This window comes from Perca fluviatilis, chromosome 4, assembly GCF_010015445.1.
Source record: "Perca fluviatilis chromosome 4, GENO_Pfluv_1.0, whole genome shotgun sequence".
Taxonomy (NCBI): Eukaryota; Metazoa; Chordata; class Actinopteri; order Perciformes; family Percidae; genus Perca; species Perca fluviatilis.
The window spans coordinates 10976828-11048324 of record NC_053115.1 but is presented as its reverse complement, the minus strand read 5'-3'; the positions used below and the strand labels follow the sequence as shown (position 1 = coordinate 11048324).

The 71497-nt window shown below is 41.4% G+C and overlaps 4 protein-coding genes across 9 annotated transcripts in view; 3 read left to right on the top strand and 1 right to left on the bottom strand.

The window, feature by feature from the left end:
- The window catches only part of LOC120556651 (trichohyalin-like), a 22022-nt gene extending 2492 nt beyond the window's left edge, over window positions 1-19530 (bottom strand). Inside the window, exons 1-9 of the mRNA XM_039796291.1 lie at window positions 19308-19530; window positions 14711-15730; window positions 11624-12841; window positions 10447-11260; window positions 6012-6368; window positions 1916-2016; window positions 704-800; window positions 337-481; window positions 32-168 (exon numbers count right to left, since the gene is read on the bottom strand). Of these exons, the coding sequence (XP_039652225.1) occupies window positions 32-168; window positions 337-481; window positions 704-800; window positions 1916-2016; window positions 6012-6368; window positions 10447-11260; window positions 11624-12841; window positions 14711-15720 (3879 nt within the window). The 5' untranslated portion in view covers window positions 15721-15730; window positions 19308-19530. The remainder of the gene's footprint in view (window positions 1-31; window positions 169-336; window positions 482-703; window positions 801-1915; window positions 2017-6011; window positions 6369-10446; window positions 11261-11623; window positions 12842-14710; window positions 15731-19307) is intronic.
- Window positions 19531-21986: 2456 nt separating this feature from the next.
- On the top strand, window positions 21987-26091 carry LOC120557233 (protein unc-119 homolog B-like). 2 transcript variants are annotated; one of them, XM_039797367.1, is made up of 5 exons: window positions 21987-22352; window positions 23355-23468; window positions 23707-23800; window positions 24016-24188; window positions 25886-26091. In XM_039797367.1, the coding sequence occupies exons 1-5, from the start codon at window positions 22121-22123 to the stop codon at window positions 25996-25998; spliced, it is 726 nt and encodes a 241-aa protein (XP_039653301.1). In that variant the 5' UTR covers window positions 21987-22120; the 3' UTR covers window positions 25999-26091. The 2 variants fall into 2 exon arrangements, with proteins under 2 accessions (XP_039653301.1, XP_039653299.1); XM_039797365.1 differs by having other exon boundaries at window positions 23704-23800.
- Window positions 26092-33772: 7681 nt separating this feature from the next.
- Window positions 33773-57866, top strand: LOC120557231 (RNA-binding protein Musashi homolog 1-like). Of its 4 annotated transcripts, none has more exons than XM_039797361.1 (14): window positions 33773-33925; window positions 34434-34474; window positions 35184-35265; window positions 35407-35491; window positions 43681-43722; window positions 44108-44200; window positions 49953-50001; window positions 50638-50720; window positions 50978-51095; window positions 53160-53240; window positions 53802-53858; window positions 54965-55021; window positions 55211-55365; window positions 55446-57866. In XM_039797361.1, exons 1-14 carry the CDS (start codon window positions 33861-33863, stop codon window positions 55521-55523), a joined length of 1086 nt encoding a protein of 361 aa, XP_039653295.1. In that variant the 5' UTR covers window positions 33773-33860; the 3' UTR covers window positions 55524-57866. The 4 variants fall into 4 exon arrangements, with proteins under 4 accessions (XP_039653295.1, XP_039653297.1, XP_039653296.1 ...); XM_039797362.1 differs by having other exon boundaries at window positions 33775-33925; window positions 55482-57866; XM_039797363.1 differs by lacking the exon at window positions 53802-53858.
- A 1739-nt stretch (window positions 57867-59605) lies between these two features.
- Window positions 59606-62751, top strand: LOC120557925 (transmembrane protein 233-like). Of its 2 annotated transcripts, none has more exons than XM_039798631.1 (4): window positions 59606-59719; window positions 59835-60025; window positions 61437-61571; window positions 62252-62751. In XM_039798631.1, exons 2-4 carry the CDS (start codon window positions 59840-59842, stop codon window positions 62261-62263), a joined length of 333 nt encoding a protein of 110 aa, XP_039654565.1. In that variant the 5' UTR covers window positions 59606-59719; window positions 59835-59839; the 3' UTR covers window positions 62264-62751. The 2 variants fall into 2 exon arrangements, with proteins under 2 accessions (XP_039654565.1, XP_039654566.1); XM_039798632.1 differs by having other exon boundaries at window positions 59606-59743.
- Window positions 62752-71497: the final 8746 nt, after the last annotated feature.

Below are 71497 nucleotides of genomic sequence, written 5' to 3'. Positions count from 1 at the left end.
TAAGTTCTCCTCAAACTCTGAGAGAACTTACAATCAAGGCTGCAGGGCTCAATCCAGGGAACATGGGGACTCTCTGAGAGGTGGGAGGAGGAGAACAGACCATCTTCGGTTTAGGCTGCTCCTCGTCAGAGTCTGACTCCCTTTGCTTAGAAGATGTCTCTTTTTCATCTAAAAACAGATATAATGGGTCAGTCAGAACATGCAGTAAATCAACATTTCCAGACTGCTTTTCACCTAGAGCGGATGTGTTTAATTGAGACATTGTTTGCTTATTTTGAAAACACTGAGTTCCAGCCCTCCATGTAGATTACATGACATTATGGATGCAGTAATAACCTGTGGAGTCACAGGTCCTCCAGTCTGGGCTTTCCTTTGGAGCCAAACCTCCATGGAGCGAGCGTGACTGACGCGTTCGAGTTCGCCTCCTACCCAGATCTGCCTTCGATTTCTGCACGCTGGTGTCGAGGAGAGGAGTGGAGCTCTGTGCACAGACACACACACATAATCTAGCAAGCAATTAATAGAACACACTGTATTCACCAGTGTGTAATAACGCACCATCACACTACAGCAATGCAGATGCATCCCAGGTAGGTATGCAAATGAACAACCAAACTACATGTTAATGTTTGCAGCGGATGACGCAGACATCAGCTGTCACCATTCACGAAGGGGGGAGGATTAGAAACTAAGAATCACCAACCTCCGGAAATGGAGCCAGCTCAGGCTCTCTGTAAAAATCAATGGTATCAACGTCTTCAGAGGGGACTTCAGGAACCTGGTCAGGGACGGGCTTTGGGCTGAAGAGAAAGAAAGCTATTTAAAATCGTGTGTGAGCACAGAATGAAATTAGAAGGATATAGGAATTGTTTAGATTCTTTCAGGTCAGGTTCAGGATTAATTTTAGTCCAATTTCTGAGTTTCTGTGTTGTACTTTATAAGCCACAAGGGGGCACAGGGAACTCAAGTCTCAAAAATACTTGACATCACATTTTTGTGTGCAGCTACACTTGGTTATGCTATCACAGGATTTATGTTTAAAAAAACAGGACTTGGAAATTGCATATCTCATTATGCTGAAAATTGAAGTCCAAATCACACATGGATTTAAACAAAAAACTTACTGAAAAACAGAAAAGTAATTTTGGTTTCACAGTCACATTGGGTTATTGTTGGTTACACTACATACTCCACTGATCATACTAAGAAACAAGTGCTAAACTTGGACCTCCAAACTGCACCTTCAGCCTGCTTACTTCTTCAGTGTCAGAAAGCTATAGGGCTTCTATTTGTAAGTGTGCTCAGTTTGAATCAAATTGCCTCCATGAGAAGCCACACCTTCGGCACAAGACACAAGGAATGGCACTCAAACCTGTCCAGTCCTGTCTGTCTCCCATCAGAGTAAATGAAGGACATGAAGCCAAGGAAAGATACAGTCTGCAGTTCACAGTATGTATTAGGTCTGCACGATATGAGGAAAACATGCAATATGCGATAACGTTGTTGCATTACTTGCGATACATAAACAGATATTAAAATGTATTCCGTTCTGCATCTCTGCTGCTTTCAGTATTCTTCTAAAATACAACAAGTTGCTTGTTGAATTTCAAACAAATAAAATGAAATAATTTCTAACATTCTATTATTGAACAAACTGAACATTGAATTGCATATAAAAGGCACCACTTAAAAAGAATGACAGTTACATTTTAATGTGCAGTTATCTACTGATATTTTCTTCCAACTAACAGAAAAAATCTCAGAGTGTCTATTGCGATATGTTGCAGCCTTTTGCGATGTGTATATTGCGCCAGTTGATATTGTGATGATGATAAAGAAAAAACAATATATATTGTGCAGCCCTTGTATATGTGTGTGTGTGTGTGTGTGTGTGTGTGTGTGTGTGTGTTCCTACCTGTCAATTTCAGATGTCTGTTCACAAGCCTCATTCTGCTGGTCTGGCTCATTGTCTATCAATGCATCAGTGTCTTCATCGTTTGTGCTGTTAACTGGTGCCTGAGAGACAGAAAGACGGACAGTAAATTAAATTGGAAAAACTATATCATAGAACAGAACCAGAGAAAACATAAAGGAAGCATTTGACATTTGGATATTTTTTCGCCAAAGTCAACTCCAATTTCATGTTAAGCAAGTGCAGATATCTACCGGTACTACTCTGCCTCTCTCTATGTGTTGGATCAACTGCTTTATCACACGAAATCACATGATGTAAATGTTTTTTTGTTGTTGTGTAAATCTGAATATGAGAACTTCACATTGTGGAGATGAGGCAGAGAGAAAATGGAGTGTGTGCTGAGCCAAGATCACTAACTACAGAGGACTAAGGACCAGCCAAGCATGCATCTTTTAATGAGCCGGTCACAGAAGCTAGGCTGTCCTCAATAAACACCATGAGCACTGGCATACACACCTATATGCCTACACACAGACACACCAAACACACTCATGTTGTCACGCCTACATGCTGGAATGCATGGGTGCACACACAAACACACACACACACTCCAAACAAAAGCAACTACTGTGCACTTCTTAGCAAACATTCCTTTAAGCTCCCTTCACATTTTGTCAAGTGGCACATCCCAATTTTATGTTGTCTGTATTGTCACCTGGATACAAAACAACACTTGAGTAAACAACCCTTCCCTCTGTATGATTTCACACACATCTCATCTCTTTCATAAGTCCATTTATTACTCAGAACTCACACGACAGCAGCTTCATTTGCACAACGCCTGTTATCTGGCAACATCACAGCATGAATGAATAGGCTTCTAGTGATTTTCCTATTACCACAGACTGGTGTTTAGGTACAGAGAAAAACAAAGTCTGTTCTAACAAAGACACAGTCTACAGTGGTGCATTTCCACCACCATGCATATATCTGGAATCTATCCCACCTTTACTACAGAAGTAGCCACTGCAGCTTCCAAACTTTTTAATGTTGTTAGCTAACATTTTTCAGTACATCAGTACTTCAGTACTATTCACAAAAAGCTTCATGTGAATTCAAAGAGAAATGTTATGCATTTTCTGAATATTCCCTATTTGGCATTGGTACGAGTATGCAACACATTGGTACGAGTATGCAACAATGAGACAATTCTGCCACAGAGAAATCACCAATTTTACTTCAAGTACCCTGGAATGAAAAAATGATTGCCTTAAAGTGATGGTTCGGAGTAATTTACCCTATGGTCCTTTGCACCATGACCTCGAGCCAAACACCCCCCCAGAAGCTTTTTTCACCTGGGTCTAACATTAGTGAGGTTAGTAGAGTAACGTGCGCGCTGAATAGCTTAAGCGGGGCTAATGGACCCACGTTTGTATCTCTTAAATGACCCCACTAATAATGCCCGAAATGATACCAAAGGTCTACACTAGTATATATAGGTTATGTACTCATAAAACGATGGATTGGAAAGTTTGTAAGTACACCAGAAGTTTATGTAAATAACACTTGCCTGCTGGCTTCTGCTCTCTGCTGTTGTTGTTGCTGCTGTGAGACGAGTGCTTAGGGCCGTCTACAAATTACAACACCGAAAAGAGATGCAACAAAAATATTTTTTAATTTAACTTATTTTTTAAAGTAAGTGCTGTAATATAACTAGCAGGAGACAAGTAATAATTGAGGTAAGTTTGGAGACATTACCTTATTTAATCATTAAATTAATAAATATGTGTGTTGTAACTCTTTTGGTTGTTGTAATTTGTAGACGGCCCCTAAGCACTCTAACTGCAAGTAGCAGCAGCAGCAACAAAGAGAAGAAGAGAGCAGGCAAGTGTTCATAAACTTCTGGTGTACTTACAAACTTTCCAATCCATCGTTTTATGAGTGCATAACCTATTTGTACTACTTGTGGACGTTTGGTATCATTTCGGCATTATTAGTGGGGTATTTGGGGTACTAGATACAACACGTCAGTTATCTACCTAACGCTAAACTTCTTCAGCTGCTAACGCTAACTTTAAATTTTACCTTTGTTAAACAAAGTGTGAAAAGCTTTTAATGAATTTAGCGAGTCATGCTAGAACTAAATTACTCCGAACCATCACTTTAAAGTAAGTAAAAATCAATTTTGACTAAGCAGCGGAAGAAGCTTTAAACTCAACACTGACATATTGAACATGTTAGCAAACAGCTGCCTATTTTCACATCTAGCAGATACAGAGCAACTTCATTTGGAGTCATGTTTCTGGCCACCTGACAAATTTAAGTCCATTATTTACTCTCCTTTTAGCTCTGTTATTGGCCTCCACCAACTCTTGAGGGAAATGTTTAGCTCTTTAACTGCTAAGTGCTCCACTATGTTATCTGTCTGCCACTTGGTTCTGGGCAGGTAGCATACAGAGGGTTTATCAGATTTTCTTTGCTGTTCCATGTGGGGTTGTCACTATGAGTGGGCACCTTTCACATTACACAGTAATTTAGGCCATTGTTAATATGAAAATATCAATTAATGCAACTTTAATCTACACGCGTGCAGCCGGATTCAGAGGTACATACACACTCTGGAAACTCTATCAAGGCATTTTGTTCCTTTTTTTAAAAGTATTGTAAAAAAAAAAAAAAATCAACACAACAACAGCCTCTAAGTTGCTGACATAGAAACAGATGCGTTAAAAACTTCACAATACAAAAACTACAACTCTAAACAGCAGTAAACCTGCATATGTGTGAATGTGCCAGCACAGTACGTGGAGGACGGAGGATGTGCAAGTCAAGACAGAATGGGCTTTATTATAGTTTACCTCCAAAACATTTTTGTCACGGTCAATGGAATGTGTAAACTTGTTTCTGGTATAGTGGAGAAGATAACAGAGATGCCACAAGCACAACTAACCAAAACTATAATCCAGAATTAGACTGTCAACAAAACATCACCTCTAATAAAGGAATGTGATGGATCATCAAAGTGGATATAGCCTGCAGGTTATTTTTACCTTTTGGTCGTTGTGGCTCTTGCGCGTGCACAGCCACATACAGTATATCAAAGACACACATGTTCACACTCACATGCAGCCAGCAGCCACAGTAAACACTACAAAACTACCAAAGACAGATTTCAGCCTATACCTCAAAAACTACCACCTGTGTTACAGTTGGCACTCAAAGCAGATGACAATAAGATATGCAACAAGGGATAAGTATAAAGGAAATCAGATACCTGCTATTATGCTGTTTTGACAGCAGATTTCCTGTTGAACTAATCGACAAAGTGTTACATTGAAGGTTATTTCATCATTAGGTCTCTTAAAATACTTGTTTCATCTTGACACCTATTTAGACATTGTCTGATAGTTTTCAGTAAGATGAAATAAAAAAACAACAACATAGTTATCATCTAATTTAAAGGTTAATATAATGTAATCGGCTCTGACGTAAGGATAAATAGTGGGGAAAATGCCAATTGCAACGGTGAAAAAGCTATAAAATGACACCAGCCATGACTAAATGTAATCAGCTTGAGCTTAAGGCACACACAGAAGTAGAGGGCACAGAAATAAACAGCCATACTTGGATAAACCTTGTCTAACTGTATCACACTTTGTTATTGTCCTCTGCTTTATCTCTGACACACACCACAGCCACAGAGGGAAAGGGCATGCATGTAGACTGATAAAACACTACATTTAGACAACTTTATCAGATAACTGTGGCCTTCCTGAAACAGGCTGCCACTGCCTACTGCACTTCTTTTTTACATTTGCATGGTTATCTGGTAACACATGTGAGGGGGAATATTAGACTATGGGATACATGGAGCTTTGGTGCAAACTGTAAAAAAGCACCTAAATTTAATGAAGACAGGCCCTAAAGGCTCCCATGTTTATGTATCATTGTGCCTAATGTCAATTAAAATGAGCTAGACAAACCTTTGAAGGTTTAATGTAGCCTAAAATCTGATTGTCATTAACAATTCTAATTATTACACACAATATTTCAAAGCCTCCATTGACTTGTACAGGGTTACTACATCAGCTCTTACAGAGCAGGTTGCAGTGGCTCTCCTCTGCAGAGTCTGCCGACTTCTGACGGAGAAGCGACGCAGGGATCTCCTGCTACGTCTGGCGAAGCTACGAAGCGGTGACATAGCTCTCTGAAACCTTCCTGTTCCGTCTTCACCTTCTTCTTCCTCCTCTTTATCCTCCTCTTCCTCCTCCTGCTGCTGCTTCTCTTCTGCGGTGCCCCACACCAGCTCCAGAGCCCCTTGCAAGGAACGTCGCACGCTGCCGACCCAGCCCGCCACCTGCAGCTGGGCGGCCGACAGTTTCCCTCCGAAGTACTGCATGGTTGAAAGGCTCACACAGCTGGTCGTAGAGGCACTAGGGTCACTATGGGAACTGAGTCACCAGAGAAACTAAGGTTCAGCTTTGTTAAGAGATGAAGGGGTTGTATGGGTGAGTCAGAAAGCTGGGTCTGTAATCTGCCTTTCAGTTGTCATTTTCAGCAAGCACAAGGTGAAGAGTTTTTTGTGAAAAGGTTTGACGTCATGCAAAGCGAGATATATTCCATTTGAGCGGGATCCATTCTCTTTCTCTCCATATTTTCATGGTTCAGCTCAGACAAACTTCCTGTAACAGTCTATTTTTTGCTGTCGGTGAAGAAGTAAATAGTTTGACCAGCCATGTGTTTGCACTGTGACAACACTATTCCACTGCAGCCTTCACTATGATGGATGTGACATCCTAAACAGCAGCGTCCCGAAAAAAGATCACCACATCATGATCCATTTAAAAACACACTGACAGAACTCTCTATCCAAACTTTCCCTTTGGTCGTAAATACAAAAAAATAGCAACAAAGCTTTTAGTCCTGCACAAAACTGTTTTGAGGATTACCTCTTTTCATGTGCACTCTCTTTCACTTCTTCTGCCACAGTCAAGCCTGTTTGCTTGTGTAACCACGTCCAAGTTCACATCACTACTCCGTTTTCCATTCAGAAAAAAGGGAAAAGCAGGGTGGGAAATATCTGCCACTCCAAACATCCAAAGCTGGGTACAGAGAGGTACAGTAGATCACCCCTTTATCTCCTCCATACCTGGGTGATTTCACAGAATGTAAAAACAAAGTGTAGCTCTGTGCACGGATGTGGAAAATCCAAAGGGAAGGCAGGAAGGTGCGGCAGGCTGGGCCAAGGTGCTTTCGGCACCTCCCTCTACTGTTCTCTCCCCGTAGGTAAATGATGCAGGTAACTGAATGAACCGGGTCTTTGTGAGAGGAGTAAGAAGAGCGAACAGCAGAAAACAGGAAGACTTTTGGAAAGTTGAGGGAAAGTTTGAGTACTAGATGACTGAGAGAATGGACAGTGGACATGTGAACTTTCTTGTCCGTGGTTTAGCCCATCCTCTTTTGAGTGTATTTGTGCCAGAAAGTGTGTGTGTGTAAGAGGAGTGACGGACTCTCTCAAAAGGGGTTGGAGAGATTGAGTAGAGACAGAGACAGAGAAAGAGAAAGAGTGGCACCATGTATGGTCATTCTGACACGCTGCCCTGTTGACCAAATCCAAATGAGGACATGATGACCACAAAGTACCTTGCCTCTTCTCACTATAGGATCTATCCATCCATCTTTCCGTCAGCCTTTTAGTAAGTAACCTGAATGAGGTTGCACGGTTGGCTGCACAGCTTATGTTTGCCCAGTAAATATTGTCCTCCATTATGTCCTGTCAAAATAAAAGCTTTTCTCTGCAACACAATGGTGTCTTGTGTTTTTCTTGCAGCATAAACAAGTTCCTTAAACTCTCTCTCTTTAAACTTTACTGTTTTGTGTTATGGTGGCCATATATATTATAGTGGTGCAAGGTAGGCTACTCTACATTAGATAAACTTGTAGGTTTCTGTCATGCAGGATAAGGAAGTGCAAATGTTTTTAGAGCAGCAGCGCCACTCAGTGGTGAAAACAGGACTGGACTCAACAAAGCAGCTTAGTGGCTATACAACGCCTCCTTACAGTAGTTCACTGGTTATGTGGATTGGTTTGTTTGCTGAAGCATGCAAACAGAAACACAATATCAATGCACACACGCACACACACACACACACACAGTTAAGGGCCCCAGAGTTCAGTGTTTTCATTAATTCTGCAAAAATGCTGCATGTTCAAACAGGTGGTGAACCAATCTGTCTTGACTTCACTTTTCATTGCTTGTTTGCTTCCTTGGCTCTTTTGATCAAGTTTCCCTGTCATTCAACATTTCCCAGCAACATTAGCTGACTATTAGACGTCCAGCTGATAAGGACTACTTCTTTCAGGCAGTACAGCCATTATGTTTATTTGTAGGTCCACCCAGAAGTTTGCTCAGACATGGCTTGTTGACTGCAGCTGTACTATATCGTCAATGGGTCCTTGAATGTGAATCAACTGAAGCAGAAAATAAACATTCTGTTAAAAGCAGCCTTATGATATCTACAGTATGATAGGCATAGCAGCACTAATACAAAGCTAATGCTTGTCCAATTCGTAAGATAAAAGTGGTCGAAGTCTTCAGTCCACCAACACTTAGAGGTTGTCCAGCTTCAGGCTAAACTATAGACAGAATTAACAATTGGACATGAGCTACAAACGAATGCCTGAATTAAGAATGGGAAGGGTGATCAAATGGATTTTACTAGTCAAAAGTAGAGAACGTCTTTGTTAACTCCTCCCATGAAAACAGCGTAGGATTGCCATTTCTTGGCAGATCTTTATATTTTTATATTCCCAAATCGGCACAGAAAGTAAAATTAGGAGCGGGGACTATAGAAAAGATCCCATATCATAGTATCTATATCATTATATATTTTAATATAGTACATTTTATTGAAAATTAATTGAGTAATGTATAATGGGTGAAATAAACAGACAGGAAGATCTGTTTTTAGTTATTCCAGTAATTCAAAGCACTAGTTTGATATTTTGGGAAATGTGTGAGTTAGAAGAGAAGATTTAATACCAAATCTCACCAAATATGAAGCTATGGCTAGCAAACAGATTCTCTTCATCAGTTATCTTAGCTTAGCATTAAGACTGAAAACAGGGAAACAGCTAGCTTGGCTCTGTCTAAATTATATATGGTGTATTAATTGGCATGAATTAGAGGTGCTGGTAGGCAGTTTTTGTTACCTTTTGTTACCAGAACCAGGCTATCTGTGGGCCCGTTTTCCTGTCTTTATGCTAAGCTAAGCTAAGATAAAATAAGCTAAGCTACACGGCTGCTGGGCCCAGCTTCATATTTATCATACAGATATAAGTGTGGTATCAATTGTCTCATCTAACTCTTAGCAAGACCGAATAAGCATATTTCCCAGAAAGTCTAACTATACCATACTATTCAAGTGGATAAATATAGTGATGGGAGAGGCTGGCCTACTGCATTACAGGACCAAAAAATAAATCTAAAACATGTAAGGTGGAACCCACTCACTGGCAATCTGCTACAAAACCTCTAGCACTGATTAGGTAAAATTCAATATGTAAAACTCACCCATAGCTGCTGGAAATAACCCATCCAAGACCCCCATGTGAAATAATCCATCCCTTGTTCTTATGCTCATGCAATGTTTTTTTTCTTCTTTTAAACTGCCTTTGTCTCTGAAAATAAATATTTTCTTCATGCACAAATAAGAGAAAAATGAAAGCAGCAGACAGACTAATGCAGGAGAGATGCAGAGGAAGTCGTAACCTCACTTCCTGTTAGATTTCTTAACCACACATCTTCACATGTGCACCAGCAGACATTCAGGGTTCACACAATCTGATGTAATTTTACAGTTGACTGAACGATTCAGAAAATGCATCAGGAACTGTCTTTCTCACCCTCAGGGGTAGTTTAATTTGATCGCACAAAATGAGAATCACTTTTTATCACCACACCTCCAAAGTCAACACTTATCTTTTTCCAACACTACGAGTATTTTTTTTTATTGGAGGAAATAAGGTCTTGCTGTCAGCAAGGGCAGGTACTACTACTGACACACGGCACAAAGATGTAGATTTCAGGCCATGCTTGTCTCATTACTCAATGTCACACCTAGACACACACCTAGACACACACACACACACACACACACTTAGACAAACACACACACCTAGACAAACACACACACACACACACACACACACACACACACGTATTTAAGCTGTGACTGAATCAGGGCGAAGCGAGTATAACAAGATGTTTTTCCCTGTGCTACAAGAATGCCAATGTGTTGGTGCAGGTGGGGAGTGTGTGACTGCCAGGATGATTCAGTGGTGAAATAATCACATTTAGGCCTACCTGCATGTACACTCCTGTCTCTGTGCCTAACCTCACCCTTTCTGTGTCAGTGAACAATTTCCCCCTTCCATATTAACTTTGCTGGTGTTCACAACAACAAAATCTACCAATAGTGGGTACAAATCGCGTTGCATTCCAACAGAATGGGACTGAATTTTGTATTTACCTCCTGCTCGTCTCCTTCGTCCACTTCATCTTCCATTGTCTCCTCCTCTTCCTCCCTCCGCGTCTCCTCCTCCTCATCCTCCTCCTCCTCCTCCCCCTTCTCCCCCACCTCCATGGAGATGAGCTGTTCTTCCTCTGGTCTTTTCTGGGCTAATGTAGGTTTTGGGCTGCCTGGTTTTTCCACCTGCTCTGGCACTTTACTTTCCAGAGGACTGACCTCCAGGGGTGCCACCACTTCAACTTCCTCTTTATCCGCAGGGACAGCTGGCCGACTCTGGATGAGCGGACTAGTTTCCACTTTAGCCTGCGAGCCCCATCTCTTTGGTTTGACTGAAAAGTCGTCAAAATCCACCTTCAACAGAGGCGGTTTGACAGAGAAGTCATCGTAAACAACTTCGACCTGACTCTCGCCCGTCTCGTAGGCTTTCACTAAGGGGGAATACGGCCATTCTGACTTTCGAGGCACATCTTCAGAGTCAAAGCTGATTAAATTTGGCCCCGCACTCTCTCGTTCTTCCCTCTTTCTCTCGTCCTCCAATCGTAGCTCTTCTTCCAGTTGTGCTCGCTTTCTGTCCAATTCCTCTCGCATTTTTCTCTCCAGCTCCTCCGCTCTTTCTTTCTCTATCTGTCTCTTTCTTTCCTCTTCCCTTCTTCCTTCCTCTCTTTGTCTCTCCATCTCTATTTGCCTCATTCTCTCCAACTCTTCTTCTTTTTTTTGCTGCTCTTTCAGCATCCTTTGCCTCTCCTTTTCTCTTTCCTCCATTCTTAATCTTTCTTTCTCCCTCTCCTCTTGTCTGAGTCTCTCTTCTTTCTGTCTCGCCCTCTCCCTGTCCTCCTCTTTCTGTCTCTCCATCTCTATTTGCCTCATTCGCTCCATCTCTTTTATTTCTTGCTGCTCTTTTAGCATCCTTTGACTCTCCCTTTCTCTTTCCTCCGCCTCTATTCTTAATCTTTCTTTCTCCCTCTCCTCTTGTCTGAGTCTCTCTTCTTTCTGTCTAGCCCTCTCCCTGTCTTCCTCTTTCTGTCTCTCCATCTCTATTTGCCTCATTCTCTCCATCTCTTTTATTTCTTGCTGCTCTTTTAGCATCCTTTGCCTCTCCCTTTTTTCCTTTTCTTTTCTCGCCTTCTATTTTAATTTTTTTTTTCTTTCTTTTTTCTCCCTCTCCTCTTGTCTGTGCTCGCCTCTCTCCCTGTCCTCCTCTTTCTGTCTCTGCCACATCAACTCCAACTCTTTCTCTCTTTCCCTCTCTCCTTCTTCTCCTCTCTGCCTCTCCGTCTTGTTCACCCACTCTTTTTCCCACTCCTCCTCTCTTTGTTTCTTTTTATAAATTTCCTTCTCTCTCAGTTTTCCCTCCAATCTGTATTCCTCGTGGCTGTGAATCAATCTCTCCTCCTCCTCTCTAGGCCTTTGTCGTTCTCTTTCCTCCCTTAGTTTCTCCTCTTTCCTCACCTCCTCCTTCATTCTCTCTTTTTCCCTCTCCTCCTGATCTTGTTTAAGTCTCTCCTCTTTCTGTGTCGCCTTCTCTCTTTCCTCTTCTCTCTGTCTCTGCCACATCAACTCCATCTGCCTTTCCCTCTCCATCTCTTCTTCTCTCAGCCTTTTCCTTTCCCTCTCCTCTTCTTTCAACATTTCTCGCTCCCATTCCTCCACCCTCTGTCTCTCCATTTCCTCTTCCTTCAGCCTCTCTCTCTCCCTTTCCTCCTCTTCCCTCTGCCTTGCCTTTTCTTTCTCCCTTTCCTCTTCTTTTTGTTTCCGCTCCTCTTCCAACTTGAGTCCTGCCTGTTCGTTCTCTTTTGCTCTCCGTCTTTTCTCAAATTCCAAATGTTTCAGTCGTTCCTTTTCTTGCTCTTGCACTTCATCAGCATCCTTCTTTTGAAGACCTCCTACTCTTTTGTAGACAGGCACTGGAACAGGGATGTCTTCCTCAGCTTCATCCCCAGAAGCCTCTTCTTCTTCTTCTTCTTCGCTGGAATCAGACGCTGAGCCCAGGATCAATGGAGGCCCACCATCATCTCTCTCTACGATACCAAAGCGAACAGAGCGGCGTTTGACATCGTTCCTCTTTGGAGCAAGTTGAGCACTTTCACTTGCAGCTGAGTCTCCCTCATCAGTGGCAGCGGGGGTCGTAAATGAGCTGTGATTGCGTAGTTGGACACCCCCCTCTGTTGATTTGTTCTGCAGAGGCTCTCCTAACGTTTCTCTTAAGTTTTCCGATGGCTTAACTTCAGCGAGCGCCTCTTTAGAGGTTTCCATCGGGGTCTCTGTGGGTTGTTCAGCAGGTGACACCTTTGAAGGAAGATCCACCGCCTGACTGGCCGATGTCTCGGTTGATTGAGGTTCAACAGGCGGAATTTTGGTTGTTTTCTCTCCTGTTGGAGCAGTTGGTGGCTCCTGGCTGTGGCAGAGATAACAGTTGTTCAAGGTAAAAAATATATATATATATTACAGTTTAATGATCCTGCTTTGAAAGAATTTTTCACAGATCAATGGCAGTGCTCAGACCTGCCATTGTAATACATCCAAGCACATTTATATATATATATTTCGATACCTCTCTCATGAATAGAAACTGGGGGAAATAGCTAGCCTGGCTCTGGCCATTGTTAAATAAATTTGCTTACCAGCACCTCTAAAATTCAGTAAATAACATGTTATATATTTTTATTTGTTTGCAAAGAACATTATGTATGAATGAAAAGTTGTGGTTTTAAACGTCGTAACGTCTTGGCCTGGCGCCGTGACTGGAGTGTTGCAAGGAACCTTTTACAAGCTAGATGTTTCCCCCCTGTTTCCAGTCCTTATGGTAAGCAAAGCTAATCACCTGCGGTCTCTTCACATTTACCATACAGACATGAGAGTGGTATAGGCCTTCTGATCGATATTACCAAAAATGTCAAACTACTGCTTTAAAGGGTTGTTTCACCCACATTACAAAAATACATATATTCTTTCACTTACCTCTAGTTGTATCTAACCATTCCGATTGTTTAGTTTTATTTGCCAAGTTTTCTGCCTTTACGTCACCACAATGGTGGTGGATATAATTTGTGGTGCTCAGAGCACTGAAAGTTTACATAAAAAAATGTCAACAGCAACGCCTCTTTGTAGTCTTTGCTACTCTGGATTATCCACAGAACACACTTTTAACTAACTTTAAAGGAACCATTCTTCTACTGTCAACAGTGATATCTCTCTTCAAACCAGTAAGGACATCTTGCTGTTGAATTTTTTTGAATGTCATTTTCCTTTTTTTTTTCCTTTCTTTTTTAAAGATAATTTTTTTGGGAGCTTTTTTCCCTTTATTTCAGAGAGACAGTGGATAGGCAGGAAAGGTGGGAGAGAGATGGGGGATGACACGCAGCAAAGGGCCTCAGGTCGGATTCGAATCCGGGCCGCTGCAAAGGCCTCAGCCTACATGGGGCGCACGCTCTTACTTTTGTTTTCAATGCTGCAACAAAAACTAAATTCTACAGTATTCACATCTGTTGTAGTTGGAATAGCTGCAAAGGAAATATCAAAACTTGGGCATATAAACCAAACTACCAGAGTGGTGAGATGCTGGGGTGTAACAATGTCTTATACATAAAAAATACATAGCAGTATAGCAGGTTGGTTATCTAATCTTACTGTAATATTTACACTTTGAGGAGGCCTGGTTTGCGCTCTTATTTAGACTTGGTTATTTGAGGACACAATCTTAATAGCAAGCTACATTATTAATTTACCACAGCACTATTGATGTCCACACAAAGTACAGAAAGTTAGAGAGACAAAGGAAAAGACGACAGTGCTGGTGACACTCAAATTAACACCAAACAGTTCTAGACTTGCAGTCATCTCTCTATGATTTGTTGAAATTGTATGGCAGAGACTGGAGAAACCTTCCTCTCTTTAAGAAAACCATCCACCCTAGAGTCTAAATTCTATAAGTACCAATAAAGCACCAATTTTACAAAAAGGAGCACCTATTATATTGAGCAGAATGATAAATTGCAACAAGAGTTGACATAAAAAGCCCTTAAAAAGCACATAAAAAGTGTGGACGTGACACTTTGGATCTGTTGCATGAGTCTGATCACAAAAAATGAATCTGAAATGAAAATAGTATAACCCTGGCCAATAATAGCTAACTATAATATACAGTATGTGCCATTAACCTTAAATCTACCTTGATTGCACATGCAAAAGAATGTTCTTTTTTCTTTTACTCATGTCTTAGCAAGCCACAAACACAAACAGCAGGGATGAAAGGAGGCTCACTCACCTTTTAGAGCGAGTTCGGGGTGCAACCTGAGGCTTCTTTTCAGTCTTTGGACCCTCAGGGATCGTTTCCGTGGCCCAGGTTTTGATTCTCTCCTTTACACCCTTTACAACGCCTGTACCATTTATAATTTCTGGCTCCTCTCTCTTTGTCATGGCCTCTGGCCTAGATGACGAGTCAAACAGGAGACTGATTCTGCGTTTTATACTGCCTCCTCCCCTGTAATCCTCTTTTAGTGCACCTTCATCGTTTGACGGCTCTGATGTTGTCTGGTTTGGCTCTGGATCTGAAGACTCTGGCTTGTGTGCATCATCTTTGGTGCTGGTTGTAGAGACAGTTACACTTGGCTGGGGGGGTAGAGAGCCAGCTGACTCAAACTTCGATGTGAGCTTCATGGACAGACGCTTCCTGCTGTTGCCCCATCGATATGCTGGATTGTCTGTAGAGGAAACGTCACTACCTGATTCTTCAACAGTTTGGACCATAGACGTCTGAGTTATGTCTTCTGTCTTTTTTCCGTCTATCTGTTCTGAGTTTACAATATCAGTGGATGCTTTGTGGTTTGCTTGGATGACATCATCTCTCTGGATTGGCTCAGACTTGGGTGTCTCTTTGGGTGGAGCGGTTCGTGAGGCTGGATCTGATTTTCCTACACTAGAATCAAGAGTATCCTCTCCATATGGACTTGCTTTGCTTTCTTTGGTTGGTTTCGGTTTATCTTTGGTGAGCACACTTACAGAGCTGGGTTTGGAATCCGAGGTGGTGGTTTGTTGAGGGAGTTTCTGAGCGGGGGTGGAGACAGACGGTTTGGGGACACCTGAGGCCTCCGATTTTCCAGTCTGCTGTGTTGTTGTCTTAGAGGTTACAGCCACCCTCTTTGGGGCATGGATGGAGCGAATGGTGGTGTTCTTCTGCAGAGAGAAGGGCTTGGGAGTGAGCCGAGGTTTGGGGGCCAGAGATGGCTTGGGGTTTGAGGTGCCACCAGTCTGGGAAATCTCAAAGGAGCTCTCCATAACTGAGTCACTGAAAGAGGGGAGGAGAGGAAGTGTTTAGCAAAAACTACATATTTACACTGAAAAAACATTATCACTACAAGCCATGACACAGACAGTTGGTTATGTTTTTTACAAAGAAAACTGGATGAGTCTGGTCTGTCTAGATTCTTGAAACCACATTACTGCTGCAGGGGCAAAGAGAAACTAATCAATCACCCTGAACAACAGCGAGGTAGTCCTCGAGACCGGTCTTGGTCTTAAGACCGGTCTCAAGACCACTTTTTGAAGGTCTTGGTCTCGTCTCGGAATCGACCACGTTTTTACTTGGCCTTGTCTTGGTCTCGGATGAAGAGGACTCGGGATTTTATTTCAAGACCGGTCAAGACCACAGCTGCGGGGATATCTCTAATGTAGGTGACAGGAGAAGAAGCTCTGGACTGTCTGGGAGATGTCAGCCAAATCGTCGGCAACAACATCTTATTTATTATATATTTTTTAAAGGATTTATATTGCAAAACAACATCTTAAAGAAAACACACAACATTCCACCTGCATTTTTTTATCGGCACTTAGTAAGGAAGCATAAACAAAGGTAAGCGTAAGTGTAAATTGAAGTAAAGTTATTAATCTGCCTCTGTACCAAAACTCTCCAGTAATCTCTTCACCCCTCACCCAAAGGGATTTACCGAATATTAGCTATACATATTAGCTAGTTGTATACTGTATGTTTCAGTTGTTTGACCCGGTCTTGGTCTTGTCTCGGTCTCGATACACTCTGGTCTTGGTAATGACTTGGTCTCGGTTTAGGTGGTCTTGACTACAACACTGCTGAACAAAAACTAGAAACTATGAAAAGTCTACCTGCCGGGATGATTTTTATTTGGTTTTCTTCCTAAGTTTAGTTTTTAAATAATAATGGAAAAACCTGTTGACAATGAATGTGCTCTTTTCTACTAAATGAAACCACTTAAATGGCCAGTTTCTTCCTTATGCCAAAGATCTGACCTGTCAGTCACTGTCACTTTTTCAGCCTGGAGGATAATTGTTATGTTCTAAGTGACCTCTGAGGGTTCATCTTGATTGAGGATGTCCAAAACTTGACTTAAAGTCGATCTAAATGAACGGAGAGAAGTCACACATAGGATGGCAAACTAAAATGTAAGTACCTGTGTTGTCCAAACAGTCACAATTGCGAAGGACACACTTTTTATTTATGCCCCGAGCAACATGGAATACATTTTATTATTCCAAAATGATATATCAATACTAGACCCTTTCAAGATTGTATCTACCAATAGTCTTTGTCATTTCTAGCTAATAAGAGGTTATTAACCTTCTGTTGGAGATCTTTGATAACTTCACAGTGCACCGGCCCAGAAAACAGCTGAGCTGTTGTAGTGTGATTAGGTGACACTACTGGGATCTATTCAACACAAGTTGATAATTTCTTAAGGCTCTGACACACCAACCCGACGGCCGACCGTCAGCAGAAAAGGCAGTCGGACTGACTGCCTCCCAGAGTTGGTCAAAAAAGTGCCTCGGAACACACCGAAGCGACGCCGACTTGACAGTACGTTCTGCGCGAGACGTAATACGTCTCCATAACAGCAGGCAGCACTAATCTGTATTGTCGCCCAAAAATGAAAACCGGTAGCTGATGACGTGGGTCTGGCTGCTCCCGGATTTTACAACCGGGCATAATGGCGACTTTGTTCGGAATACGATGTCATATTTTACGAAGATAGTTCACCAAAACGTGTTTCAGAAAACATTTTAAGCGAGAAATAGGCCGTGCAGTTGCTGAATCTGTCTTCATTTCAGATCGACAAAGGTCAGTTTAAAAGATTTTCATCAGGTTTTGAGAGGCCTTCGTCAGGCTCATCCCGCTCGTCATTTCCGGGTTAGCACTCCACCATTTAGATTAGTCATTGAGTCCGACTGCCCGCCATCCGACCCAGCATGTCAGGTCGGCCATAATGAAGGCCGACGGCTCCTCCGGCTGACGACGGCACGGAACACACTGAACAGACTCGAGTCACTGACCTCGCCAAACTGTCTGACAGCCAAAAATCGGGGTGGTGTGTCAGGGCCATTACACATAAAAACTGTACTAGTCAAGTCTTAGTAAGAAGATTCATAGGCTGAAAAAAAAGATACATTATTAAATGATAACATTTACAGACAAGTGTGATATTACACTGTTATAATATGTGAATTTGAAGGTAGAAATAAAGGGAGCTTCCATACAGTTTTAAACCACACTTAATATGAAAAACTACTAAAATAGAAATCAAAACAGGCAGGTGTTTTTCAGAGACTGAAGCAGGCCTGATGAGTCATCACATACACACAAATCAACAATATGGTCTTCAGAAATGACACCGTCACACCAGATTTCCAATTGAACTGAAACAACTGACAGATAAACAAGTGTTTATGTAAGTACTGTCTCATGAGCAAAAGAAGAAGCCAAACTTGCACACCCGAAAGAAAGAAACGACAGCAACAGCTCCCAATTTTACACTACAGTAAATGCCACAGGCATTCATTGTATGTCATCTGGTTTGACCTGTAATACTTTAGCACAAACCGGTAACTCCACGCCCCACAATTTAATACTCTCAACTCTCAGCGTTTGTCAGCAAAGTGCTTACTGTGTCACTTTCACATTAACAACCTACAGCTGGTTTGGATCAACTGTATTGATTCGAGAGAGAAAAAATCCACTATTGCACTATTATAGGTTTTAAAGTGTTTTTTGCATGTTATATTTTTTTTCAGAATTATCTTTTTGCTGGATTGCTCAAATACGCAGCACCTCTGGGCGTGCATGGTATTGTGCAACGACATCAGCAAGGACTCTTAACAGCTGTGTAGTGTTTGTTTCTGCTTTCCTCCATTTTTTACACAGTTGAATTCCTAAGAAACAAACACTGTCTGGCAGAGAAAGCTGCAGTTGATGGATGCTTTCTGTTGCTTATTTAGGCCACATTCATTAAGTCGGTGAAAATCATTCTGCAGCAGCACTTAGCTTTGTGGGATTTTTGTCTCTTTATCTTTGTTTGCCTTTAGTGACTGCTGCCCTGCCACACTCGGTCCCTTTCGTTTTTATGTCCACCGTATTATTTACTTCTTTGAGTGATGCTGTGAGAAGCCAACCACGTATTTTGGGATAACCGGTCTTCAGAGAGGAAAACATTGCGATGTAATGAAAGTGGCGCACAATAAATGGCGAAATGAACGTTATTTCGGGCCATGTGTTTTCATTACGGGTTGTTAATAAGTTACTAGCCTAATAAACGCGTCAACGAACTCCCAGTCGTTGAACCAGCAGTGTGTCCTCTGAAGCTGGACAAAGGAAACTGAGATGGATGAATATAAGTTAGCCTACTTTACGTTTTAACTCAAGCTATGCTGTCAGTTTTGTCAACGACTATTTGGTGAGGATAACGTATGTGTACGCGGATACTCCCAATATTACCCCACATATTCACGTTACAAAATAAGAAAATATAGGCTTATCATAAAGACTGTGCACCTGCTCTTAACACCACCTTTATGAACTTTTCCACCGGTTGAGATATTTAACAGACATTTCTTTTTACCTTTGGTCTTCACGCAGTCATAGGCTACAGGTGGAGGAAGGAAGCGGGAAGAAGTTCCAAAATAAAAATGTTCCTCAGTTTTTCGCGATCGTCTCGCCTGCTGAGCTGTTGTCAGTGTTTTTTTTTTTTTTCTCTCTCCCCAAGTCATTCACACTTACAAGACGTCAGACTGCTCCTATACACCCAGCGGGCACTCCCCTCTGCCCGCCTCAGGTCGAGCCACTCTGCTCTGGGAGTCAAGCTGGAGTCAAGGTACACGCCGAGAGACACGATTAGACCGGAAGTGACGTTTGTTTACTTAAAAATAAAAGCGCACCATAACTATTCAAGACAATCACCGAGAGGAGGATGCTGTCTCTGTCCACAGTGTGCCCCGTTACAATGAGAGTGTTCAAACAGACTCCGATTTCAGTTTGTGTACAGCTTGCCTGATAACTGAAGTGTTTCTCCCTTAAAATGGAATCTGTAAATTCCTGGCTAATAAGCAAAGGAAATATGATGAAAGATTACATTTGTTGGTATAATTATGATTAAGTGACCACTTTACTGTTGTGGTTTTGCATATTGTAGCCTACTGAAGTGTTAACTATTGCAGGGGACATAATGCATACAGCCTACCTTAAATGCTTTGCGTGCTGGTGACTTGAGTTACAGGCTATTTCTAGTAGATATAGGCTACGATACGACTGTATAAAATATACCAATTTTGTCAAGCTACCAAAGTGTTAGCTTTCAGTGTAGCCTAATTAACAATTGGAACAGGCATCAAATTGATCAAGGCTGGGACCCAATGACTGAAACTACTGTTTTATGGCAATACTCCAAGGTAAGCAATTCAATTTGAAAAGCTAGGCCTAACTGTAATGCTCAGGTTTTGCATTAAAATGAACTTAATGAATGGGATGAAGTGACTCACCGTGATTAGAAATGAAAGCAGAACTGTAATTTCGGAGTGTTACTGTTACAGTATTTTGTCTTGAAAATTCGAACCAGAAATGCTCTGTAAACTGATTGTAGCCTGACGGAAGTAGGTCTGTTCAGTGGACTGGATTATCAGGTTCTGACGGAGACAAAACGATACTTTACACCGGCTTTACACAAAGTTAAAAGGACTTGGATTCTTCCGTTGATCCTGTTCATCCCCCTTTATAAGAATTCACAAAAAATTGCCCTCGGGAAGACATGGAGACGTTACAGCAACCAAAATTTGCAAAAAGTAGCCTATTTCATTCCAAAACGTTATGTTTTCTGCATGTGTTATTTATTGTATGTATTGTGTAAGGCACATTTCCACATATTAATACTATTATTATTATTCATGCAGCTTTCACTGCTTTATGGAGAGTTCTGAGACTACCTGGAGCATCTTAACAGCAGGAAGTGCCATTAGCTCACTCACACAAACCTTTATTTGCATAACACCTGGGCCTTTACTGCATTAAATTTGCGTTGCCTGCATGCGCATTAGGGCAGGAAACGTCACACCTAAAATTATCTCTGCCATTTAGCAAATCTAAGAAATAAGACTTCTTAGATGAATTCCCCTGTGTGCGTGTGTGTGTGTGTGTGTGTGTGTGTGTGTGTGTGTGTGTGTGTGTGTGTGTGTGTGTGTGTGTGTGTGTGTTTGTGTGTGTATGTTGCTGGCTGGCAATCGTCTTTCAACATACATAATGAAAATCTTACATATAGTGCATCAGTTGTAATAATAGGTAATAATCCAAACAAACAACAACAAACAATAAGCGCTTGCGGCTTGTGGGCTTAAAATATTTCACACTCTGACTACACATGACAACTTGCTGACACTTAAAGTACGTTTTGAAAATGATTCTTTAGTACAGTATTATTACATTATTGTGATATTGCTAATTCAGTAGGCAAAATTATCTGAGTACTTCTTTTTTTTTTTTCAACAATGTGTTTATTGAGTTTTATTTTAACCAAGACATACATCAACGTAGACAAAACCCTGAAAAACAATATAAGCATAAACCAAACTACAGACAGCAATCACAGAAACAGAGTAAAAATTAAAAATTAAAAAAACACCATATATAAAAGAATTACCTTTCACCGTGGTCTGATTCCATATTGTAAGATATATCTGGAGCATCTAACTAATCAAACAGTGTCATAAGCCAATATAAAAATCTCACTCCCACATGAAAATTACTAATTTACTCAGAATTCCCCTCATTTGCCAGAATAACACCCACATCATTTTGTTCAACAAAGTTCAAAAATGGTCCCCAAACCAGTTTGAAAGTATCTTGTCTATCCTTAACCATATACGTTATTCTATTCTATCCATTGTTAGGCAAGAAGACATTTCTCTAAGCCACCGACCAATACTAGGCCTATTCACATCCTTCCAAGCAAGAGAAATCAATCGTTTGGCTTGCAGTAAACACATATCTATAAAACTCTTTTATCTATCTGTACTTCTTCCTATAGCATGTGTCACAATAGCCAACATTTTATTATTATTATTATTATTATTATTATTATTATTATTATTATTATTATTATTATTATTATTATTATTATCATAATACGTTTGGTCATTTTTAAATTGGTATTTTCAGGTAGTCTTGGCGAGCTGAGGGGTTATCTAGCGCTCCCTGGTGGACGTTTCAAAACCCACCTGACATTGTCATGGCTGCCTGTCATCCAGTTGCACCGACAGTTCTCTCGACATTCGACATCTAAAACGCTACGACGCCATTTTATTCTTCCAGCATTTATCAGAGAAGAAGACCGACAAGACACTTGTTAAAACAGAGGTAGCTAAGCTAAGCCAAAGACAGTTAACGATGAGCGGAACCAAAGCCCGCAGCGACACGCCTGTTGCTGAAAATGTCTCCGGTGGCGGCCACAGCACTGCGGCGCCTCCGCGGGACCGCAAGCCTGGCGGAGGGGTTCTGAAGAGGCTCAAGTCCCGGAGGAGCCAGGTGGACAGCAGGCCCGTCACGGAGGAAGACCTGCGGACACAAAGTGGACACATCACGCCGGAGGACGTGTTAGGACTGCGGGTGGCTACTCGAGGTTTGAGTCTCTCTCGAACATTTCTTGTTAAAGGTTTACGTGGTGGACACATGGTGCTTAACGTGCTTCCTGTGCTGTTAACCGAATCTCTACATTACAAGCTACAGAATACATTTAATCTACACATTGACGTTACATAAAACTAGAGGAAATGACGTCCAGGCGAGCATGCTTATGTGGCTGTCATGTGAAAATAGACTCAGACTAAAATGGTATTACATCTGTTGTATTATCTGACAAAATACACATCTGACATCATGAACAATAGTTAGACTTCATGGAAAAATCGATGTTTCTATTTTTAAGCAGCTCAATGGACACTTTAACAATAGGAGGCGTCTTTGACATGAAGGTTCTATGTGGTGTCACTTTAATTGTACTAAGATCCTGTCAAATGTCAAATTGAGCACACGGAGCACTATTGTGACATCACAGCCATGATTGATCACTCTGTATGGCCTCAATTAGATACAAACTAATAATGATGACAACATGGTAGATTCTCGTCAATGTTGTAGCCTACATTTAAAACTGTTACAACATATGGGATATGCAAGGAAATGAAACTGTAGAAATTGAATGATACAAGGGCACTGCTTATCACATTATTCAACTGTGAAGTCCTAATCAGTGTTTTTAATATATCTCTCTTTTGAAAAACAGCACACATTATAGGCTACAGCATATTCTTGTTGGCTTCACACATGCTTATTTTCATGCATATTTCTGTAATGCCACAGTAGCTCCACAGCAATCATAAAAGCTTTGTTGTATCTTATCTTCTTTTATAGATAGGGTGCATTATGTATCTGTGTATGCAAAGTTGTGTGTGTCTGTGCACAAGTAAAGCTGTGTCGTCTGAGTGTTAACAATGTCAAGCACAGTGTTTTGCATGTCAAAGCATCCTGTTCATGCTTTAAGGGTGTACGTGTATGAACTACAATGGCTTGAAAATAATTTCAGCGTTTTTTAACCCCTGAATGCTGTCTGTCGTTGTTGCAGGGTACCTGTGTAAACCTGAGGACAATATTTATAACATTGACTTCGTACGCTTTAAGATCAGAGACCTGGAGACAGGCACTGTCCTGTTTGAGATTGCCAAACCCCCACATACAGGTAATGTGCATCAGCTTCCTGCTTGTACTGTTTTATTTTAGTGTTTGTTCTTTAAGGAAGCTGTTGACTGTGAAGTATCTAGTTTCTAATCTTCTGACCCTGCTGCCAACTTGTTCTAGTTATTGTCTCAAACCATAATACCAAAGTTCAGAAACATCCATGGTTATTTGGATCAAACATAGTCCTCATTGTCAATTATTTAAAAAATGTCTCTGTCCTATGTTGTGGGTCTCAGAAGACGAGGAGAACAGAGAGGCAGACGCGTGCGCAGGGCGATTTGTACGCTACCAGTTCACCCCAGCCTTCCTGCGCCTGAGGACCGTGGGAGCTACGTGAGTGACTCACACTTCATCAACACACACACCTAAGGAAAACACACTCACCTGTTCCATGCACAAACAATGGAAACAATTGCAGCATTGTCACTGTCAGATACACACTCATTTGAACCAGTGCAGTATAAATGTAATAACATTATGATCACACAAGAACAGACCTTTTGTTGTAACATTACATTCTCCCTTCTCTCTCTGGATCACTCAATCAGGGTGGAATTCACAGTTGGAAACCGGCCTTTAAACAACTTCCGCATGATCGAGAGGCACTACTTCCGCGATCACCTGCTGAAGAGCTTTGACTTTGACTTTGGCTTCTGTATCCCAAACAGCCGTAACACCTGTGAGCACATCTATGAGTTCCCTCAGCTGTCTGAGAGCCTGGGTAAGTCGTCTTTTCCTAACACATAGACATTATGAGTAAAACCTACAAATTTCTTAAATACAGTTATGTTAAAAAAAATATTCCACATGCAATGATTATATTGAAGTATGTCGATACCTTGTAGCTCAGAAGAGATTGTGTCACCTTATCCAAATGTTAAATATCTAGAAGACTGAATTTAGTTTTACGTAATCTGTGTACCATGCAAATACATAAAGAACAGATCAGCAGTTCTTAGAGATGTTCCGATACCGATACTGGTATCGGTATCGGCTCCGATTCTGCCTAAAACGCTGGTATCGGTATCGGGAAATACTGGAGTTTATGCACTGATCCGATACCACGTAATAAAGCCTTATAGAAAATCTACGTTAAAGTAGTTTGTTTATGTTCTTTTTCCATTATAACTGACTGTCAAACTGGATAATAAAAGAAAGTTCTGTGGCGTTCATTGTTTTTGTTTGTTCATGTTTCAGAAAGCGTTTAACCTGAGCCAGACCGACAACAAAGATAGAAATAATATCACATCCATACAGGGATAGTAGTATACAGTTGTTAAAACATAATAAAATATATGACACACTGGTATCGGATCAGTACTCGGTATCGGCCGATACGCAAGTTCAGGTATCGGAATCGGTGGTGAAGCTGTAGGTGATTGAGGGATCTGCAGCCAACGTTAACAACAGTCTTCAATCTCTTACACTATTTATGCTGTTTTGGATAATTATACTATCCAAAATACCGCATTTTTATGACCCTCATTTACGGTATATGGGACAGTATGTCATCATTATGTTTTGGAAAACAATAACTCTACACTACAACTACTAACTCTTACCACTCTAGTGTAGATGATCTTAAAAATGTGCATATAAATGAGCAAAAGTAGTCTTTCTTAATACAATACCTACATGCCATATGTACGTTGAAAGAGTTGTTGGTTACTGCAATCTTTCCACCACTCCATACAGGCTGTAAAGAGATCCCTTCCTAGTGCGACTACACTGTAAAACATGGGGAGCAAAATTCACAGTACTGTAAAAATGCATTTTAAAGTTCAGCTTGAGCTAATATGAGGCTTCAGCCGTCTGAGCTCACTAAATCAAGCGGGTATCTTCTTAGTCCATCTAAGTTTAAGTATCCCCCTGCCCTAGTTCAGCAAGGAAACTCATGGGTAAACACAAAAAGGGAACTTTATCCTAAAATATCTAACTCTGGAGGATTGAGATGCAACTAAATCCTCATATTAGCCTAGGCTGCACTGAACAAGACGGTGAATTTTGTCCTCAGTGTTATTTCAGCTATTTCTGTCCTCTATGTTTTACAATGCAGTTGCTTCATGGCCAGGGCAGAGAACGATTTATTACAGTGACCAATGACTCTTTTAATGTACATAATTTACCTTTAATGCTTTTCCTATAAAATCAGTTGTGTTATGTGACAACAACTATGGTGCCATTCATATTTGCTAATACATTATTTTCCTAATGAGCTGGTTTTGCCACTGGTTGTGTTGTGATATTATTGTTATAAGGGGCATAAGCCCACCACAGCAAAGAATTTTGACATTTCAAATGCTTACTCAATAATGCTGACCCGATCATTTCACATTTTTATACCATCGGTTCTAATAGTTTGGAAGTTCAAAAAAAAATGTTGGAATGGATGAAATGCATATGTTGTCTGTTTTTCAGTCCGTCAGATGGTGGAGTGTCCTTATGAGACCCGGTCAGACAGCTTCTATTTCGTCGAAAACAGACTGGTCATGCACAACAAGGCAGACTATGCTTATAACGGAGGACAGTGATATTGGCCTGCTAGCATGCAAAAAACACACACACACACACACACACACACACACACACACACACACACACACACACACACACACACACACACACACACACACACACACACACGTACTGTCATCTGTATACACATTTAAAGACACACATACATGTTATATACACACATGCATGCACATAGCTGATTATACATCACTCATACATGCACAAGCAGCTAAATGACATGGTTGAATTGCCTCTGATGTTTTTTAAAGATGAATTGCCATTCACTGGGATCATTTTCAGGACGCGTATTTCATATTGCAGGAGGTCAGTATCAGTCTCAGCTCTGACATACAAACAGGAAGCTTCTGTTAGAAAAAAGTTCAATACGGGTTCATTTATCTGTTTTTAATTATGAACAGTTCTGTTTTAGACCAAAAGAGGACTCATCACTCTAGTGGCTATGTAACGTCTTAAACACACCAAATGGATTTTAGATAGACGGTTAGTCTCCTCTTAGCAATTTTTGAAGTGTCCTACCACCCCCTCAACACACACACACACACACACACACACACACACACGCCATTCAATCCCCAAGTGACACACATAGTGTTTACGCAGTGTTTGTCAGAAGCAGCTGTTCTCAGAGCTACCGCCTCCACAATCCACTCCAGACAATATCGGGGGAGAAAGCGCGGAAGCATCCACAAAAACACTCCTGTCAAACACACATGGTCACTCCTGCGATCCCCATCTCCCTCCCCTCCTTCGCTTTCACACTCACACACACACACACACACACACACACACACACACACACACACACACACACACACACACACACACACACACACACACACACACACACACACACACACACAGAGTCATCAACAATAGTACTGTATAAGACTTTGATCCATTACTTTTTTGTTTTTCTCTTGTTGATAGCAACATAGAAAAATAGATTGGGTAACAGTTAACTGCAATGCAACTGTAACCTTTGACTGCAATCAAACAAAAGACAATAACTTCATATGATGAACAACAGTCAAAAAAAGAAATTTCAAGTAGATAATAAAAAGTTTAGAGTTCTGATATCATGATGCATGCGATGATATAAACAAAATAGGGGAAAAGATTTGTAAGTAATGGAATACTGAATACCAGATATACTGTGAAAAAAAAATGAAAAGAAGTGTACTTGGTCCAAGGAAAAGGTTGGACGTCCTTATTTTAAAGTCACATCAGATATTTTTTCCCCATCTAAGTTTAATTAGCTGTATTTTTTTTTTTAAATCATTCCATTACCACGCACATCTTAAGACATCAAAATCAAGTTGGAATATGTCTGGAAATTGAGTGGTATTTCTGGCTAGATAGTGTATTCCCTCTTTGTACTTGTAAACGTTGGTGTTCAGGGTTAAAGGTGGTGTTTGTAAAAATATATATATATATATATATATATATATATATATAGTTTGTAAAAAGTTATCAAAATAAATGTACATTTTCAGATACAAGATGTGTGATGTTTGCTTCATTTCTGGGGATGAGAAATAGTTGCAGGAAGTTGAGCTGATTTTGGTAGTTTTAGAAGTCCCAAAAGTGTCCACTAGGAGGAGTTATGTTATGACTAAGTTATAAATGAGTGCCACTGGTTTCAGTTTAGTTTCATGTTTGATTGTGGAAAAGGTCACAGCAGTGGCTTTTATTATTATGCTGGAACATTTTGACATTGTATCTGGTATTTGCTCAACAGTTATATTCGTCTATGGCTGTGGTTTCACTGCAGAGGGGACATAACACTGATAATATCATTTTAATTCCACATAATTACTTTATCTTACAGGCCACGTGTGATGAACTAGCATAGCATGCAATACATTCAGAAATTTATTCAGGATTGTTACACTTTGATCATCCAGATTTGGAGTCTTGTGGGATTTAAACCAAAATCTGAGCCTCTCTCTGTTTATTCTTTCTCAGGCTGTTTCTTCCTATCTCTGTGTTCATCTCTCGATCTCACTTAGCCTCTCTCAGTTTCCATCTCTCTTTCCAGCTCTCATGCCCAAAATCTCATGGTCTTTTCTCCCTCACCTCTCCTATTTGGTTTCTCTCTCCACACCTATGCAGCTCTCCCTCCCTCGCTCTCCCGCTCTGTTTTTCCCTTTTCTTTCCTCCTCTCTCACCTGGTAACCAGACCTCTGGAGAGGAGTGTTAAGTTTCCACTTTCCCAGAGAAGAGGACAATCTGAGCCACACAAAGACCCACAATGGACCCCCTCTGCTCTCTCCTCCCTTCACTCTGCCACTGCACAGCTGCACACACACACACACACACACACACACACACACACACACACACACACACACACACACACACACACACACACACACACAGTGAAATACAAAGTATATAAGAATATGTACACCGTCTGCCTGTTATTCCTGTTAACCTCCTCATTCTTTTGTTGTTTTCTTTGTATGAAGCCTTCCTTCATCTTTTGTCCAAATAAATACTCTCCATATACATGTTGGTGTTCTCACTGACAAAGTCAGTTGTATGCAGTCAACATACAAATAGAAGTTTAGTCAGACTAGCATACTACCTCAAAGCTACAACTAAACTAAATCAATCAACCAAATCATTATCATCAAAAGCTTCAAACAGCCTGTAGACATTTAAATAGTGGCCTCCATAGGTTTACTCAACACACACTTTCCCCAAAAAGTAAACTGTCCCTTTAAAATACATTTAAAAAATGGTGTGAAGAGCTAATGTGTCAGTTGCTGATTAGACTACAAAGCAGGGCGCAATTTAACTGTGAGCTCATAAATCAATAATCACAGCGTTCCATCAGGCTGGAGGGCCTGTATGTTGCAGCACACAAGTAACGCAGCTGGACTTTAGTGAGCCACGTGTTACAATTAGCATGTACACACACGCATACATACACACACACACACACACACACACACACATCCACGGCAATAAATACACACACTTTCCAACTTTCCAGGGATGATTTGTGTGTCCCCAGGCCTTCGTGGAATACATTTCAGCAGTCAGTCACAGATCGACATGCACGCACCGGAAACAACTGGACAGGTGGGATAAATCACCCCCCCCCCTTTACACACACACACACACACACACACACACACACACCTATATTTGTAACTGGCTTTCCCATATATCCTGTTCAGTGAATCACACCACATTGAAATTAGGAGAGGAGTGAGAAGCACTGGTTTATTGAAGGTACCCTGAAACACACACACACGCACACACACATCTACACTCAGGCAGGGGAACAGGGGGGACAGTGCTCTCCTATTAATAGTAACAAGGAATGGCGTTGATAGGTCCTGTGAAAGGAAACGGAGGGGGAGTGGAAAAAGGATTAAAAGAGATGCAGGGACGCACCGCAACTACACTTGTGTGTGTGTGTCTAAGGCTCTTTGGAGAGAGGTGGTATGGATTTCTTGCTACAAAAAAATTATCTCTCTACTACCAATGATCCTCTCTCTCTCTCTCTCTCTCTCTCTCTCTCTCTCTAACATAAACACACTTCCTCATCCTCTCATTTTTCTCTGTCTCACTCTCCCTTTCTTTTCCTTTTTCTCACTTTCTTCCGTCCTGCTCCAAGGCCCTGGCGTGAAATCCATCGTGTGTTAACACTACATTACCCGCAGCACATCTTCCGATAAAGAGGTGATGAGTCACGGCACAGTCCTCTCTTTCAGGTCGGCACGGCGATGGTCTCAAAGATAGTTGTGACTCCATCTGTATCTGTCACGATGTCTATTCCAGCAATTGCTCAGTGACATCATCTCATCCCTGAAAGAAGTCAGGGCAGACGTGAAGCTGTAAACATAGAGGATGGTGCATGTAAATATGAAGAAACTTAAATTTAGAAGTAAGAAAAAGCCGCCCCATCGCTATTGCCCTTTAAAACACTCATACAGTCAATCAAAAGAGTACACTTTAAAAAAAAAAAAAAAAACTTTGTTGAGGGATTAAGTGTCACTTTTAAAGATCATCTCATTTCAGACTGAATGGAGATTGTATTTTAATGTCATGCCGAGCAAACCTTCGTGGATGTGACAAAAGATAAAGATAATTAGCTTTCTGGAAGTTAATAATGCACTGGGTACACCAGTGATGGATAGAAAGTCCTTTAACAAACTGTGACTCCCATACCAATGTCCACGGTGACGAGTGCAGTATTGAATATCTGTCTTTAAGTGTTAGGTCTCCGGCGGGTTTGTAACCAGAAGCCTTTGTGTGGCATCTATGTAGTGCATATGTAAGTATTTCCCTGCGTCCATCCGCCCCACCGTCTGTGTGGTATTACAGCGTGGATCTCCGCTGCTGCTGCTGCTGCTGCTTGCACTCACACATCCGACAGACAGAAATAGTCCTGTGTCATCAGGGTAGATAGGTTGTGGTCTGTTTGTGCTCGCAGGAAGCCCACAGCCGCCTTTGGAAGCCTCTCAGAGCCTTCCAGCACCGTCAGTCCAGTTTGTTTTGTGTACATACGATTAATCAAAGGTTAACTCAACCTTCAGTCAACTGTTGAAGAGGCCTGTAAATCTCCCCCACAATCTCTTCCTTCCTCTCCCTTTCTCTCCTCCCTTTGTCTCGCTCCCTTTGCCACACCTTCCCCTGGGGGATGGAGCGATTGTGATAGGAGAACGGAGGTGGGGCTCCTGCCGCAACCACAGGTGTGCTTGTTTCCTCCCTTCTCCTCTCTCATGTAATGATTTCTTTGGCTCGCCACCTGCCAGGTGGAAAAAACACCCACAGCAAATGGAGTGTTTTAAAATGGTCTCCTTGCTTCCGATTCAAAAGACTTTTTTTCTTGTTCTGTTGGTCTTTATCCATCAACAAACATTCCATTTGTATCTCTTTTTCATTATCCAATGCCTACGTTTATTTCAATGTAGTCCTAGAACTACCTGTTGCTTGTTTACATTTTGCATCACAGTCAAATGATGGCTTCTGGCTCTAAGAACTGCTGCTACTGAAACATTACAGCTGACTGTGCCACAGCTTCTAGCTTTTCAGATGGTCAAATGCCGCCTATAAAACTCCTTTCTCTCGTGATCCCCTTCTTAACTCTCTTTCAAACTGCCTCGAGGGTGGTGGAGAGCAGGTCCCAGGCCCTGGCAGGTCAGAGGTCACTCGCTGACAATGGGTTCCCACTCCGGGTCAGCTGTGGTCAAGGAAACAAAAGCAGTGAAGACTTGGGTTGGACAAACTATCGCAGTGTCGGGGTGACGCGGTGGCAGAGTGACAACAAGACAGAGGGAGAGTGACGGGATAGAGCAAAGGCACGAATAAAAAGTGCAATGTGAGCGTACTGAAAACCTCTCTCACACACCGACCCACCCACTCACAATTTACACATGTGTAAATTTTGCTTTTACGCATACTTCACCAGATTAAAAAATCTGAAAAAAAACTGTTAAACACAAGTTGGCCAAAGTTGCTCAAAAGCTAGACATTGTTGTCTCTTCACTGTCCTCTTCACTCTGTTGTATTTGTTGGGTTTGAATTAATAATCACTTACAAAAATTGACTTACTTTAGTATTACAATAAAAGTAAAGCCAAGTGCTTTTGCTGTATTCTACCCGTATCTTTTCAAATCGCTCTAACTTGTTCCTCCCCCTCCCCCATGCCGCTGTCTTTCTCCTCTCTTTTTTATTCAGTGCCATTGATCATGCATGCAGAAATTCAGCACGCCCAACCATGGTGCTCTGGCAAGGATAGGTTAGCTAGTGCAAGGCCTTGTCCTACATACTGTTCTCTCGCTATGGTCCACTAGGCCACAGTCACACCCTCCCCCTGATCTGCCTCCCACTGACTTCCCCCATTTCCACACACACACACACACACACACACACACACACACACACACACACACACACACACACACACACACACACACACACACACACACACACACACACTCTCTCTGCAGCCTGTCTCAGAAACCAGCACATGCACAGATCATCAGGTGGTGCTGGGAATGTTAACTCATCATTATCAAAACCTTTTTGTCACGTGCAGTGAACTCTTTTTTTTTTGGGGGGGGGGCATTTTTTTAGGACTTTATTTTGACAGGACAGCTGAAGACATGAAAGGGGAGAGAGAGGGGGAACGACACGCAGCAAAGGGCCACAGGTCGGAGCTGAACCCACGGCTGCTGCGCCGAGGAGTAAACCTCTATACATGGGCGCCTGCTCTAGCCTACCAACTGAGCTACCTGGGCGCCCGCAGTGAATTTTTTAATGGGGCTCATTTTTGTCCCTGATTCAGACACGCTTCTAACTCACACACACAAGTAGTTGTTTAATTTTAAAGGATACTATGTGCTACTGTAATCAGGTTACAGTATTCAAACTACAAAAAAATCTAATAATCTCAGTTTGATACAAGAATCTCAACTGGCCCAAAAAATCATGCATGATCTCATCAGTCTAAGAGATTTGACAGAATGATGTGTATGCTGTGAGATTTTGCTTTGCTGTGTGTCAAGGTCACTTTATGATGATAGTAACTTTGTGAGCACTTGTTTCACTTTTGTTAGAGCAGCTGAGGCATGTGACGAAACTGCTCAGCTGACCAGGCTTGTCCTGGCCGAGAGAGTGGCTGACTAAGGTAATGCTGCTAATCTTCTACTTAGCTGGTTAGGGTGGCCTGTCATGTGGGGTGAAAGAGAGTGGGAGTGGGTAAGATCAGGTTTAGGTGAGGGTTGAACTGTGATTGGGTAAGAACTGGATGAAGGATGTAGTGTGGTGATCACAGCTGTTTTGGATGTGATGGATTAGGATGAGAGCTGGGCAGCAGGAACAGGTGGGCTGAGGGTTGTGGGGGTTGGACCAGGAAATTATGATTGATGGATGGAGAGGAAATCAAAAAGGGGGTGTTGCATTGGGCTTTGAAAGACTTTGTGGATGTGGATGTTAGTGTTGATGATCAGGTTAAAAATGAATTAATACATGTGGTGGATTACTGCTGGATCTGACCAAGGGTGAGGTGAGAGTTGAATACACATACTGCCACATACTATGACGTAACATCGGACATCACATTCATAAGCTCTGTATCATATCACGTTACATCATGTAAGGTCACATAATGTAGCATCAAGACTCATATCACATCATAACAATATATATTTGTTATTTTCAGAAAACGAGCCCTTGTTGACCTTCATGCAATCTAAAACTACAATTATGACTCCATATCCATATCCTGTTTATGTAACCTATAGTGTCTGGCTAAATAGGTGAGCAAGTACCCTGGTTACGGATGCCTCATTTCACCTGAGATGTAACCTGGCACCAAATGAGGACATCATTTTCCATTATAAAAAAATATGTTCACGTGGAGATATTACTATAATGAGTGAGAAGGTTTCTGTAGCTGGATCTTTCTTCATTATAATGTTACAATAGAGAAAAGCTACTAGATCTCAAAACATTCAAAATGCTATGGGACCAAGCTGTTGGGATCGACCAGTGACAAGAACGGCGGGGGAACACTACAGAGAGCGCCACTGGCAGCATGAATAAAGGCAGACAACGTGCAGGGAGGGGGAGGGTGGGGGAGGTCCGAGGCTGGGGTAGGCTCATAGGGTAGGCTACGGGAAAACGAGGTAGAGGCGGAGCTTATCTTTGAGCGTGTATGCATGTGTGTGTGTGTGTCCTTGCTCACCCCTCCTCCTTTTAGCTACCCCACCCCCACCTCTCCTCCCCCCCTCCCCCTCCCCTCTCGGCTGCCCGCCCCTGAGTCTGGAGCAGCAGCAGCAGTGGAGCTTCACTGCCTCTCCTCGCCTCACAGTGCGGGAATATACCAGCGGAGAGCGGAATGGATACGGAAGGGAGCCAGAGCAGCCTGTCCTCCGGCACGGACAACTCCCCCCACGACCCCTGGTAAAAGCCTCAGCCCGTCCGCCTGCCTTTTGCTCGCCTCTCGGCCCGATTTGAGTTCACCTTGGACTTTAGTTGAGTTCAGTGCGGGAGCGGAGCAGCGCCGAGACAAAAGACAAGCACGCTGTGTGTGTGTGTGTGTCTGTCTGTGTATGTATGTGTGGGATGGATCCACTCAGCGAAGGAGACACAGACGCACCGCTGCTTTCCGCCTGTTCCCCCCCCCCTCTCTTGTTTGTTTATTTATCTCGGGTTTCCTCCAGAAGGCCACATTGCAACTTCTCCTCCATCATCTGGAAAATCCTCTCCTTTTTTTTCCTCCTCCAGGGGATTATAACGGCCCGACTGGCCGATTGGTGACTTCGCAACATGGCCGATGCTTTCTTCTTACTTTATTGATGCTATATTACACATAATTCCCCTCCAGTTTCCCCCTTGAATGTGCATGTGATGTGCTCGAAAGACGGCGTGCTATTCTGTGTGACTTACAGCTTGTATTTCTCTCATTCAGCAAAATGTTCATCGGGGGTCTGAGTTGGCAGACAACACAAGGTGAGCTGTCCCGCACGCTACTTTAATAAGTCTGAATGAAAGCCTCCTGTTTACTCCTGTTTTCTAGCTTCCATCTTACCCGTGAGGCTTCCTGGAGTTAAAGAGAAACACTGTAGCCTAAATAGTTTAATCAAAGCCTCCTATTCAATAAGGATCAGCTCTTAGGATTTAGACTTGCCGAGACGCAGTGAGATTAACACTGGAAGTGCATGCACATACGACGACTTTGTCTGCCTTTTCCTGTGCGCTCATTACACAGAAGGGCATTTATAGTAAAAGCGATCGATTATTCGGCGTTAAAGCAGAAGTTATCGCTCGCGTGTTGTGTCCCTTATTGTTGCGCTCTGCTGAATCCATTCATTTATTTTAAGACCCATGAGCGCAAGCTGATTGACGAATACAGTTTTATTCTTGTTGCGGCAGCCCTTGTTATTATCCCGCTGCTGGCTGCTATGTCGGAACTGCAATCGTCACCAAGTATAGCTTTATTTGTGGTCCGCAGGGCCTAATGGGCTGTTAATGCTGAATGGCCAGATAGCCCGTGTAGGCTAGAGTCTCTGAGGACTGGAGGGACACAAACACAACGTGGTCAGCCAGACCCCATTGTCTCTTTCCAGCCACTGCCTGCACACCAGCTCACCAGGGCCTGTAGGAAAAGTCACATCTGATTGTGGATTTATTTAAACACGTACACTTGCTGTCTTTGCAGAGGGCTTGAAGGAGTACTTCTGTAAATTTGGCGAGGTGAAGGAGTGCATGGTGATGCGGGATCCCGTTACCAAGCGGTCGAGGTAAGAAGGAGGCGTGTGCGCTCCGCCGTCCTATCACTGGATGCCTCATGCTCTTCCGTGCTTTACCATTAGGCTGTTCAAGCTGCCGTGAATTTGCATTCTGATTTTGAGTTGAATTGCGTGTTCTTTCTCCTTCTGCAGGGGGTTTGGGTTTGTAACATACGCAGAACAAGCCGGTGTGGAGAAGGTTTTGGCGCAAAACAGACACGAGTTGGATTCCAAAACGGTGAGTTATAGGCCTACCTTTTGAAGAGCTGGATGCTGCCAGCGAGTTGTTCTGGGTAACTTTTCCCAATTCTGTGTAGCATGTTTTTTTTTTTTTCCCCCTCAGTGCATTTTGCCTCCCACCTTATGGCTTGTAAAGTTGAGGAGTGCGTTTTGGAGCAGCCCCCCCACCCCCCTCCTCTTTCTCTGCTCATTTCCCTCTCCAAATCCCGGTTCAGGGCGCCAACATGAAAGCGTTCTTTCTTGGTCTTCATTGCCATGGTTACCTGGGGACCTGAATGGGGTAGGAGCCCCTGCTAAACCCTCACAAGGTTTATGCAGAGAGCTCACAAGTTTTTTCGTCTTTTTTTTTCTTCTTTTTTTTTTATAGAAAATATCAGCACCAGTTTTCTGGTGGCAACTCTGAAAGGAAAAAAAAAGTTTGAGGAAAGGAAACAGTTGTGGCAGTTGTTCCCAAACTGATGTCAGGGGGGGGGGGGGAAGTCTGTGAGGTCCAATTGAGTCTGAGTTGAATTTAAATATTAAATTAGATGCTGGGGTTAGTTTGAACAACTACTGTGATCAGAGGGTTCTCTGTGATTTCCCCTCCTACGCTACTGACACACTAAGATTCAAATGTAGGTAAATGGGACAAATCAGTTACCAGATATAGGAGTCAGAACACACAATGCGCTTGTGTTTAGCTACATAATAATAATAATTTGTAACTATACGGAGGACGGTGACTTGTAGACGTGTGTGTATCCCGGCGTTTGAGTCAAAGCTCAGACTCAGATTTCAATATCTGTGAAGGTGTGAATGTTGTTGTCTTGGTTATGTAGATTAGTTGTAGAAATGGGGACTGGGTGTGTCAGTTTGTGGCCTACACACACACACACACACACACACACACATACACATACACACACACACATATAATAGGATCATTTGAGAGTGAAAATCGGTGGCACAGAAACGCAGCAGAGCCCAGGGGTGGAGAAAGGTAGAGTTGGTTAGCTGTTGGAGCAAGCCTGTTGCCGGGGGTGACGCCAGCCACAGGAGACAGTGCTGTAACTGCACAGCCTGATGGGATTTATGTCTCCATAACAACTTCTCAGCTATTTTGCATCAACTTAAGACACTCGGCTCGGTTGGGTAGCAGAGCCACACACACACACACACACATATAATGTTATGTCACGACAGACCTTTATACTTAGGTGTGAGTGTGTGTGTGCAAGATGATCTGTGTACTTTTAAGTGCAGTTTTCAATCATTTGAATTGAATTGCAAAGTTGGATCTTTCTGCGCAGTTGCTGTGAGTTTTATTACAAAATGAGTGTTTCTGGTCTTCAGTTATAGCTTGGATGCAAGTTCTAAGCAACTGTAAAGTGTTAACTCTATGAGTCATATTAACGATTAAACCTAGGTACAGTCTTTGAGAGCCAGAGTGTGTGATGTGTGATGAACATTGCTGGCAGGCCACTGGTGGGGTTAGGCGTTGCCCTATTATAAACCAAAATACAGCATAACGCTAAACAATAATAATGTTAACCACTCAAATGCAGCTGTGGTTGCTCAGGTTGTTGTGGCAGCAGTCTGCGGGGGAAGCACACCGTGCTACCATTTATCCAACCAGGCGTTTTAAACAGGGTTGTGGTTGCCATTTTGTTGTTTACATTTCGGAATATTGGAGCCTTAATTTTCTTTATGTGTTTGCAAACCTCTCAGGTAAAGACAATAATGACTGTATTGCTTATCACAATACATTACAATGACAATACATCAATGAAATATCACTGATGCAAAATGACCGAATGTTGTGCAGCAGCAAAACAGCTCATTCCTCAAAAGCGCAACACGGTTTCCACTTTTTCTGTGCTTATTAATAATTATAAATAAAGCCTTTCAAGAGTACATTATTGTTCAAGCGTTGAGTCAACTGTGGGTCAAATTCAGTTTTTAATAACATGCGTAGCTTTATGGGATCAGTGACAACCTCTCTGTAACGTTTCCAACACCTGTCTCAGTTTAATTTCTTTTTCTATATTTATTTATTTCTATGCACTTTGTGTCTTCTTGCACCTGGACTCTTTCCCCCCTCCCCTCCCTCTCTCCACAGTTAGAGGAGGATAACTATTGTTTGATCAGCAGGAGATGTGAGAAAGACATTCCTCCGTGGAATGAGGAAGAATATTCGAGGCTCTGATTTTTTCCCCCCTTCTTTTTATGCTGAGCCTTTGGTTTGTGAGAAAAGATGCTACATGGCCTGACGCAGGAAGTAGAGAGACAAGGAAGGTGAATGAAAGAGATGTAACAGAGCAACAGGGTGCTGTGTCTAAGGACCCAGGGTTAGAAGTAAACTACATTAACTGGTGCAAGGTTCATACCACTGGTTACAAGTGGTATTAAACATTTACAGCCCAGTGCTGTACTATTACGTCCAGTATTATTTTAAAGCAACAGTCCAAACACCAATTGAACATTATGGTTACTGTCAATACCTGTGGGCCTAAGTATTTACATGCAACACACGAGAGGTTGTCTTTTGCTTTTAGAGTGAGGTTGTTTTGGTTGGAGGTTAGATTTCCTGTCGGAACAGAGTGTGGCCTTAGGGCAGTGGTGTGCTGTTGTATTTCTCTGGACAGAGAAGAAGGACACAACTGGTATTTGTTTTCTCTGAGGAAATAGTTTACTGGAACCAGTTACGGGGTAGAAGAAAGAATGAGACCAGATATTCTCTGAAATGCCACTTCTCATTGACTCGGATTAGCGAGGGGAGATTTTAGATTTTGGCGTGATGTTATCTGTGATGTAGTTACGGTATATGAGTTTTCAGATGAGACAAAATGTTCATGGGATTTTGTGACGTGAAATTTGTCCGCACAATTTTGTTTCACTTATTCGGCCAAATAAGTCATGGATTATTGTGCACTTTTTAATTCTTAAGATAAATAAACATGTTTCTTTAGCCACATTCAAAGTGCAGTAGACAGTACTTGATGATGATGTGCTAGTAATGTGTAATAACATAGTAATTGGTAGGGGTGTGAATCTTCGCTGGTCTCACGATTCAATTCTGTCAACGAATCGATATGATTCAATATCACGATGCGCCACCTCCTCAAATGTATTATATATTGCTACACATGGTTTTCGTCAACATATTCAAGTCAGATATATATGACCTCCCGTTTTTATTGCAAACGACAAAACGCAAAAAGAAATCCAACAAGAAACATCAGTAGGCAATAATTGATTATTGTCTGTCGCTGCATCGATGCACAATCAGCCACGTCCACGTGCAATGATTAATTTCAACACCCCTAGTAATTGGGTAGTGTTCCAAAATAATCCCTAAATAACCCAAGTTTAACGCTGAACAAACATTAATTGAAAAAAAAGGATAATTTTTTTATAGAAGAGAATGACAAAAATGAGGCTCATACAGAAGATTCTTTATTTCATTTTTTATTTTTTTTTACACCAGGTAAACAAGAATGCCCTTTCTGAAATGGGTTACAGTAGGTGGTAATTGCTGCTTTTAGCATGACCATCTGTGAAGGGACAGTCGTGGTCACCAGCATGGTGCTTATATAGCTGCTTCCGTCTATTGCCTACAGTATGTTAGCACTGGCCTCTGTGGACCATTGGCACCACAGTCTGCCGTGGCTACTGGTCTAACACCTAGTTAGTGGTAGTGGCTAGTAGAGTTCAGATGCTAGCACCAGCTCCTCGCTCCTGACTGGAGATTAGCTGGTAGTGCTGACGTGGACAAAACTGGAGATGGGGGATGGAAAGGGTGGAGGAGAGGAGAGTGAGGGAGGCCCAGCTTCTGTGCTGTAATTAGTATAGATCTGAAAAGCAACTAATCCGATTGAGGGAAACAAACTGGATTGGGCTTGCGTGGTCCATGCGTGGCCTCAGATCCGGGGATAAAGCCTGGATCCTGGGTTCTCTGTCCACGCACAACCCTCACCCCCTTACCACCACCACCACACACACCCGCCCTGGCGAGGCGCCCTAGCAGGGTTACAAGGGCAGCGGTGGGGTTGGGGTTGGGGCTGGGGGGGGGGTGCCTCATTAGTGAGCTTCGTTAACTAATTACTGTGCCATTGTTCAGTTGTGCAGATTGACCCTGCTGGCCTGAGCCCAAACCAAGTCTCTCTCTTGCTCTGCGTGCATGCATTGACATGCCAACTCCTTTTGTCTCCTCTTCTGTTTATAGCTTTTTGTTAAGCTTATATTGATTATAGTGCCATAATGAGGCAGACTGTAGTGGCCTTTTTTTTTTTTATCAGTGTGGGTGTTTGCCATTTTGTTGCAAGAATGTGTTGGCAGGTTGGCTGATGTGTCACAGCTTAAATGTCTGTATATGACTCTGTGATGGCAATGCACTTGTTGTCAGTAGAGGTGGATTAGCGTTTATGTGCGTATTCATGTATTCTTGCCTATTTAATTACATATGTGCACCACTTTGTATACATGTGTTGGTGTTTATGTTTGTGCTACATTATGTGGGTGCTCGTAAGTGAGTGTGTATGCATGTGTGCCTGTGGGGGTAGCACCGGAGCCCCAGTTCCTCTACGGGCCCATCTGTTTTGTACTCTTTGTCCTGTTAATTAATGAAATCAGAGGGGCTGCCTGCTGGGACGGCCCCGCTGCACCGCCACACTGGACAGGCCCACTTTCTCATGGGCTGACTCTGTTTTCCAAATGAATGCCTTCTCTTTCTCCCTGTGCTTTCTCATTTTCACGCTCTCTCCTTTCTCTCTTCCTCGCTCGCTCTCTATCTCCCTATCTAGCTATCCATCTATTGATTTGACGTCCTATTTTTTATTTGTTTTCCAGTTTGTAACACTGGTGGACGCGCTGGGCCACGTGAGGTGAATATTGGTCGTAGATTAGTCTAGTCTTCAAAGCTAAACCACTAAAATCATATTGTAGGCTCACTATGCTACTTTAGGTTGAGTGGAGGTTGGATGTCATGAAGCAGGATGTTAGTCAGACCATTTCACGAACACTCAGTCATAACTCTTCTTTGTCAGTCTGGAAAGAGCTACTTTTTCTTCCTAGAATGGTTTAAACATCATTCACGCGTAGTTATGTTGTCACCACTGTTGATTGGGACTGTTACATCGCAGAGCCACTTCTCAAATGTCCAGCCTCTGAAGAGCTATTTCTGAGTGTTGCAAACAATGACCTGGCTAAGTCATTTTACCTTTTGCTTTGTGGCCTATCTGTCTTCCCCGAGGCTAATCCGAAAGTCTGATAGATGCTTTAGTTTTCATTTATTATAGCCTTTTTCTGAGTACAGCAAGATGTAGAAATTACTTGTTAGATATTTTCTGTTATTTCGCTGAAGTGGAATGTTTTTTTTTTTTTAACAGCATGGCATGACTGTAGCCGTAGTAGCACTACTACAGATATTGCATTAGGTCTAACCTAGTCTAGTTGGTAACCTTCTGTATTTTAGGATGTCTTTTCAGAGCTCTTGATGATTTAAAAGCTATGAAATATTGGTGTTATGACAACATGTGAAATATGGGTGGGAAATATGATGATATACGTCATGAGACGTAAACATTTGTCAACGGATCTTCCTGTACCGTTTGTCTCTTTAATGTCTCTTTAATGATTAACACGGTTGTTGCATCAATGTGATGACGCATCTTGACTTCGTAAGATGTTTCATTAGCTGGATAAGCCAAAATAAAATCCAGTGTCCGATTATTTTATCCATTTTATTTATAGTTTTTCAGTTGAGTTTTAAGAAAGTGTATGACAATATATATATTCATTTTGTGACATCATCTATTCTAGATGTACTGATTACCTACCTCTAACGTAAAAAGGGCTGTTTCCAAGCAGAATTGAAGAACAATTGGATCTTACAAAGATCCATTGACAGGAGACTGGTTTTCAAAATCACCACATGCTGTCAAATTAGTTAAAAAAAAAATGCTGTTGGATGTGTTTGTTTGCATTCAGGCTGATGGAAACTGATTTTTGGCAAATATTTTACTGAATACACTGTACACGACTGCAGCCTTGTGTCAGATGTGAGAGTTGGTTTCTGACCGCTGTTCTAGTCAGCTCGTGGTCTCTGTCTCTGTCACATAATGGCCTCAGGGTAGCACCTGTCCTCTAGTTTTGTTAAAACCGGGGTGAAGGCACCTCTCAGCAGCCGTATTTCAACAGGACTGTTTTGTAAGGATGTGTTATTGTAAAAACATGTATTTACAAGATTACATAGCACAATAGTTAATAATGGCTAGGTAATGGCTGCCTGTTGTGGTAGTCTTCTAGTGTGATTCTGTCATTGTGTATCCTTCGAAGGTCTCTGCACATGTGCACTGTTACTTGCACTGTGATACTTGGGAGTATATAGAAATGGCTACATCTGTATTTGCCTTTTATAGTATTTGTGTCTTTTGCTCTCATCTTTTTGATAAAAAAACAAACAAAAAACAGGTGGTGGTACAAAGGTCACCGTGGTGGTAATCATACCGTATGAAGCCACTCATCTATTATGTTCCATTTGGCCCACTAAGCACAGATCCTGTAAGAAATGCTGTGTTGTTGTTGTTTGGTAGTGCGCTCTGTTGTTGCACTGCTGTTGCCTATAGTCGCCGGTGGCTTTGTTTGCCCTTGTCACCTTTGTCTTTGTGCTCACACCAGTTGGAGGTGACTCCTCTCGTCTTTTTGCCCCACTTTAAGGTGCAAAGACCTTCTGCAATCCTTTCCAAGGACGCTGCCGCTGGATCTTACACAGCGCCGCGTTCTCGAAGAGGTACTTAAAGGTCCTCGTAGGATACTTTCGTCTGTAGATTTGTCATCAGACGCGGTAAATCATCACAGGAAAGAGATGAAAGGATTGTTAGAATATTGAAAGAACACACTCTCCCCTTGTATTGTGTGTATTGTTCACATTATAAGTACTTATTTCTGGCCATTTGATAGGCTGCTCTTTAGTTGCCAATATCAATTCAATACCTCTGATAGCGGCTGTGTGAGACACAAGGGCTTTTGCTTCACACATCCAATTATTAGAACAAAGATGGAACTCTAAGACCATAATACACTACAAGGTCCTGTGACCTAAAATCATCTCTCTCGTTGGCTTTAGTGAGAATAACACAAGATTCCTCACAAATTTAAAATGCCAAGCCAGGCTTTGCATATTTAGCATTATTAAAGGCCAGCTCATTCAAAACTCATTTGCTTCTAATTTTATCTGTAACCTTGACCACTGCTGAGACATTCCACTTGGGAGAAATATGTATACAGTCAAATCTGGTTAATCCAAAATGGAACTTGTCTGGATTTGTGAGATTTAAAAATATATATATATCCATCTGAAATGTATTCAGAATATTAAATGCTCATTTTGGATTCCAGACTGCCCTGCTCCATCTAGCTTGTGACTAAGATGTATTTAGTTGTGTCTCAACACACAATTTAGAGAACGTACGTGTTCACGTCTCACTCAGTATTTTGTTCCCTAGGCCTGTTTGTTTGGCTGGTGTGTTTGGATTTTTTGGGGCTTGCATAAACAAGGGTCTACTATACATACTCACAGATTAGCATATATGTTCCATTTCTGGAAAAGGAAAAATATTTGTTCTATTGCTTAACCTTTTTTTTTAACAGTAATATTTTTTTTGGTTTCCTGAAAACTCAGAGCCCTCTTTAACAGCTCAAAATACATCTGACTTTTTATAATTTAATTAGGATTTCTTATAGATGATTTTTAACTGATTACATGTTTCAAAAAATGACACACTTCTTCTGTTTGGGGCCTCAAAGACAAACTAAATAAATGAATGTAAATTCAAAGGGAATGGTTATCGCTTAAATAATTTTCCACATATTAGGTTTTAATAAGGCCAGATAAAAAAAATAAAAACAATATGTAAAGAACAAAGCTTAGTTGATTTTGCAATTATTATGATTATTTTTACACTTACAGCAGTGGGGTCTGTGGGTCTCCAAAACAATGAGAAGGTAAAGAAAATGTCAACCACAGCTCACTTTTAATAGAACCCTCTAAATATCTGTAATAAGCGGCCTATTGTCACAGTTCATCAGTCATCAAAACTGCATTTAAATGCACACTAGGATGTCTTCAAATGTGTACATTATTTCAACAACAGAAATATTTTACTATTACCAATTTAAAACTCATCTGAATTCATCTCACCCCTACAGATCGACCCGAAGGTGGCGTTTCCCCGCCGGGCTCAGCCTAAGGTGAGTGCACCCTGAAGGGGTTAACAGCAAAAAGGAGTAGTGATGATGTCATATGTCACCCCTCATCACTCAGTCCTCTGGTTGGCTGGGATTAGAGTCAGGCAAGTGACCAAAGAAGAGCGGCAATCCACTTGTCTAGCCTTACACAGCGACCCTTGACCCTAACCAACCCCTGACCATCAGCACCCAACATCACGCCCGCACACACACACACACACACACACACACACACACACACACACACACACACACACACACGCTAAGCTAAGTACAAGCTTAACACAAACAAACACAAAGTCTCTTTATCACCAGCATCTACCCCCTGCCTAATGTGATTAGTGGTAAACGATGCCGCCTTCTTCTTCTTCTTCTTCTGTGTTACTAGCTGGTGACCAGGACAAAGAAGGTCTTTGTCGGAGGACTGTCAGTCAATACCACCATCGAAGATGTGAAGCATTACTTCGACCAGTTTGGAAAGGTAAACTAATATAAACAAATCTGGTATCTATTTGTAGTCATCCCACTCAGTGATAGGCTCCTGTCGTTCAGATTCTCTAGTGCAGTGGTTCCAAACGTTTTGTGTCAGACTAACCTTAAAGGGGAACTACGCCCGTTTTCAAAATGTATACATGTCATTCCTATGGTCCAAAAATATTAGCAAACGTGAACAACTCTCTCCCAAATCCAAAAACTAGAGTGCTAAAACTCAAATTTGTCATCAAGTATAAAGTCTGCTCCCTAGATAATGAATTGGGAATTTTTTTTTATAGATGACACAGAGCACCCAGGGGAATGTTCTGAGTATTTGAACATTTACTGAGAACACTACAATAGAATAAAGCTCATTTGGGTATAACAAAGAAAACAAAATCACTCTCCCATTCACTGTCTATTGAGCAGCTCCAGACTTTCTGGCTTTAAAGGAGAGTGACAAATATTGATTGAACTTTACTAGGCCATGGAAATAACATTGGAATTCTTCATTCAGGTGGTGTTTCCCTTTAATTACCCTTTATCAACAACCCCCCCCCAACATCATGTTACAAATTTGTTCACATGGAATTGAGTTTAAACAAGATATTGTTTAACTAATAATGATATGAAAGTGGATATGATACTGTATGTTAAAATATTTTTTTCATACAATTGAACTGTTTGTTAGGTGGGTTTGGTTAGGTTTGCATTTGTAGGCTACTACTACCATCTGGAATGGCAGAAGTGGGATGTTTATCCATTACTTTTAGCTATTTCAGTCGTTTGTCCAGTAGCAAACTATTTAAACAGTTTATCCATCGCTATTAGCTCATATTCACTATTTCAACCATTTTCCTTTTAGCTATTTTAACCATTTATCCATCAGACAACATTTTCAATGGTTAATTCTAACCCTCATCCATCACTTTTAGCTAACATTAACTGTTACTCTATGTATCTCTGTTCGCTTGCTAACATGTTCTCACCCACTCTGAATTGCAACTTGTGGTCTTCAGGTGTTAAAGCTGGCTCAATATGTGGTCATATTTTTTTTTTCTTTTTTATCAAATTACTTGAGCTACTCCACAATCTTTCCATGTACCCCCTTGGCAACTGCAGAAGTACCCCCCTGGGGTAAAAGAACCCCTGGTTCGGAATCACTGCTCTAATGTACTGTGCACCTTTTGATAGATTATATTCATCTGTTGCCCCTATCCCTTTGACATCTCTCAGCTTTCGAAAGGCTTGTTTTTCTCATTTTGTGTGACTATTTTTCCCCTTTTCATTTGAGTCGAGGCACAACAGAAAGTGCAAAAGGGACCTAATTACAGAAAACAACCAGCACATGTTTAAGGGGAAAGAGAGGACTTAAAGAGAGAAAGAACTAAAAAAAAATTTAAATGCTTTTTGGCCATTGATGGTCTGGTCTGCCAGCTACAGTATTAGTTAGTTTGTTAGTTTATATCTTTTGTTAGCTGTTTTGCTCTTTTATGATCACATCTTAGTGTTTTTGGCTTCTTCATTTGTCTTGCCCAGCTCCTTTGAATGAAATTTGGTGAAAGGCAAACACATGCTGTGGAGACAGATGAGTGGCCGGGGAGAAGGAGGAAGAAAAAAAAAAGCAGCAAGAGGAGGGGAAGAGAAGAGGGAGATGGCGTGGGGGACTGAAAGGGAAGAAGCAACCCCCCGTAGAGAGAGAGAGGGAGGGGGGCTAAGAAGGGTTGAAGGGCAGAGAAAAGGAAGAATGTTGAGATAGGAAAGAAGAAAAGTGGCTATGAAAGGGGGAAAACACCAATCTGATGGGCCATAAATGTATCCAACCAACTTTGGGAGGTTTGGGAGTGTGTTTGAGTAGAGTTCAGGCTCTTCAGTATTAACTAATCAAATGCAACAGCTGCTCCTCTAACAGCCCCCCCCCCCACACACACACACACACTTTACCCAAAATCAGTACCTCAGACACCAACTCCTCTTCCATCCCACATACACATACCCTGCTCCAGTCCCTCCCAGCTTGTTGCCGTGGTGACCTGCTTTCGTCCATTGTCCCGCTGTAATCCAGTGTTTGTTTTTTTGTTTCCCTTAAAAAATGTGTACGAAGTGTGCATTTGCATGAATGGAAAGCAGGGTGTGTGCGTGTGCATGAAAGTGTGACCGTGGCATCGCCGTAGCTGCGATGGGAGAGAAGCTTGCATACATTTGTACAGACTGTAAGACTCACAGCCATTGATCCAGTTGTCACAAACATTGCGTGTGTGGTTCTGCTGTTGGTGTAAGCAGGAGAAGAAAAATGAACATTGCTTCAGAACGTAGGCCCTAATGGATTGGAATAAATTAAGAGCACAAACCTCCTTCTGCCTTGTGTCTGTCTGTGTTTCCTCTCAGTTGGCCTCTGGCTCACGTTTAGGGTTTTACCATATTTCAGGTGCTAGTTCAGATCCACATAATGTCTTCTAATTGTCGGTCGTGGGTCCTGGTCAATGGTGCATGTTGTGACATGTGTCCTGGTTCCTGACTTGTGTTTCATAAAATGGCAGCTCTGTGCCGAATCCCTGGTGATCACTGACACTCATATCTAAGACAACACTCCCTCAGCAGGATGAGGGAATATTTGGACTGCTTGGACACGTGAGACCAAAGCTGTATCATGGATAGCGCCAATTCCAAAGTGCATTCCTGCTGAGCGGGAGGTATTTCTTGTTTATTATCTGAGCCTGGTTACAAGGTGCAGGTTGGGATGGAGTAGGACTCAGTGTCCTGTTTATTTTCGTACTGTGGCACCGCCTCGCAAAGGAAAACACAGAATGCACTATGCATTATCTGCAACTCTTTGATACGTGCAGTAGTTTATTTTTTTGCAGTATACTTCTGAAGGCACACCTACATAAACTTCATTAGACTCACTGGACTGAAATGGCTGCTCAGTTGACACGGCAGGTGTTTTTGGACCAAAAGGCAGGAGTCAACGGCATGTGTCAATGTGGGGTTTCCTTACTGAACAAATCGGGGGTCCTGTTGCTTAATGTCACCAGCACAGTCACTACAGCAGCCATGTTTGTATGAGACATGAGTCTGAATGCTGAGGTGAAGGTCTTGTGATCCCCCTCAACCTGGTGGAAAGTCGAGAACACCACTCTTCTTTTTGGCTGAACGCAGAGCCCATGTGATTCAGAGAATTGTGTTTTAAACTGGTAATCAGGCAGGAAGGTAACTTGATAATTAGCATTTCAGGCATCCCGTTCATACAGTCAATTATGTTAAACCCGAAGGAATTCCATGTTTTCACACCTTTTTATTCTGCTTATAGTACCTCGCATGAAAAACCACCATTAAAATCCCCTTTCTGAAATCAAGTGAGAGAGTAAGTCAGAGCAGTAAGCAAAGGAAGGAGTGGATAAGATGAGAAATGCAGCATGGACAGGGCAGACGGGAAAAGTTGGGACTCCACTCACCCATGTGAGTTGGCGATTAGGAGGCTTGACTGAACACTTTGTCTGCTGGCCTGTTTAGAGAGAGATGGCTGGAGAGAGAGAGAGAGGAGAGAATGAAAGAGGGAGATGTAAAGAGACAGAAGGGAAAACATGTGAATGCCACCTTTCATAATCTCGCAGAAAGTGTAATGGACTTGTCAGCAAACGCTTGTTTTTCAGACAATAGCTGCACGCTTCACTAAAACATGGATATTTTTAATGCTGCGCTCGGAAAGCTGCGCATGATCACAGCTGACCCCTTGTTCTTCGGTACATCTGAGAATGTCAGAACTTCATGAGAATATGACCTTAACTTTTTTTACTCTCTGCATGCATGCTGACTAGTTAGTTACTGAGCTGCTGCTAAGCCAATCTCAGACCCCCACAGCTATCCAATCAGATTGTCTTACATCACCCTGGGCAGTGGACATCGGAGATCATCTTCTTATTGGTTTTGGCAAGGGCAAGGGGCTGGTGTGCGACCACAGCATAAGCTCACACACGTGACGGAATATTTCTCAAGTCAGCGTGCCATTGTATGCTAATGGAAGACAATAAGATGAAACACATTAGCATGACTGCACAGCATATTATCTTTGGCTTCTGGCTTCAAAAATGTGGCTTAACAGCTCAAAAGCTCCTCAGACCAATCGTCGGTCATCTCTTCCAGAATAGATGTGGCTAATGCTAACATGAGGGCTAGCTGTGCAACGTGTAACTCTACTCTTATGATAACATGTTGGCCTGCAGCTGTCTACTTACTGTCCTGTTCCCCGGCTCTCTGCTGTGTCACTGAGTTTGGACAACCGGAAGGGTGGAAGGCATGAGGGAAGAAGAGGAGGAGGAGGAGGAGCGATAAAAACTGAATGAAGGACAGAGAGAGGAGGGGGTGCTCTGTGTGTGTCCAAGCTATATGTTGACAAGGATGAGAGTTAAAAGGGTCAGGTTGTGGACGCCACGCAACCTTGATCCTCTCCGTGTTCATCATTTTGGCAAGGAAAATCTGAAAATCTTTCACTGGCACAGGTGTCATCTCAACTAGAAGGATGTGTTTTACATTTGAAGTAAAGGTTAGAAATTGGCCTGGTCATACAGAGGCCTCTGCTACTCATGTTACACTGGTTTGAGTTTCAGTGCTTGTTGCCTAATGAAAATAGCCATGTAGTCATACTCCACATGCATCTCCATGTGATATAGGAAGATCTGCGTTGTAGATTTTTGTGAATGTTGTCGCAGTACTTGTTTTCGGCTAACGACAGACAACAGAAGGTCATTTCCACAGCGATCCCAGGCCTTGGCCTCTCTCTTCTCTCTCTCTCTCTCTCTCTCTCTCATATGTCGTCAGAGCTCGAGCAGAAGCTGCTAACTTTCCTGCCTGTGAAGGACAAGTGAGGGAGGGAGGAGAGGGTGAAAGGGGGGAGGAGGTGGAGGAGGAGGAGGAGGAATATGAATAGGGCAGTGGAGTGAGAGCAAAAAGGAACATGTAGGGAGAAGGAGAATGAAAGGAGAGCGTGTTGACAAAGACCCCAGTTCACTTTGTTCTATATTCTGATTCAAAATGTTCATTTATGCTCTATCAAAACTTCGCCTTCTATTTCGTTTTTATCACTCAGTTATTCATCAGTTTCCCCTTTTCTCTTTTTCTGTCACATGCTTTCTCTCCCTCTCCGTTTCTCCTTTCCCTCCATTCTATTCATTGAAATTAGTTGGGGAGGGGTGGGGTGGGGGTGGGGGGGCAAGTTCTTCTAATTGAAATTCTTTACAGGGTCTCCATGGGAATGGTAAACTTTGTGGAGAGGGAACAGCGAGGGTGAATGAATGAAAGGGGGGAGAGAGAGAGCAGGACAGAGTTTGTGAGAACTCAGGATAAAGACAGAGACCGAGCAAAGAATGGGGAAGAATTTCCTCCAGCGCCTCGTGAATGGGGAACATTCACTTCTTTTTTACCTTGATGGATTGTATTTCATTTTATTTTTATACAGTGTTCCCCACCGCCCCCCCCGCCACCACCCCCCCAGTTCCCCAGCACTCTCTTCCTTTCTCTCCCTCGTAGTCTTTCTTTTTCTTTCCTCCTTTGTCACCTGTCACCCCTCCCTCTCTCCACTGCACCCTCTCCATCTGTTTTCCCCTCTTACTCCAAATGCTAAAGAGGGACAATGGCACCCCATGCTGTGTAATGATTGTGTGTGTGTGTGTGTGTGTGTGTGTGTGTGTGTGTGTGTGTCTGTCTGTGTGTGTGTCTGTTAATATGTCGAAGCTTATCTATTCTTTGCTTTGTTCTCACAGGTCGATGATGCCATGCTTATGTTTGACAAAACAACCAACAGACACAGAGGTATACACACACACACACACACACACACACACCACACACACACACACACACACACACACACACACACACACACACACACACATTATGTTAAGTAGGGACACCTACAAACATCCGGTGAAAGGAGAAACAGCGTGATAGAGTCACTGTGTGAATGTCCATGAAAAGAAATGCATCCGATACAGGGTCTGGATAGTTCCAGGCCAGGACGCAACTTAACGAGACAAGTGAGGAAAGAGGGAGAAGGAGTGAGAGAAATTGGGTGTGAAAATTGGTAGAAGGCAGTAAATCTGGGCTCAGTTTTGGATGGACCACGCCCCATCCCTGCTCCTCCTGATGCCAACAGCTTGATTGACAGGCAAGCAACGCAAGGCCTGTTCTGCTGTGGATTAGCTCCTGGTGTTAGAAATGGCTGGCGACCGTCTTATTATATCCACTGTAGAGTTTTTTTTTTTTTTTAAGTGTGTGAGATATTGAATGTGGTCAAGTGTTTGTGTTAAAAAAATGACTCTTTGTAGAAAGGAGAAATTCTGTGTTTTTCCATAATTTTTTTTATCCATATAATTGTGGGATCTGGGGGTCATCTTTGTCACAGACCAGGGTACCGCAAGTGTTGGAATAAGCTTGTGTGTGTTCCAGGCTTTGGCTTTGTCACCTTTGAGAATGAAGACGTGGTGGAGAAAGTGTGTGAGATCCATTTCCATGACCTCAACAACAAAATGGTACGCATGTCAGCAGTAACGCAGCTTATCAACCTACAGGTTTCTATTTAAGAACTAAACGTCATCTAATGAATAAACATCCAAAACTTTTCAGGATTTTATCTTGAAGGCGTGAGCATTATCTACTCACTGATGTTAGGATTTGTTTGAGCTGATTTTAGTTTTTTTTCTGCCAGGGTGTCATGTTGTGTAGTTGTGTCTTCCTCTCAGTATTTTATACTGAACGTATTACTGAACATTGGTGTCCTATGCTTCAGGTGGAGTGTAAGAAAGCCCAGCCCAAGGAGGTGATGACGCCGACAGGCTCAGCCAGAGGCCGCTCCAGAGTGATGCCCTATGGGATGGACGCCTTCATGCTGGGCATCGGCATGCTGGGTAAGATCCAAAATCACATATGTACCCGAAGCGAATAGACTGAAGTCTCCTTAAAGGTTTTATTCATATAGCGGTAGGTGTTGTTGTTTGGAGCAGAAGCTTAACACAACATGAACACTGACACTTATGGACAGTTTTATCGAATAGGTCTTTATGTAATATCACAATTAGTAATGTGTTTAACCGTTTAAATGAAAGGGTACTTTTCGCATATGTAATTGAAGATTTTGAGTTATTGCTGGAATTTGATTTTCTTCCGAATTTCTAATTCTTGTTATTCAAAATATAGGCCTTTTTTTAAAGCTACATTTAAACGCGTAATTGTATTTTTCGACGTGAGAAAGGTTAGATGTCCATTTGTCCCAATAATAACGCATTTGTCACGGACAGCAACTTGCTGGACGCACCGCAAAACTTCACGTGGGTCTTGGCCTGTTTAGTGCTCTTTATCTTTATCCTGCAATACCAAACTAGACTCGTGCCATGTTAAGCATGTCGTCTGTCGCTCCGTGATGTCATATGTGAAATGTTAAGAAGCGAAATCCAGTTAACTTGAACTAAAATTGGCTTCTTTATTTGGTTGATATTAATCTCCGAGCTGATTCTTAGCTGCTCATCTCCAGTGAATAAAATCATGATCTATGATGTGAACATTTAGAGGTCACAGGCTGAAGGGCACTGGAGTGAAATATGGTTTGAAAGCGTCCTCATTGAGAAAAACAAACTGAGAGCTGTGTGGCATTTGTGGTTGTGTGGCTCCCTCTACTGGACATTTGACATAGTACTTTACTGTAGTCCCCATTGTCTCAGTGTAGATGTTCTTTACTCATTTATTTTTATTTTTTTATTTCGCCTTTATTTTTACAGGCAAGGGACTGGAAAGGGAAGAGGGCTAGATAATGACTACATTTTAGAAGTTTAGAAACTACATAAAATACAATTTGAAATACTACACAGAAATCAATAAACACTTTTAACGAGATAAGGGCACAGTTACATGGGTGAGTAAGAGAGGGAGAAACCATTAAAATATTTAGCTGGAAAAATGTATTATGTAGATAAGCAACTGCATGTGTCTGTGAACAAGGATGATATCATGGGTTTTTTTAAGATTATTTTTTGGGGCTTTTCCCTTTTATTAGTAGTAGAGACAGTGGATAGACATGAAAGGGGGAGAGAGATGGGGGATGACATGCAGCAAAGGACAGGTCGGATTCGAATCTGCGCCGCTGCAGGACTCAGCCAACATAGGGCGAACGCTCTCGCTGGGTGAGCTAGAGGCCGCCCCATATTATGGTTTTGAAGGATGAAATGGAAATGAGTTTGTCCAGTTTGAGACTCTTTTGCAGAGCATTCCAGTCGCGAGCGGCAGCAGATTGAAAAGATGCGAGACCAGAGGCAGAGTTGCTTTTGGGAATGCTTAATTGACGATGAATTGAGGACCGGGTATTGTATGTGACAGACTTTGGCTGCAGCAGGTGAACTAAGTAAGGAGGTGATCGGCCAAGAAGGGTCTTGTAAATGAAAGTGTACCAGTGAATCTTACGGCGAATGTGAAGGGAGGGCCAATCGGTCATTCGGTCTGGTTTGTTCATAATTCCTCTTTGGTGACCCTGACCCTTTAAGAAATACAGGAAAAAAAATCTGTTATGATAACGTGGACGCTTTAATCATCATACTAGGTATCAAATAGTGCATACTTAATAATGGCTACGCTTGGTTGTTGTTTTTTTATTAAAGAAATTGGTCATATTTATATCAAATGTAATGATGATAATGTGACATCACATACTTTGGATACTTGCTGCATTGGAGCAGAGAGAAATAGCTGACAGGAGACTGGTTAGCAGCAGGCCAATGTATTGTTGCATACACAACATTAACGGCTGTAAAGGTTTATGATGAAAATCCTACTACTAGTAGGGAGGTTTTCTTCACGTGAAACAAATCAATATGTAATCTAATATGTTACTCATTTTCATATTAACCCGCAGGTCTTTATGTCTTCATGTGACCTTATTCAGCCAAGTTAACTAAACAGATGATTATTTCTAAATTTAACAGGTTACCCAGGTTTCCAGACTGCTACCTACACCAGCCGTAGTTACTCTGGAATTGCTCCTGGTTACACTTACCAATTCCCAGGTAAGTCCATATACATGTGACATTTAATGCACTCTCTGTATGTCTTTTAACCGGGAGAAGTAAGTGAGTTTAAAGGATACAATCTGTGGCATGTAGTTGATTTAGCTGTAAAGTGCTGGGATCATGAAATGTGTACGAACTTCCAGAGTGCATGAACACACACACACACACGCACACGCACACACTTAACAACATCTTAAATTTTATTTAAAATTGTTCCTGTCTGGCTTTCCAAACCCTCCTCCTTCTCTTAAATATCTCCTTGCATCTCAAATCTCAAATGTCCATCATTTGCCTGTTTTCTCCTTATATTCTTCTGTTTATTTGATCTACTTATGTAACCTCCTTTCATTTGGCTGTGTTGCCCCTCCTTTTCCTTTGCTCCTACCTTCCTGCCTGTCTGTCCTCACAGTAGAGGTTTAACTTTTTGTGCCTGTGCTTCCATGTTAGCGTTCTAGTGTGGCTAAATGTCTTTGTGTGTGTGTGTGGGGCTTTGTAGTCTGGCCGGTGGATGGTGACTGTATTTACAAAGCGCTCTCTCTTGACCTTCTCTGTTTCTAGAATTCCATTTAGAGAGGACCCCCCTCCTGACATCATCCCACCCCCATGAGCTGGCAGGTCAGTGGCTCCTCATTCCTCCAAGGGCCCCCAGAAAAAAAGGAGCTATTTAGCAGCCAAAAGTCAAATGAAACTGGTGGCAAGAAAGCCTTTAATCGTATTTCCCCAAATGTTAAACTATTTCTTTAGGTTTCATGTGAACTTTGTTGAGAGTAGTCAGGTTGTTTACTAGAATAATGAACCATTTTACTCAGGTAATAAAGTAGGCAAAAACACAAGCTTTGTAGCATCCTGCAATTATTCCAGTCACTTTTTTTTCCCAACACGTATTTAGAGACGTGTGTGATCCTGTGACTCTACAAATGATCCTTTAATCTTACAGTAAACTTTCTGTCTGTGAATCCTGTGGCCATATTAACAAAGTGCCAGTTATCTTACCAGTAAGAGTCGTCTTAAATTGGCACTAAGAGTTCCTATTCGCAAAGCTACTTAGAGCAACTTCTACTGAGAATTCTTAAGATAAGAGAACAAGCGGGGGAAACATAAAAAAAACTTGAATTCAATAAAATTTAAATTTCATTAAAATGTGCATTTAATTCAAACAAACAATAATAGTAAAAATTTAAATTTAGATTGTAGTTTAATTAAATAATAGATTAAATTTAAATTAAAAGTCAAAAATGAAACACAACCAAATTAAAAGGTGAATTAAATTAGCAGCATTTGACAAATTGTGAGCAGGTCTTTAGTGACTCAAGAGTTCTTTGGACTGCCTCTAAATTCTCTACACTCATAATTGAACCTAATTCAGCCAGTTAGGAGCTTCTTGTTTAGTGAGTACGGCCCCTGCATCTACCAGCAGCTCCTGCAGCTCTGCCTTTATTCTGCCATCTAGTGGCCCTGAGTTGTACTGTCATCCTCCTTGTTTTTATCATAAGCATTATTTTGTTCCTTATTTAAAGAGCCTGAAGTCTGATTTTATAGGCTGTTATGTGCAGCAGTTTTTTGGATTTTGCCCCCTCCACCAGCTGGATTAAAAATCAGACGACAGATGTTTGTGCAGATGTCATGTCAACCGACACTGAGCTGTAGATTGTAACTCATGATGTGATATGAGAGCGTTTCACAATGACAATGGAATAATTTCGTCTGTTTGTAATCCTCAGCCATTCCCCTGACTGCATATGGACCAATGGCAGCAGCCGCAGCAGCAGTAGTTAGAGGTATGTGTGTGTTTGTTTGTGTGTGTGAGAAACATGCTGAGACAAAGAATGTGTGCACTTGTGCATACACTTGCCTTAGGTAGAAGTGTGTACAATGTCCTGCTTAGACAAATAAAAGAGTATTTTTAGATGTGTGTGTGTGAGAAGCCCTCTAGTGAAGAAGCCCAACTTGTCTCCTCTGTCTCTCAGGCTCCACCCCTTCACGCACAGCTGGTTTCCTGAGCACGGGCAGCCCTGGACCAATGGCTGACCTGTATGCTGCAGCCAACCAGGACTCAGGAGTCAGCAGCTACATCAGTGCCGCTAGCCCCGCCCCCAGCACAGGATTTGGCCACGGTCTAGGGGTAGGTCACATGCCCCACCAACAAGCACACACACATTTCAATGCATGCTCGGATGCACGTATTATTCCCAAATCTAATAGAACGTGTCTCCACTCACTTGGTCTGTGTATCCCCAGGGACCTCTGATTGCTACTGCGTTCACTAATGGCTACCACTGAGAAGACTCAGGTCACTGAAGATGGGTGGGCCTCTCTTCTGCTGATGAGCCAATCAAAATGCTGTCTGCCCTCTGATGGCACAACCCGATTGGACGGCCACAGGCTCTTCCTGGCTCTCCTGGCTCCCTGTGGCTTCACCCACTGACTGAATATCTTTTTAAAATCCCGAACTCTGATTTGCTGTACTAATCTCACTTCAACATAACCTCCCTCGTCTCTCCTCTTTTGTCCTCATGTAGTGTAATAACTAGACCCCCACCCCTCTGTTATCCATTATTTTCTTTTGAAGCTGAGGAAAGAGATCTGCAAAAAAAAAAAAAAAAAAAAAAGAAATCTCGGAAGCGTTTGTCAAAGTCACAGAGGACAATGTTGAGTTTTTTTTAATTATTATCTTATTTCAATGTGATACTCGTTTCATTATGAAATCCTTTTAAGCTGTTACTGATGTGAACAGAGAGAGAAAAAGCCTTGCGACATGGGTCTTTGTCTGAAAACCATTTTTAACAAAGGAAGAACAAAATCCAACAAACTCCTGTTTTTAACTCAAGCATCACGGAAACATGAAAAAAAAAAACTAAACTAAAATGTATATTTTGGTAGTCTTTAAAAACAAAACCTTTGTAATATTGTTATTAATATTGACATAATAATGATAATATGTAAGGTATTTTATTCTGTAATTAGTTTTAAAGCAATGTTTTTATGACTGTAAGATATTGTAAATAGACGTTGGGTTGGGGGGTCGGGGTTTGAAGGGGTTACTGAACTGGCTCGCATGTCATTGGTTGGTTTGGAAAGGGTTAATAGCTATTTGATTGGCTGTCATTTACTACTATGTGTGGCCATCTCACTATTTTAATCAGTACGCATATGGTATATGTGTACGTTGTTGGCCAGTCGGCTCCAGCGATGCTTCAGCTCAGCACTGTCGACGATAGCTGTTGAGAAATAACACTTCCAGGAGTTTGTTTAGCACACTCTTTCAGTTCAATACATTTTGTCACATACTCATCCCTTTGTTTGCTTTGCTTCTTGGGGAAAAAAAAGCAACTTTGACTTTGAACTTTTAACACCATGATGAACCAGATTTCTTGCATCTTCATGAACACTCCTTCAGATTAAGATGACGGACTACGGAAGTATCACAACCTTTAAACAGGAGAAATCAGGGGTTCACGGGGTCGGGGGTTGACTTGACTTCCTCTTTTTTTGAAAATATGATATATATATTTTTTGCGCGATTCACTTCTTAATGTTTTTTGTTTTTATTGTTTACTTTTTTTTTTAAATAATTCTTTTATGCGGTGTTCTCCACTGGGAAAACAAATGAAGGACATTCTCAGAGAAGCAATTGTAGAAAACATCACAATCATGTTCTGTCTTCTTATCGCTTTTGAAGGTGCATGTGATTGCGTCTGAGCGTGTGTGAGTGAGTGTTTGTGCGCGTACATCAAGGTGTAATATGGAACTACTTTTGGCAACGAAGGAGCATTTCGATTGCCACTTTTTTTGGTACTAAAAAAAAAAGAGAAAAAAAAGCACCCTGTTCCATTGTGGCTGATCTGCTCCTCTCCCCCGCCTCCCTCCCATTTCATATTTAGGTTTAACAAATTTGTACTCCTCTGGAACCAACATATTGTTTCTATACAGTTGCTGCTCCGTGTAGTGGTGAACAGAGGGGGGATTGGGCAGGGAACCAACTAATGGAACAGGGTTCTCGCTCCCAGTCGGCTCTGATACAGGACCTCAGTACAGACGACACTGGCTGGCAAGGAAAGTCAAAAAGCTGGAACCAATTCAACATTTGCAAAAACAAGTAGGCTGTTTGTTCAGCCTTCTTGCTGCAGCCTGTTTGATGTTCAGCACAGCGGAAAACTTCCTGATCCAGCTGGTTGTTCCTCTGTCAGAGCACCTGGGACACGACATAAAACTACTGCTGGACACCAACACTGTAACTTTTTAACTTACAATAAAGCAATAAGTTATTTTTTACCTTACAAATGAAAATAGTACTATTATTGGTAATAGCAGACGACGCGACGTGTGGATAATTCTGCGGCATTACGACTTATTTTCAGAAAAAAAAAAAAGAAGAAATTATATTTTTCTGTTTTGAGATCTTGTTCCCCTTGTATATTGATTTTAATGCTGTCTTTTGTTGTGCTGATGTAAGGAAAAGGGCCAACGCTTTGAGTGGAGCTTGTAGCTCTATATGAGCTCAGTTAAAGTTTAAGATTTGGGCTGTCCCCCGCCAAGCTTTACAGCAATGCTTTTCTTTTTTTTTTCTTGTTTTCTTTTTCTGATATTTTCAATTTTAAAATCCTAATAAATTATTCTAAAGCATTTGATTGTGATTGTTTTTTTTATTATAATACAGTTGACTATGTAACATTTCTGAATTTGGAGACACCTAGTGGAAGTATTCAAAAAGATATCCCCCGCCCCCCTCCCCCCCAAGCAGATTTGACCTGGAGATACACCAAAAGGGGCGCATGCTGTGGTGATTTTCTGTAAAGTTGTGGGGCAAAAGTTCAATTTAATTGAACTTTGACCTAAATATTCTGACCTCCACATGGCACGTTCAATGGGAATCTGGCATTGAGATGGAGGTTAAGTTCATTGTGTGCATCTCTGAATTCCCAGTTAAAACTCTGTTCTCTTAATCATTGTAGGACCTGAGTAAAAATATCTGAAGCATGGCAAAAATATCTGTGAGGACACCAGATTAGAAAACTAATATTTTGTTCATCAACACTCGGCAGAATCCTAGTGAAAAAAAGAAAGACGAAACGATTCCAAAACCTGATTTTGTCATCAGAGATCACTCACAACAAACATGTCACGAGAGGAAACATTTCAACCATATTGGATCCTTTTCTTGCTATAATATTTCTGAGGTGTTATGTGAAAAGCTACCTAAAGAAGATAAATGCCAAGAAGTTACAATGACGAGACATTCGAGATGTAGTAAATGTGCAAGGAGGACCTGTTTGCCATGTGCAGCTTGATCCTTTCAACAGTGTTTTCAACTTGGTACAGTAACATTCCTGACCCTTGTGTAGTCTAAAGCAGGGGTCTTCAACGTTTTTTAAGCCAAGGACCCCTTAACTAAAAGAGAGATGGAACAGGGACCCCCTACAGTGGTGTTTTCTATGATACGCAGGAATACGCAGTATACCCACTCCAGGATTTCCATATACCCACATAAAAATGCCCAATGACACGCAACGACATACTTTCCATTATATTTTTGATATATTTGTAATTGTCATCTGTGTTTTTCTTCTTCACATAGGCTAAATAAAGGTATTTCCACCGTAAATTGGTGCATAAAAGAGTATCCGAATACAGGAAATGAAGTCGTTGATGCTCAAAACTTCCCTGGGGAGGACAGCCAGATCCCCCACTATGATACGGCCCTCCCTCCCCCAAAGGCAGATTCTGGCCATATATATATATATATATATACAGTACACAATACCCACTACAATACATTAAACTACCCCACTGACCCCCTACTATGTATAGTGTATACAATGAAGTTGTATGATAAACTGGGCCTACAATACTGTGTAGGGCAGCCTAAAGCCTTTATACATACCTTTTTGCATAGAATACTAAGCTATTAAAATAGCCTAACTATTGTTTGCATGCTTTTATAAATCATGTTTTAATGTTAAACATACATGTGGCACAGTGAATCCTGCCTTAGTGACTACCTTACCTATAGGCCAGTAAGCAGTGGGGATTTATATTTGCTAATCTGTCGGACTTTTTAATTTTTTAATAAACTTTAAAAAATGAACAATAATCTGGAGGCCCCCCATGCACTGACTCTGAGGACCCCCTGTTAAGGATCCCTGCTGTAAAGGGTTTACTTTGTTAACAACATTCATAGAAGTTACATGGCACTGAACCGTTGACAGGGATCGTTTCCATGTATCAGCATGTTGTGTGTTTCTTTGAGATGAGATGCCAGCAGTGGTAAACAGAGTCGATCCCTCACACTTCATCTCAGGGCCATCAGTGTGCTGGATGGAGGCCAGCCGGGTTAGTGATCCCCTCCCACCTCTCCCCACAAACTTCACTATTTTCAGCTTTGACAGAGGACTACAAGCACCAGCAACAACATATCAGTCTTCTTATCAACTTCTGGTTTCAAACATTTTCTAGTTAAAATTTGGACTTCAACTCAAGTTGGATTTTTTTTGTCCTTTCAGGTTCTGGTTATTTGCAGCTTGTTTGTAACTTTTCACTGTTTCTAATTTTTGTGTTTCCCCCCCCCCCCTGACTGTGTTTCATTTCTGCCAGGTGCAATGGCTCTTGGAGTGCTTAATTCGCAAGTTAAAAATTCCCTGAGTGGGAGTGTATTTTTCGACCGTGGTTCTATAGAGGAACAGGCACCTCCACCTCCACTCCGCAGCTACCTTTGTTTGACTATTTTTACCTGCTTTTGTCCTGCATACCCCGTCAACATCGTTGCCCTGGTCTTCTCTATCATGGTAAGCATGGCATTTCCTGAATCATCTTACAGCAAACTGATGATATAAACATTCAGTTCGGCCAAACTGTTAACAATGTATTGTGTTTCCAGACTTGCAATCTGCCAGCAGGCATGCTTAGTGTTGTTTTACCAATATTATAAAAATAATATATACAATTTAACCATTAAAGCATGTGACCAGGTCCCAACACGTTAGACAGCTTTAGATGACACTTTAAAGTTTCTCAAATGTGTTTACGTTAAACAAATATTTAGCAAATCTTATGTTAAAAATTTCTACATTCAAATGTCTAAAAATGACTAGGCCTGTTATATATTTTCTTGAGTTGTGTTGCTTATACTTATACTTACTTATACTTATATTATCCCACATGTTTAACGATGTTTAAACACAACAGAGAATTCTGTAATTGTATCCAAACAGACCATTACATTTGGTTGCCTGCCAATGGCGTTATATAACCTATAAGCCACCTACACATACGCGATTTGCTCTCTGCGCACCGCTAGGTAGGGCGAGGAGCAAAGCGCAGCGCAGGTAAACGTCATGAAGGGTGGCAAGGAAGCTATTTCCCATTGCTAGGTAACGACATGCTGTTATCTCATTGGTTGCGCTTTCGAAAGGTCATAGGCTATTAGGTCACAGTTGAAATAATTTTAACTTTGAGCGCAGCGCAAAGCTGCAAATCCGAGCGGTGTGTGTCGCCGGGGGTAGCGCAGCGCACAGTTGTGCGGCACCGCTCTAATCGATCAACGGAACGGCCGGCGCAAAGCGGTTTTGCCGCCTATAATGTGTAGACGGCTTTAGTCTGTGTCCACGACGTTTAACTTGCGTGATTGCTCTCATTCTGCTGTAAATTCCGCTGGATGTCACTCTTTTCGGATGTCCCGTTACCTTTGTTTTGTAATTTCTAAACTTCGGTGGATTTCTGAGGACTACGGTTAACTGCTCCTCAGATCTCTGCAGGGTAAATCCAGACAGCTAGCTAGACTATCTGTCCAATCTGAGTTTTCTGTTGCACGACTAAAACAACCTTTTGAATATTTGCAGCGGCACAGTGGCTCCGCTCGGCGCCTGGCACCGCCCAAGACGATTGTGATTGGTTTAAAGAAATGACAATAAACCAGAGCACCTTTTTCTACCATCCCCGAATGCTATGTGGACTCGCCAGACCCTCCTCCGCAGCGCTGTGGAGGAAGGTCTGGCAATGCGAGACTATGTAACCTTTAACCCCTAGTTGCTCTAACACAGGAAACACCAGATGATACGTCAGAGAGTAATTGTAAATCATACAATGTCACAGAATTATAATCACTAACTGCAATACAGCTTTTTGTCCACCACACAGCATCATTGTTATTTTTTATTTGCAAAGTTTTATGTGCAACAGTGATTTTTGTATTCTCAGTCTAGGAACAGCTATGCTTATGGTGACTATGATGGGTCGAGGCGGCTGGGCAGGAACGCTCTCTATGTAGCTGTTGCCTCCATCATCATCGGCCTCCTCATCATCGCTATCTCCTGCATCGTTCATTTCACCACTGTAAGACACACTCCTGGGGTTGGCCAGCATGACAGTATATGTCATGACCATTACCATATGGTTATTATATCCACAAAACTACTATTACTGAGATAGAATATTGTATCCACCTACAAACACCTAATTCATTGTGATGTTTTTGAATTTCACAATGTCATTGTTAAGTCCTCTTGTTTGCTTAATTATACGGTAGAAACATATTTTAAGTATCTGTTTCCATAACCTCCCTTTGTGGTGCAAAGCTATGGAGACCCAAAATGTTCAATATTAAATAAATAAAATAATTCCTTAAATCATTTCAGAAATTATTGCATCTGTAGGATATATTTAAAAAAATGTATTCATGTGACAATTTATTTCATAATTACTTGTTTGTTTATTTAATATTGAACACTTTGGGGTTTCAGGCATTGTATTTTGTGTCAAATCTGCAATTGCGACATATGATGTAAAATGCAGCACGGAGGTGAAAGAGAAAAGTCTAATCGTATATGAAATCTGTATGATATAGTGCATTATTATGGGAGAACAAATATCATTATTATGTATAAATAAAAGTAAATTGTACATTTTATAATATGTCTCTGGCAGATTTGTCTACTCTGGGTAACTACCACTACATGCAATTTAAAAGATGTTATGTGATGTGAGTGTTCAATGTACTTCTGTTTGTGTTCCAGATGGATTTTTAATGTTGTGGAACGGGAGAGAGGGGGAGAAGAGAAATAAGACAGTTGAACAGGAAACTGTGGATGATGCCAATGAAAGGACTATGACTCGCCTCATGTTTACTTCAATGAGTACGTCACTTTCTCTCATGTTTACCATTCTTCATATGGACAATCAGGGATGATACAATGTGGTGAATGTGTTCATCAAAAAGGTAATTTACTACAAATGTGTAGTGAATCCATGGTCCACAGCAAGGTTTTGTTAGGCTGTGACCCTGAAGACCCTGTTGTTTTTTTGCTCAAAACATTGCTAGACCTAGATGATGACAGTAAATGGTCTACAACTTTATCAAAATACCCGCTTTATCCATGACAAAACCAAATGATGTTAAAGGTCCCATGGCATGAAAATTTCACTTTATGAGTTTTTTTAACATTAATATGCGTTCCCCCAGCCTGCCTATGGTCCCTCAGTGGCTAGAAATGGTGATAGGTGTAAACCGAGCCCTGGGTATCCTGCTCTGCCTTTGAGAAAATGAAAGCTCAGATGAGCCGATCTGGAATCTTCTCCTTATGAGGTCATAATGAGCAAGATTACCTCCCCTTTCTCTGCTTTGCCCGCCCATAGATATTTGGCTCACCCATGAGAGAGAGACATCATGGCTTTCAAACGAGCGAAGTGGCAGTTGGTCAAGGCCACAACCCCACCCTCCACCTTGCCCCCCGCCCCCTCTCTCCTCCTCAATAGCTAGAGACACAGAAAAGGCTCATCCTAAGGAAAGCTCATTGTGGGACTGGCTCTAGTGGCTGTAATTCTGCACCGAGGCTGAATTTCGGGAAAGAGACTTCAGATACAGTATTAGGGGACCACTAAGGTCTATAGAAAAGCATCCAAAGAGCACCATGTCATGGGACCTTTAATAAATGATATTCCAATATAAAAATAAACAATAATACCCACTTTCATTTCTGCCAATACTCTGATGTTCTTAAGATTGATTAAAAATGGGTGCAGAGCGCGCCCATACAGAGGTTTACTCCTCGATGCAGCGGGCCCAGGTTCGACTCCGACCTGCGGCCCTTCGCTGCATGTCATTCCCCCATCTCTCTCCCCTTTGATGTCCTTAGCTGTACTGTCAAATAAAGGCCTAAAAATGGCCAAAAAATAATCTTATTAGAAATATGTAGTACTGCCATTGATATTATTGATTATTGCTATTTTTGTGCTACAGCATTTATCTTCATTGTTATTATAATGTGTATGTCATAACTTTGGTATGTACAGTACGACATGGGAATCTTACTCACAGAGAAATTACAATGTTTTAATGCTCTTTAACAATAACAGCAAACTCCTTATTAATTAGTTCTGAACACATTTCTAGATCATTTCCTGCCGTACATCAAGATTGTGTCTAAGAATAACTGTATAAACAAACCTTCCTTTGTTTCCTTTTTTCCCATGTTTTACTGTAAAAGGGCAACCCAACCGATTTTATTATCAGTTGACATGTTGCAAAGAGCACTACTCCGCATGTGAAAACAGTTGTATAATGGGTTTTTAAAGTGAGACTATGTAACCTTTAAAGAGGAAATAACCCATTTTGGGGGCAGCAAGGGTCTAATAGAGTACTTATTTGCATTATGGGAATATATATATATATATCTCTTAGTGGGTTTTGAGCTTGACCGATTCTTGGGAATCGAAGTCACAGTAACTTATCCTTTACGGCTTCAGTTTTTAAAATCCTTTTGAAATCTGTCACTAACTAAATTGTTGAGGGGCCCCTTTAACAACGTACTTAAAAACAACTTCCCCTTTCTTGGCAACTGCAGTGAAAATGTCACACGTTTGATTATTTTCATCTTGCTAACGACAGAATTAAGCTATTCCTGCTGTCATGTTACCTGACTAGTGCCACACTGTTTCCTGTGTGGATTGCCATGTCATGGCTCCAGACTGTGCCACATTTGGCGTCAAAGCTATCATATAAAAGTAAACACAAACCAAAAGATCATATTACATGTCTTGAGATTCTCTACACCTGTTGCCTATTAGACCCCTCATACCCAACCTTTAAACCTTTAAATTATGTATAAGATTAGGATTTAAAAAGAAAAAAATTATTTTCAGAAACACACTCGGGCCTATTTAAAATATCTCTTTTTCACCCAAGTTAACTTAGAAACCTCCTTTGGACCTTGAAGTACCACCTGCCTTGCGGGGACATTTTCTTGTAGTTTGATATGTCATAGTATATCTCCAACTAAATATAGAAGATTCCCCCTCCGTGTTGCAGGTTGCCCAGCATGTCACGCAGTCAAGCTGAACTGACCCTGTTGCAAGGTAACTGAAACATATGTAAAGTGTCATAAAAGGTGGGAAATAAAGTGAAGATTCAGATGGGTTCAAGCAGGAGGGTCCTGAGCCTGTGTTACCATATCAATCTCACCTCAAACCTCTTTTATTGTTTCTATTTAATAACACTTTTGGGCTGTTTTCATGCATTTATTTTCACAGCTACAATGACAATTACAATGACCTTCATGGATATACAAATTAACACCTAGATGCAAAATAAAAAATAAAAACCTGTAAATAAAATAAATAAATAAACTGTACTGTTTGGGTTTTCACTTTTTGATTTGCAGTATGCACCTTTTTCGTCAAACCAATCTTCTGTATGCAGGTGTAATTCGAAGCAGTGCCTCTGATGTAATAGGCCTGCTGCCAAGTTTTAGCAGTTATTCTAATGCACTTAGACAAATAAGGTTTGGCAGTAATCTTGTACTATTATCTCCCATTACTTGAAAGAGAATTGCAGCGTGTTTGTAGTGCCACCTCTTTGATGTCACACCAAAGCAAAACTCGAGAGAACAAGATGAAAAATGAAAAGAGTGCAGGGATTAGGCGACTTGAAAGCATGCTTAGAAAGATTACAGATCAAGGTATACTTTGGGACAGGAAACTGATTACCTTACGATGTAATGAAACGCCTTTGTATTGAAAATTCACACAAACAAAATGTATTAATATAGTTTTCATTTAATTTTTTTCATTAAAGTGATCTGACTTCCAGCTTTGTGAGACGGCTGTTGTTGTTTTTTTCTTCCCTACCAGAATAATGAATCATATTATTTTCCAGTTCGCATTCAACAGCATCAACTCACCTGAAGCTGTGCTGTTTTGCTGCTAGCTGCAATAGCCAATACATTTGGAGAGCACTCCATGACTCACATGAAGTGCTCATAAATAGGCCACTCAAAGCAGCTGCTTCCATTAGCACAAGATAGAGCCTCCATGCGCGTACATATCCCATGACACATTCCTCCCAGGGAGCAGCAGTTTGATCCAGTTTGAATACATGAAAGAGGATAACTGTGGGAATGATGCAGAGCACACAGGGAATCATAAACATTCATTTAGGTACCTGATAGCCACAAAACTAAAAGTTTATTTTAAATACAGAATTTTGTCTCAGATTTATGAATGCTGAATTAATTGACTTTTTTTTTGTCATAGAATATCAGAGTATATCCCCAACTAAATATAGAAGATGTAGCTGTGTAAAAGGCTTGGAGAATCATTGAAGATCAAAACCACCCAGGCGACAGCCTTTTCTCGCTGTAAAAGCCAAATGTATTAAAGGCGAATGTGCAGCTATAACAACACAACAGCACAGCGCCATATCAACGGGTCCTCGGCGGAGAGGGCGGACAGCTTCAAGTACCTTGGTGTCCACATTACCGAGGGTCTGACCTGGGCGCTGCATACTGACTCAGTGGTGAGAGATGCAAGGCAGAGACCGTTTCACCTCAGACGCCTGAGGAAATTCCAGTTACCCACTCAAATACTGAGCAATTTCTACTCCTGCATCATGTGGGAGTCATGATAGGGAACATCACTGCCTGGTACGCAAACAGCACCGAAACAGGACCGCAAGGCCCTGCAGAGATTGGTTGATTGGGTTGAACACGCAATAGGCGATGCCCTAGTCTGTTTAAAGAATATTTACGCCAGGCGCTGCAAGGAAAAGGCTAGGAGAATCATTAAAGGTCCAAGCCAGCTGGGTAACAGCCTTTTCCCCCTGTTAGGTCGGGTAGAAAGTACCGAATACACCAGGCCAGCACCGGGACGCTCAGGAGGAGCTTCTACACCCTTCTACACAAGCACACTGCTTCTGCTTTATGATGAATCATGCACAAGTTAAATGAGCTGATGGGATTACATATCACCGGAATTGTACCTCATATGATTTCATGTGACAGAGAAAATAGTTTGAATTGATTGATTGGTCTCTTGGGGGCAATGGGATGAGCTGTAGACATAACATTGACATAATATCACCAATTGCTGTGGCAAATGTGTCACAATATTTACTTTTCTTTTTTGGTGTCCACCAAAAAATGATCTTAGGGTTCATCACTGCAAGCGACAAAATTAGGCACTTAGTTATGCCATCCATCGTCAATATAAAAACATTGATTATAGCAGCTTTAAACTCAACAATTAAGATTTTTACAGAGTGTTGTGTTCATGACAACATGGCCTACAGTTATATTGTGACATTTATGATTACATATGGGAACATATCAGTACTGATATTGCTTGTTGTTGATGTAGTGGGTCAGTGAATGTCTTTGATAGTAATTTGACAAGCTGTCATCATGTACAGTATTTGTAGCTGTCTGCTGTTGAGATGCATTTTACTCATTAATGAGTTAACACAGTATTTTGACACCCATGTCTACACGGATGTTGCTTATGTCGACACATATCTTTGTCCACTTGAAGTGATGCCCACTACGCTTATAGCAGTTTCGCTAGATGCTTGTCAAGAGTGATCTGATTATTGTGTTACGCCATGTAGTGTCTTAGTGTGCTTTCAAAACCGACAATGGGACACTGTCCAGAGGCAGTGAAGCACAGACAGCCCGAGAAGTCAATTGTGCACAAATTAATTGAGTTCTTAAAGTCAAAACCTTGATTTCAAAATTTTCCAATGTGGTGCAGAATTAGATATAAAGGGTGTGGTTTGTATGCTTGTTCAGGATGTCCTCAGCGCACTTGTATGACAATATTGACTGATCCTTCACTTGTAAGAGGCCTGAAATCAGGAAGAATAAAAGATTTTATAGTAATTCTAGAATGTACTGCTGTTTACAATTATAGTAAGGACCACATCACTGATGCACTTCCTGAGCATACACTGAGCAGCCTACATTGCATAAATTGTTTATGTCCAAGTTTTTCTATCAATGATTACTAGAGAAATTATTAATTATGAAACAACTTTAATTAATTTATATATATATATATATATATATATATATATATATATATATATATATATATATATAGCTTTAGCTAGTTTAGCTTTTCCTTTATCTTGTTTTTACCTTAATAGATTATGACTGTTCACCCTATATTGTGGCTATTTAGAAATACTTGTATCACAGAGGGTGACCTGTAAGACTTGTCCTTTTCGGACCTGCTGAAATTTGTTCTCTGTATGACACAAATGACCTTTGAAAAACACACGTGGTAGAAAAACCATTGCTTCAAACTGGGTCATGACTGCGGCACACATACAGTAGAAAAGTATGGAGGATTGTATGACTATGATGATGATTAATTGTAGTGCATATTGTCATAACAAAAACAATGACTGTTACCATGAACTATATAGGAATGTATATGGAGTTTACTGTATATCATGTGCTGTTTATTTTGATGTGAGTAAAGTTTAGGTTCCTGTGTGCTGGACACGTTACAGAGAGGTTAGTCTCGCATTGCCAGACCCTCCTTCACAACGGACAAAAAGCTGTATTGCAGTTAGTGATTATAATTCTGTGACATTGTATGATTTACAATTACTCTCTGACATATCATCTGCTGTTTCCTGTGTTTCCCCGGAAGTTAGAGCAACTAAGGGGGGTTAAAGATTACATAGTCTCGCATTGCCAGACCTTCCTCTACAGCGCTGTGGAAGAGGGTCTGGGGAGTCCACACAGCAATCCAGGATGGGAAAAAAAGGTGCTCTGGTTTATTGGCATTTCTGTAAACCAATCACAATCGTCTTGGGAGAAAAGGTTTACCATAGTCCTCATAAATCCACCTGGAGTTTAAACTGCCAACAAAAAGGAAGCCCAAGGCAACGGATATCCGGCCTAAATGAGTGAAATCCGGTGGAATTTCCGTCAGCAACGGAGCAATCCTGGAAGCGGAACGTCGTGGATATAGACTACTGTAAAATTAGTCTCTATCGACAAAGACGGAGGTTCCACCGGATGTCCCTCACCTTCCGCTTTCTTTGTGTTGACATTCTAAACTCTGAGCTAGAACCGACAATCAAATTATATTCATCTTTTTTTTTGAGTAAAATTTTCATCACACGCTTGACAGCCATTTGAAATCCAGAGCTCGCCTCCCTACGTGCACATGCTCCACCAAAACAAGTTCCTTCCTGATGCTATTTTGCAGAGGCACCAGTGCTGCGTCCAGTAGAGTCCGGATCGGGCCGAATTTTTCTGTCCGAGGCCGGCCCGCGTCCGACAGAGCCGTGACCGAACCCGGCCCGAGCCCGACAGGTATTAAGAAATTTGTGTCCGAGCCCGACCAGAGCCCGACACAGTTAAAATCTCATTTTTTTTCCTCATACTAATGACACATGTAGGCTACGTTTGTTTGTGTGGAAAGCTGGCTTTTGTTAAGCAACTGTAGGAAGGCATTCGGAAATGTCAACAGATGAGCGCATCAGCGCACACGGGGCAACAAGCGCACGTTAATAAGCTGTTGCCTTATCGCGCTGATGTGACCGAGCCCGACACGACCCCGACCATAATTTCTAAATATCTGTCCGAACCCGGCCCGGCCCGTCGGGTATGGTATGGTATCCATGCCTTAGTGTCCAGCACTTAGCGTCGCCCATGACAATTGTGACTGGTTTAAAGAAATGCCAATAAATCAGAGCATGTTTTTCTCCTATCCAGTAATGTTGTGTGGACTAGCCAGACCCTCCTCCGCAGTGCTGTGGAGGAAGGTCTGGCAATGCGAGACTACTGTGAGATGGACTGAACATGCATCAGCTACACTTGACAGTGAGGCTAGCACAGGCTATAACTGCAGTAAAGGAACCACTTAGACTTTACTGAATTCAAAACTGCATCCCCTCTGAAAACAGATTTCTTGTGAATTACATGTCCTGCAGTTCTTTAGTTCCATTCGGAAACATTACGCTTATTAACTTTACATGTGTGGGTGTGTTTCAGCTGGAGGTGGAGTGTGGTGTGCTAGGGGAGATTACAAACCCTGCAGTGTGAAGACAAGCATGCTCATCTGTGGGAAGCAAAGGAGAATAAATGGAAAATAAATGTTAGACTTTTTTTGTGACTTTTGTTGATAATGGACTCTACATAATGAACAGAATTGACCGTATATTAGGTTACACCTCGTTACAACCCTTGATAATATGAATTCTAGGGAGGGAGGTCATTGACATGATAGCAAAATTTGCTGCGGCCATTTCAGCAATGACATCTTTAATCTTTATTTAATCTGTCATGTTGTGAAGTTATGACTGAGCTTTAAGGAACAGTTAGAAGGCTACTGATAAAAAAAAAGTGATTCCTGCTGGGACCTGGAATATATTTCTTTGTATGCCGTGTAAACCTCTGCCTATATTGCTTTCTGCATCTGTCAAAATCTGGCAGCAAAATAAGTGTAAAGCAAAATATGTACGGTTCTATGTTCCGTGATTTTAATAATCATTCCACAGGTACATGGAACAGCAACCAGATGATAGATGAAAGTGTGGTCTTATTTTCTGCTGATACAGGTGTGTACAGCGTTTTTCTTTATGTCTTTGCTTCTGAGAAGACCTGCTTATAAGAATAGGTGTGTCTGCCGTCACGTTTTGGGAGCTAACAGAGAGTTACAATATGTCCTGCCTACACACAGCCAAGGTGGCAATCTGTTTTCCATTGGTTTTCTCTCTCAAGCACTGACTTTGATCCCAAATCCTGGCATTTTGAGTTATGTGTGTGTTTGTGTGTGTGAGAAAGACAAAGAGAGAGAGAGCCACGGCAACAGTTTTACAGCCTTATCTGTCACATTCAGTCTAAATTCTACTATTTAGCCTTTGTGTTTTTTTGTATTACATCATGTTATGTTATTATTCACAGTTGATCAATAGTTTGCAATATTGTTGAGGAATGTGACATTGCTAACAGTACTTGTATCTTTGCTGAACAGCCACAGTCCCAGAGGGAAGCTGCAGATTCTTGATTTTTTCTTGTGAAGCCTGATAGTCTGCACAAAGATGTTTTCCACAGTCAATTCAAACCGGTCTCGCCAGCAATAATATTTCTGGCCTGTAGAGGGGCCTCAAGCTAAATGTTCCATGTTTTCCTGAGTACTGATCCTGCCTTGCACTAAGTTATACAGTAAACAGACATGGGTATAAATAAGCAGATTATATGTGTCATGGTTTTCAATGTAATTAAGAAAGCAGAAGAGAAGTTAGAACAAATAAAAACCCACTAACACAACACATATGTCTGTATAGAATACAGAACAAGCATTTCTATGCTATTTACCAGTTTAGGCCAATATCCTAATTCTACATTAAGCCATCATTTTATTTTCATTCAATTCATTTAATTTCCATTTTCATCTCTACCATACACTCAACACAAACAGCGCTGTTACACATAAATATACTGTACTTATAATAGCAATAGTATGTTTTTTAACTTGTTGGCACAAGGTGGTGATTACTGTATGCATTTTTATCTGAGCTCATTTCACATTTAAAAACTAAACTAAATGCATTAATTACTGTTTTTTTGCCCCCCCCCCCCAAATTTTGTAAATACCCCGCAAATACTTTTTAAATTTCCTACACTGTTCCAGGTTGTATTGAAACATTTAAATTACAACAATAATTAACTAAAATTTCACAAATTGATTCAAAAATTAAATATTTATCAAGTCTTTAAAAGTCACATGGTACAGCACTTTTCAGCTCCCTGACTTTGTAATTGAGACAGCTGCCAGAATAATTGTTGTGTTTGACAGTGTCAGCCTTGACAGTGAGTAACTGTATATATTGAAAACATAACTAAACATGTTAATAGCTTATTGGAATAAACAGCCTGAATGAACCTTATTCAATTTGAAAAATCATATCATTGTAATAACATTCAATCCACAGTAAAAATTGGGTTCTTGATTATTTTATCTGCACCTGAAAC

Coding starts and splice junctions, on each gene's coding strand:
- LOC120557233 (XM_039797365.1), top strand. CDS start 22,121: ATGAGCGGAACCAAAGCCCGCAGCGACACGCCTGTTGCTGAAAATGTC. Junction 23,469..23,703: donor TGCCAAACCCCCACATACAG/GTAATGTGCATC, acceptor TGTGGGTCTCAG/AAGACGAGGAGAACAGAGAG. Junction 23,801..24,015: donor CTGAGGACCGTGGGAGCTAC/GTGAGTGACTCA, acceptor TCACTCAATCAG/GGTGGAATTCACAGTTGGAA.
- LOC120557925 (XM_039798631.1), top strand. CDS start 59,840: ATGGCTCTTGGAGTGCTTAATTCGCAAGTTAAAAATTCCCTGAGTGGG. Junction 60,026..61,436: donor CCCTGGTCTTCTCTATCATG/GTAAGCATGGCA, acceptor TTGTATTCTCAG/TCTAGGAACAGCTATGCTTA.
- LOC120557231 (XM_039797361.1), top strand. CDS start 33,861: ATGGATACGGAAGGGAGCCAGAGCAGCCTGTCCTCCGGCACGGACAAC. Junction 33,926..34,433: donor AACTCCCCCCACGACCCCTG/GTAAAAGCCTCA, acceptor TCTCTCATTCAG/CAAAATGTTCATCGGGGGTC. Junction 50,721..50,977: donor ATGACCTCAACAACAAAATG/GTACGCATGTCA, acceptor CCTATGCTTCAG/GTGGAGTGTAAGAAAGCCCA.